Source organism: Ambystoma mexicanum, chromosome 2q (assembly GCF_040938575.1).
Source record: "Ambystoma mexicanum isolate Mex_15411 chromosome 2q, UKY_AmexF1_1, whole genome shotgun sequence".
Classification (NCBI taxonomy): domain Eukaryota; kingdom Metazoa; phylum Chordata; class Amphibia; order Caudata; family Ambystomatidae; genus Ambystoma; species Ambystoma mexicanum.
Window position 1 is genome coordinate 1,457,223,745 of NC_090924.1, and position 72,089 is coordinate 1,457,295,833.

The following is a 72,089-nucleotide window of genomic DNA, read 5'->3' on the forward strand; positions in this document are numbered from 1 at the left end:
GGGAGGCCTGCATGAGGTGCCCCTGCCACCCATTTGGGGTGAGGGGGAAGAGGGCCCCCAAAAATGCTCTGACATGCCCCCCAGTGGGTGGGGCAGTAAGGTTTGGGCACCCCGGTGCCAGATTGGCACATCAATGTGCCTCTCTGCACCAACGGGAGTTGGGTTACCAAAGGAAAACAGAGAAAATGGTGGAATGGTTATTAGGGGGGCTGTGGGGTACCCCAAAAGGTCAGGGAATTTTCTAATGGGATGGGGTATTGGCACCCTCCCCCCACCCGCAATGGAGTGGGTGCCATGTCATACAGCCCTCCCTGGGACCAGATATCTGCTCCTAGGAATGGACACCTGAGCCCAGGGAGGAGTGCAGGACAGCCTCCCCCTTATATGCCCCGGGGAGGGCTACGTGAGATGGGCCGCCCCTCCAATTGAGGTGTGGGTGAGAGGTGCACCCCCTTCACATTACAAAATTACACAGCGGTGTAGGGGGCCCCTCCGCCCCTGCTAAAGGGCAGCCTACCATTTTGAATTATGTTTTTTGTTTACTATACCTGCCTTGGTGCAGAGAGGCACATTGGTGTGCCAATCTGGCACTGGGGTGCCCAAACCTTACTGCCCTACCCACTGGGGGGCCTGTTCCACCATTTTTGGGGGCCCTCTCCCCTCCCACCCCAAATGGAGGGGGGTGTACCTCACGCAGCCGTTGGTAGGAGGCCCAGGGAGGCCTGCATGAGGTGCCCCCGCCACCCAATTGGGGTGAGGGGGGAGAAGGCCCCAAAAAAAGTGGGACAGGCCCCCCAGTGGGTAGGGCAGTAAGGTTTGGGCACCCCATGCCACTATATCTCCCTTTGCGCAGAGGGGCACATTGGTGTGCCAGTCTGGCGCCGGGGTGCCCAAAATGTACTGGCCAATGCAACGGGGAGGCCAGTAGGGGTGGTTTGATATTTGGGTGGGCTGACACAGATATTTTATGTTTTGTTTTTCCCTTTACAGGTCTTGAGAAGTTCAAGCGTCTCCCTTTTTATGTACGTATGATATTTTGGTTATTTCAACATTGTATAGTGGGTGGAGGGCACATTGCTATTGGGATGGGTGGGAACTGGGCCTGTAGTGTTGGTGTTGTGAAGGGAAGTGGGTGTTCTGGGGAGATATTGGGGTGGCCAGGAACACACTTGCCGGGTAGCGCACAAAATTCCCCCCAGTCCAGCTGAACAGTGCTGATTCCCTGGGAGGGAATTTTGCCACTTAGCCATCTGTGCAATGTTTTTTTTTTTTGTGATGGGGTTTGCCATACACCCATTGGATTTATTCCAGTTTGCTATCACTGTGCAGTCCAGCCTACCGTGGTGGTAGATGACTGAGAAGTGTCATGTATGTGCTGGAAGGAGCTGAAAAATGTACAGATATCTGCCAGACAGTTTGGATGTGTTCTTAGTAGGCAGTGCAGGCGGTGGGCCACAGGAGCAGACAAACTTTACGGATTACAACTGCGCCAGCACAACTGTGTTATTGACACAAGGTGACATACTGTCTTCTTCACCTCTTTCCTACTTGTTTCCCCTGAAACGCAAGTGCCAATTACGTATTGACCTACTGTAATTTCACATGAGAGGTGCATGTCCGAATGGTTGAAGTGTGTGTCTGGGATTGTTACAAGAATCATGTGTTGACGCAATCATTCTGCTATTTGGTAAACTGTGTAGGTAGCCATATTCATGGGGGTTTACTTGTTTCCATTTCCTAGTGGGTTGTGTAGATAATTGGCTACTCTTTCACCCAAAGGGCTGCACGGTTTTCCGAGGGCCAATCACATCTGGCTCTCAAAGGGATGCCCTCCTGGTGCATTGGTTTGGGGTTAGGGGGAAGCGCTTTCACCAGCTCAGAGGAGCCATCAGCGATGTCCATGCAAAAGGAGATGCAACCCCCCACCCTACAGTGGTGCACCTGGGAGGAAAGGATTTAGCGTCTGTGGGAGGGGAAGGGGTACATGAGCGGCTCATGGAATGGATAGCAGAGGTTTCCAAATACTGATGGTTTGGTGCCAGATTTCCAGGAGGTTTTTTTGTGCGGGGGATGCCATATCCCCACTGGTCTTATTTCCATTTCCAATCCATGTGCAGTCCAGCCTTCCGCAGTGGTAGGTGACTGAGAAGTGTCATGTATCTGGTGGAAGGAATTGAAAAATGTACAGATAGCTGCCAGACAGTTTGGATGTGTTATTGGTAGGCAAAGCATTGAATGTAATTCTTTTATGTTTCCTTTGCAATTGTTGCTACTGAAAGCTTTTGCTGACTTATGTAAGTACAACATATATTACTTGGTAATGTGGGGGTGAAGGGTTACTGTGGTTCAAGGAATTGTGGCTGCATTGTCAGTGATATGGGTGGGAAAGGGTAGTGGGGAGGTGTCTTGATATGGGCAAAATCTTCCTCGGGGCCAGCCCTTTGAGAGCAAAAATACCCAATTCAGCCCAAAATACAGGTTCTATTGTGCTGAGCAGTGATCTCATGCTAATGACAAATGACACCCTCAAAGTTTTAGCATATTTATTCTAAGCAGTGAATTTCATATACATTTGGGATTCAAGTTAGAGAATATTACAAAGCATAAAACAAAGAGCAATACAAAATATAGTGAAACATGGAACTTAGATAAACATAGAGAAACATAGAGAAATATAGAGAAACATAGAGAAACACAGTCTTACGTCCCTTAATCTCAGCCCTGGGAGACCTGGGTTTTTCATAGAAAAACAAGGCTGGAGGACACCGTGAGAGCCAATTCCGGGCACCTGACTGTACACGAATCAAGTCCACAGGCGATCTCCCCCTGATCCCCTGTGTGCATGGATATTTTATAATCTCTTGCTGTCAGTCACCATGACGCATAGTTCCAGAACTTTCCCTGTGAGGCTGGTTCATGGAAAAAACCCAGCTCTCTCTGAGATGCTCCCTGCTCGCTCCTACCCCCTCCCTTGGTTCCCATCTGCGCTGGCTGAGGAATGTCTTATCAGTACCTTCCCAGAGAAAAGGAAGATTAGCTTGGAGCCAGGGCTACCGTTAGTGAGGCTGAATATTCTAAGGGAAGCAGGGATGTATTAACCCCATCTGCAAGCTCTAAAAGGCATGCACTCATAGCTTAGTGTTTATAGCGCTTAAGACTGGCTATCTAAGCGCTATATAGGTGCCATGATGTTCCAAACACTCCAAAAATACCTATTAGCTACATAGCTGGGGGCCCTCCCTGCCTGTCTATCAACAATGCTTAATGTGACCTATTTCATACTAGGCCTGCATATCCCTTGTAGCTCACTACTGCATAATGGAAGTGCTACAACAGACTACTGTCAGCATTTTTAGCACATACTTTGAATACACTATTGGCTTTCAGAGGCTAATGCTGTCATCTAAAGCCCTGATTGGCAAGGTTGCAATTTCGTGTATCACTACATTCCACCCCTATTCAACGTGTGTGCGACAAAATGCTGACTAATACCTATCAATATAGTATTTAGTGCAGTGATAAAGACCTTGGGGCTTTGCAAGAGGTTTAAGCAAACTATCTTCTAGCGGTTAGTTAGCGTGGCATGCAAGGTAAAACACTACCTAAACAAAAATGTACACAAAGTGAACAGTGACATATACCCTTGCCAAAACCTGGCCTACACAAAAATACCTACGCCAAGTGAACATGGACATTTACTCTAGCCAAAACCTGGCCTACACAAAAATACCTAAATCAATTTTGTATAACTGATTGTCAGTTAAAAAGCAGCATGCAGTTAAAATGTCAAGGCAATCCAGTGTAGTCTAATCTACAATGCACTATTGCATTTATGTATGGTTACCAATTCTAAAACCTGGCAGCCTTTCACCCTAAGGGCCTACCCTCCCCCTGATCCCAGGGCATTCAAGCGTGACTATGGGCTGTGTGACTAGACACTTCCCCCAGGTAGGTGGAACCCAACCAGAAACCATCTAATTTCGTGAACAAGGTGAACCCATGGGCACCAGGTTGTCTAAATAAAAACAATTCTACTAATTTACATCAAAGCATGGCATGTGTTATTCATGCAATCAAAAAGCAAGCAATTCAATCCATATGTATGCTGGTAACTGTAGCTCTGCGTGCCAGTGTGTGGAGGATGGTTGCCCCCACCCAGTAAAAAGCCAACACCTGCTGATTTAACAATGTTTGCCATACAATGCATTGTGTGTATTTAGCAGTCTTGTTGACCTGCCCTATGGCAGACAAAAATGTCTTCATGTCTAAAATTCTGTCATCTTCAATTGGCTGTCAATACTTGTAGCAGTGCTGGGCATATCAATGGGCCCCACTAGGCCAGAAGTTCTATAGCAGAGCTGGCATCAGAACCCATAGTGGCTAGCTTATTGTGCACAGTTTCTATTTCACAAGCATATAAAGCACCTGCAATTAATGAATCTAGCTCCCTAGCTACGCGCACTCTAGTGATGGGCCATAGAAATGGACTCCATTTGTGGCAGCTTGGTAGTACTAAGGAAACATTGCCTCATGATAAATCTATGTCTAAGTGTATCACTGTAATAATGAAGGTGTGCATTACCAGCCTACAATTTACATGTTGTCTTACTACTGGAAAATCTAACAGGTTCACAGTGTCTACCTTCTGTGACTTGGAGAATACCCTTCTTCAAGTGGGATATCTACCATATACAATAATAACTTTAGCCACAAACACCATACTACTATCCGGCAGTGGCTATTTCATCACACCATGGAAAAAATTCATTTAGTCAAGTTATAGTTCATAAAATCTTGGCGAGAACACTCGCTGCAGTTCTTGGTCAGAAAAACATCACATTAGACAAATTAAACAAATGGTATCCATTCAGTGACAAAAGATGCCTGACAATGTGCCAGGCCAGTACACTAGCAATTCCATGTGGATACTCATTTGTAGCGCTTTTCCAAAGAATTATTCCAAATGTTTACAATCAAAAGGTGACTCTTTGCATTAGTGTGCTGGAGACAGCTGTCCCCACAAAAACATGAAACTGGTTGGTTTAACAAAAAACCGTGTCACACTCTGTGTCATAAAATCAAACATCAAGTCAGTCATGGTTTCATTTACCTGCCTTAAGCTGGCTGTAAAAGTATCCAGTGTTTCAAAGATTACCATTTCAAATTATAGCTCATACACTTGGCAGCATTACTTCAAGTAAGAATCTTAACCTACGCACAGGTGACTTTGATGTGCGCACTCATCTTATCTCAAAATTAATTACACTCCTGCTTGCATAATTCTGCTGCCCCAACAGTTCATAAATCATTCTCCTGCCTACGTGCAATGTAGAATATTTTTTTTTTTCAAAAAACAAAACATCTCTGGTTAAAGCCATTCAGTTGGAAGAGTAAAACCATTTGGTTTTTTCAGATTCATCTCAACAGTGCATTTAAAAACCATTTTTCAATGTGTTAGCATTCAATTGCTGTGTCACACAGCTGTATGTGGTGCCTGATGTTACAGTCCACAATTCATTGTCCATAGTCCTTTAAACAAGAAAGGGCAAAACATGTCATTTAAATGTGTAGCATCAAATACTTGATAATTAGCCAAGTCTGCATCGTGCCAGTTCAGCAAAAGTTATTACTCTGTTGGACACTATTCGCAGGTTACAGCATTGAGTGCGGTGCAGGGCACGTTAAAGTTGAAATAGCATGTCGCAGTGGCTCGCTTTCTCTGAGAATGCGTCTGACCCTTCTTTGATCAGTGTCACCCACAAACTGCATATTAACTTTCTGATATTGTAAAATGTCGTGCTTTGTCTAGGCAAAATACAAACAGAAATGTTAGGATTTCATCAAAAGTTCAATTTCATTATTATCCATGTTAGGATGTCATCAAAACTTCAATATCAGCGTTATCCACCCCTTCCCATAATACCACCCCCATCTTCAAAAAGTCTCATCAGGTAACTACACACTTTGTCATTGCTACTGCAATTATTTATCACCTTTCTGCATGTTTCTGGGGGCTTATTTACACTCAACCATACGGGGTGTAACTGCCTAATCACAAACTCATTTGTGCAATGCAATCATAGCTGGTCAATGGTACCTCAGACTGATCTGTGCTTTTACAAAGCCATATAGTAAGTACCCAGGTCGCACAATGCTTTTCTTTTTTCACCAAAGCGATCACAAATGCCAGGCGCCAACTTGCTTCCAGTGTCCCATGATCTTGGTTTAGGTTGCCCTGCTGGCATCACTCCATTTTTCAAAGGTAAAGTCTTTCAGTCCAATACCGCTTGCAGTTGTACGAGCAGCTTTGTTTTTTTATCTTTCTTTTCTTAGCAGTGTCTTTTCAAGCCTCTGGTTTTTTCACTTGTCATTTTTTCAAAGGGCGTTTGCTGTTTTTTGAACCACCCCTTTGAGTGCGATAGTCTAAGTCAGTTTCTTTTGTTGCTTCAACAAATCATTCATTCTTGCACTAAGCCGTGTGGCTTCTGGATCATGGCTAATGTGCAGTGTTCATGTTGTACTTCAAAGCCCCGCTCTGCATGTTGTCTCTTGCAAAACGGCTAAGCACTTTTTGTCAGTTTTGCTTCCATCTGGAATGCCATAATGTCTTTGTCAGTTACTCCATCCCCTGGCAATGTAGCTTGCAGTTTGCCAGATGTGTATTTTCTCTTCTCAAAGCGCCTAGAGGTTTCTTCTCCAGTGCACAGCGCTTTACTTCAGTTCACATCACATGGAGCATTGGAATGCAGCTTGCACAGCAATAGCGTTTCACTTCACTTCACATCACATCACATGGGAATGCGGTTTGCACAGTAATGTCTGTTGGAATGGGCAGCTGTCTTTTCTTGGCCCATTCACAGATGCATAGGTAAATGTTCAGATGTGATGTGCCCGTCTGCCATCCTGCATGAAGCCTTTGTTCCCTACCACAGTTTACTGGGCAAATTCTTTACTTTTTGAACAGCTCTCTCTTTTTGCTCCCCCTTCCTCAGGAATGCAGGCATGTTTATCTTTCGTGTGCACCTGGCAACGCCATGAGCACGCAGCTTATCTCTTTTGCCTATAACTCTTATACTGTGGCGGCTTCAATGCGAAGCACTCGTTTCAGACAGTTCATCCAGATTAACTCTTTCTTGTACTGTTTCTGCTTTTGTTTGCCTTCACGCACCTCGCCCAAGACAGCTTCAAGGCACAAGCTCTGCACACACAGCAAGACTCTTGTTTTCAAAAGCGGCACTTTTCTTGTCATTTTTCTACTCCATGTAATTTTGCAAAATGTCAAAGCGTCTTTTTTTTTTTCTTGTAATGTGCGATCTTTCAAGAGAACTCACAACCCATTAAATCTTTGTGCTATCTTATCACACACAGATGTTTCATTCTGTTGTACCATTGCCAAACTATAACCACTCAGTTCAGTGCATTTAAAAAATAAAAATGCCAATGTTTAGTGCAGCTCCCTGCACGTTTTTTTTTCTGCAAGAACAACCCACACTCTATTGCTTGTGGGCTGTTTAATGTGTCAACAACATTTTTCCCCATGTATCACAGTCAACAGGACACTATTTCCAAATCATACATCACTTATAAGGCAACAGCACAAATCCATGGCATAGCATGGGGACAGTCAAAAATACTCCAGGGGCAATTTAGAAAAATATAAATTGTTTTTCCCCCCAACCATTGCAAACTGATTCTGCCTTCAAATCAGTACACAAAAATCGAAAATCCAAATAACATTCACTCACTTTCCTTTTAAGTGAGTCTCTCACCCAATATAAGCATGGCACAGCCTAAAATGCAATGTAACCATTTTAGTGTGTTTCCTTTAAACAGAATGTGCCACCATTAGCACATGGAATTTTACAGTTGCCAAAAGAAAGAAAAAACTCTTTAGGCTCTCAGCACAGATGTTACTCATTCTCCTAAGCATGGCTCATTCCCCTTCCTCATTATTCAGGAATGCCAACCCTTCAAAAGCATATATCAAAAAAGCGAACCTTCGCCTCCGAACATTACAGCCCCCACTCGCTAGCACACTGGGGCTGAGTCAATGGTTAAATCACTATTCACAATTTGCATGTCAAATCCCTGCAATTATTTTTTTTTTTTTTCCTGCCCTCATGACAGAATAGAGATGAGAACTCCGTCTCATTATGCATTCCAAATTACAACTTTAAACTTGGGAAACCACATGATAAAATTCTTTTTCTAATTGAGCATACATCTTTCTTAACCATTCATCGGAGTGCTTTAAACAAAGCCATTTCCCGCTCGTTTATTGCCTTGTACTCCCTGGCACCAATCCCATGCAATAAGTCAGTCACGACTGATTTACTGAAGGGAGTCTTAACCACACAAGCTATCGGCCACGGCAAGCCGACACAACATTGCTGCCTTTTGAAGTCTCAGAGCTGCAGTGAGACCATCAAGGAAATGCGACAGCCTGCTCCCCACTCTACACTGTGTTCTCTCACACCATTTGTCATGTCAGCATGGCACTGCTCTTCACAAATCCCACAAAGCTGCCACCAAATGTCTTGATATGGGCAAAATCTTCCTCGGGGCCAGCCCTTTGAGAGCAAAAATACCCAATTCAGCCCAAAATACAGGTTCTATTGTGCTGAGCAGTGATCTCATGCTAGTGACAAATGACACCCTCAAAGTTTTAGCATATTTATTCTAAGCAGTGAATTTCATATACATTTGGGATTCAAGTTAGAGAATATTACAAAGCATAAGACAAAGAGCAATACAAAATATAGTGAAACATGGAACTTAGATAAACATAGAGAAACATAGAGAAATATAGAGAAACATAGAGAAACACAGTCTTACGTCCCTTAATCTCAGCCCTGGGAGACCTGGGTTTTTCATAGAAAAACAAGGCTGGAGGACACCGTGAGAGCCAATTCCGGGCACCTGACTGTACACGAATCAAGTCCACAGGCGATCTCCCCCTGATCCCCTGTGTGCATGGATATTTTATAATCTCTTGCTGTCAGTCACCATGACGCATAGTTCCAGAACTTTCCCTGTGAGGCTGGTTCATGGAAAAAACCCAGCTCTCTCTGAGATGCTCCCTGCTCGCTCCTACCCCCTCCCTTGGTTCCCATCTGCGCTGGCTGAGGAATGTCTTATCAGTACCTTCCCAGAGAAAAGGAAGATTAGCTTGGAGCCAGGGCTACCGTTAGTGAGGCTGAATATTCTAAGGGAAGCAGGGATGTATTAACCCCATCTGCAAGCTCTAAAAGGCATGCACTCATAGCTTAGTGTTTATAGCGCTTAAGACTGGCTATCTAAGCGCTATATAGGTGCCATGATGTTCCAAACACTCCAAAAATACCTATTAGCTACATAGCTGGGGGCCCTCCCTGCCTGTCTATCAACAATGCTTAATGTGACCTATTTCATACTAGGCCTGCATATCCCTTGTAGCTCACTACTGCATAATGGAAGTGCTACAACAGACTACTGTCAGCATTTTTAGCACATACTTTGAATACACTATTGGCTTTCAGAGGCTAATGCTGTCATCTAAAGCCCTGATTGGCAAGGTTGCAATTTCGTGTATCACTACAGGAGGTTTGGGGGCCAGTGATGGGTGTGCCTTGCATTGAGGAAGGTGGCTGCTTTGCAGCAGGAAAGGTTTGGCCGGCATAAGTAGCAGCACATTTTTTTCCAGTAGTTATGCAGGTGGTCATTTTTTCTGAGCTTGCTATGCACACTCGGTACAGAGCTCATTCCTTTTACTGCAACGTTCACCATTTCTGTGGTCCAGTTCCAGCAGTGGTCCCAGTGTGCACCGCCAGGGTCCCCATCCTTTTGCAGGGGGAAAAGCTGTAATGCAGGGTAGCTGGGGGGTGTCATTGGCCTTGGGCGTCCGTCCCCCAGGTGGATATTTTGTCCCCCAAATTTAGCAGTGGGTGCAGGGTGCCCTGGCAGGGTCCCCATCCCTTCCTGGAGGGGAAAGCTGTAGTGCTGACCAGGAAGCGATGTATGGTGGTGGTGATTGATGGGTGTGACCTTGTTGAGTTCCCCCAAGTTCACCAGTGGTCATGGAGCTGTGGCTGAAACACTCACAATGAAAGTGTCTGAAGGTGGATTCATTTATGGTAAATGTGGCACATTGATATGATATGATATGGTATTTGTAATGCGCATTCTGTCAGGGTACCTATATTCAGAGAGTGTACAAAGCCACTTCCTGTGGACTTCACATCCTCTGGCAGACCAGTCACCCTGCCAAAGTATAGTGGTGTAGCATGTGCAAGTCAGAGACCGTACAAAGCCCACTTCCTGTGGACTTCACATCCTCTGGCAGACTAGTCACACTGCCAAAGTATAGTGCTGTAGCATGTGCAAGACAGAGACCTTACAAAGCCCACTTCCTGTGGACTTCATATCTTCTGGCAGACTAGTCACCCTGCCAAAGTATAGTGCTGTAGCATGTGCAAGTCAGAGACCGTACAAAGCCCACTTCCTGTGGACTTCACATCCTCTGGCAGACTAGTCACCCTGCCAAAGTATAGTGCTGTAGCATGTGCAAGACAGAGACCTTACAAAGCCCACTTCCTGTGGACTTCATATCTTCTGGCAGACTAGTCACCCTGCCAAAGTATAGTGCTGTAGCATGTGCAAGTCAGAGACCGTACAAAGCCCACTTCCTGTGGACTTCACATCCTCTGGCAGACTAGTCACACTGCCAAAGTATAGTGCTGTAGCATGTGCAAGTAACCTTAATACCGTTCAGTGCACTTGGTGGCCCACAGGAGTAGAAACCTTCACTGCTTACAATTGCGCCAGCACAACTGTGTTATTGGCACAAGGTGACATACTATCTTCTTCACCTCTTTCCCCTGAAAATAATGTGGCAATTATGTGTTGACCAACTGTTATCTCAAATGAGAGGTGTGTTCCGAATGGGTGAAGTGTGTGTCTGGGATTGTTACAAGAGTTATGTGTTCACGCAATCGTTGTGTTATTTTGTAAACTGTATGTGTAGCCATAATCATGGGGGTTTTCCTGTTCCCATTTCCTAGTGAGGATGAGGTTTGTGTGGATTTTTGGCCACTCTTATATCCAAAGGGCTGCACAACTTTTCCGAGGGCCACCTACATCTGGGTCTGGAAGGGATGGCCTTGCAGTGCATTGGTTTGGGGTGGGGGGATGCGCCTTCACCAGCTCAGAGGAGCCATCATCGATGCCCAAGCAAAAGGAGAGCCCCCCCGACCTTATAGTGGTGCACCTGGGAGGAAATGATTTTGCGTTTGTGGGATGGAAGGGGGTACGGGAGCAGCTCATGGCGGACCTGGAATGGATTGCACATAGGTTTCCAAACACTGTGGTGGCCTGGTCCCGGATGATTCCCAGGATGGATTGGAGAACGCAAGGGAATGCAAGGGCCATCAATCGCTCGGTGTGGAGACATTATGGATTTTGCCCAGATGCTATTTTACGGGGGGAGTCCAGTAACTGATGGACGTACTGGATTATGTGAAATGTGAATAAAAATGGTAGTGAGTCTGTTGGCAGTGAGACTCCCACTTTCTAGCAATCGTTTGCGTTCATGGCAAGTCAAAGCATTCAGTATGTCTGTGCTGCTTATTTCTTAGCTACCCATCACCGCTTGTATCAGCCTAAATCAATTTGCTTGGCCTTGCTTCATTTTGTCCTTGTGACCTTTCCCCCTACAACAGACACCCCTATGTGAATGAGCAGGTGTTTTTGTCAAAAGTGTGCCAGAAGTTGCCTGGAAGGGCCTGCCGTGTACTTTTCTTATCTTCCCTGTCTGCGTCTTGATTGCCTCTGGATTTTCAACTCACCCAATCACTAATTCATTGCATGGTTACTTCTCACCTCCATTTCCCATCCACCAGCATCCCAAGTAGGAGGGAATGGTGCAAAGCATTTTGGCTGTTTCTGAATAGGTAGTGTGGCTGCAATCCTCGTCCCCACGCTTGTATTTGTGTAAAGTTTAGCAGAAGATGACATTGTCCTTAGCTTTTTTGTTGTCTTTCTTTTAGGTGCAGGTGTGTTGTAGCTGTCTACCCACTTGTAGGAAAGCAGTCAGCTGGTCCTCAGCATTTCACGTGAGTGTTTGCAAAGTAGTACTCCGTTTATTGTAGCGTGCTCAGAGTATGTCATATTGCAGAGGGCTGCTGCAGTTTGTGAGCAAAGTCTGGACCTTTTGGTGTACTTGTGTGGAGTAGGTTTGTGGCACTGAATACCACTTACTCTGCTACGTTCTATACTTTGAGAAGCACACATATTTATTGTTTCAGTCTTCATCTGGTCATTGGGCAGTGAAGGGTTCCACAGCGAAGGTACTCATGGCTTCTCGGCGATCAATGTCTGGTGCGGAGGCATTAGCTGTAGTGATGGAGTCTGGCTCAGAGCAAGGCACAGATGTGGACATGCATTCTGAAACAGTGTTAAGACGGATTTCTGAACTCTGTCCGGGAGGGGCAGAGGTTCAGAAGGCCAGCCCAATTTCTTGGAACAGGGTAACCTCTGGACAAGCCAGGCCAATCAGGGTAGCGATCACGGCGGTCAAGACTAGGTCTCGTGAGGGGTCAGGGTGACTGAAAGCCTGCAATGAGCACACACAGCAAGGACACTTACAGATTACTCCAAACAGGTGTTATATTAAAAATATGGACACATTTATTCCAAGGCCTTTGCAACAATGACCGTAGCGAGAAATCACAATAAAACTCAAGTAAACCAACACATACCAAACCAATACAATATATATACAAATACAAACGAGTCTAACGCGTTAGACGCATGAAATGTGTAGACCTCCTAGATGGGGAGGAAAACAGGCAGTGCGAATAATAATCAGACCCAGTCCGTCTTCAGAGGCACCTAACTAAAAGGAAGTCCAAACCCTACGAAGAGTGGAGCCTTGTGCTCAAAAGTACCTGCACACGCTGGTGCCAACGGGCAAAAAGGGGAGTCTCTTCGAGGGAATCAGGCAGTTCAGTTCGGTGAACGAATGAAGATGAAGAGAGCTCCGCGACTGAAGCGCGGCCTCCACTATGGGCAGAAGCAGAGCGCGAGTATGGAAAGGCATGCTGTTTGACACCGCGAGGATCGGCTATGGGGTACTGCAGGAGGGCGACCAGTTCCTAGCTATGCTACTCACCGGTCCCTGATGCAGGCAGACCCAGGCTTCTCCGCGTCAGTTTCAGTGCTGGCAGGTTCAGATAGGAGCAGGGGACGTCTCGTCATCGTGTAGATTCCGCAGCAGCAGAGTTGAGTTGCGGACGTCCCAAACGCAGTTAGCCCGCACAGTTTGTTACCACAGCAGGGCAACGGAGCGGCCGTGTGTATTCCAGCCAAATGTACACTCCTCACTTCAGACCTGGGAATGCCAAGTGTACGAATCGTGTGAGAGTGACAAGGACTCGAAATACAACACAACCTGATGGCGGTTACAGAGCAAGACTCCTGGGTAGGCTGGTAAGTCTGCTGGATGGCCCAGAGACACTTCCGAAGGCTTACGTGCAGGAGATGGTGACGGTGCCGAGAATAGCTGTCCCCGCTATTCCAAGGGTCGAAGTACCAGTACAGGCCTTCTCGTTCAATCCGAGGTAGAAAGGGTTTCACAAAGCGACAGCAGTGCAGAGGAGCAGTCCTTCAGCGGGTCACCAGCGATTAGTTGGTTCAGCCTCGTGGTTGCAGGATACTTGGATCCTGTATCCCTTTGTTCGTGAGATCTCAGGAGATTGACATGCTAGTGGTGTTTCCAGCCTCCTCTTATCCACGGTTCCCTTCGCGCCAAAACGGAGAGGACCCAATGGGAGATCTGCTCACAAAACACTCACACAATATGTGGACCTAACACGGACCACGGTGGTCCCAGGCATTCATACCACACTAGACCCTCTGGCACCCAGGATGTGTATTGGGACCAGACATCCCAGCCTACATCCTGGAGGCACACATAAGGCCTGTAGAAGCCCGCGAAAGCATCTGTGTTTCATGGGAAAGTACATGCCCAAATAAGGAAGGCTCCGGGTCGCCTCGACCTGGGGAAGGTGAAGGGGGCAAGCCGGTCAGCGGACAGGACATAGAGCCTCGTGGTCTGGCCATTTTGGGAGCCAGGCCACCATTTTGGGCTAAGCGCGAGGAACGCGCTTAAAACGCCAAAAGGAGCTCAAAAACACAAGAAACGATCGCTGCCACCAGTCCCATCCGTGATTCACTTGCACCGATCATTTACAATCCAAAAAGAGTATCTAGGGCCTGTAGAAGACTAGAGACCCAAGAGAAAAGTAACTTAGCTTACAGTGCCCTCTTGTGTCATGATGCACGAAAGCTGCAACATGATAAAGAAACTCCGGAAAACAACGTTCACCGGTACTGACTGTCTTAAGGGCAAGTCAATTTCCCCGTAAAAATGGAGCAAAAGCCCAGAGGAGTGCGGCAGAAGGCTGCACTTCTCTGGCAAAGTCTAGATCCTGGTGAAAACAACAGCAAACATTTTAGGGGTTGCCACATGGAAGGAAAATTACCCACAATTAAGAAATCTTTCCTAACAAACAGATAGTGCTTCTGAGGGTCAGGAGGGAAGTGATTGGGGAAGTGAGATGGCCATTGATGAAAGTCCCTCCTCCGGCTCATCATCGTCATCATCTGATGACGAAGAGGAAGGAAGAGGGCATCCACCTTTTCGCACTCTTCCCACATGCAGCAGACCTGTAAGGGGGAGGGGACGTGCAAGATGGCCACGCAATGTGGCAGTTCCTGACATGGCTGAAAGAGTCGCACTGGGTGCCTCCAGCAATGGCTCAGCCTGCTGTGCCCCCTTTCACTGATATATCAAGGTGCACAGTAAATACAGATGGATTTCAGCCTATTGATTTTTTCAACCTTTTTGTTGATGATGGGTTAATTGCAGATGTGGTTCAGCAAACCAATTTATACGCTGCACAGTTCATCAGGTCAAGGGGTCCCACTCTGAAACCCCACTCCAGAGCACAAGCATGGGTTCCCACAACTGATGTTGAAATGAGAAAGTTTTGGGCTCTCATTCTGCTCATGGGAATTGATCACAAGCCGTCTGTCGTGATATACTGGTCTACTGTAGAACCACTTTATTGCCCGTCTTTTGCAGCTAAAATGAGCAGAAATCGCTTTCAAGCACTGCGCCGTATGTTGTACTTCAATGACAACTCGGCAGCATTACCCAGAATGGGCCCAAACTTTGATAGGCTCTTCAAACTCCAGCCATTTCTGGAACACTTCACTCACCGATTTGCAGAGGTGTATGTTCCTAGCCAGAACATATCCATCAATGAATCGTTGGTGTTGTATAAAGGTCGGCTACTGGTCAGGCAATACATTCCAAACAAGAGATCACGATATGGGATTAAAATGTGCATGTTGTGTGAAAGTACCACTGGTTATGTCTGCAGCATGAGAGTCTACACTGGTAAAGACTCTACCCTAAACCCTCCGGGCTGCCCAGCCCATTTAGGGACAAGTGAGAAGATAGTTTGGGATCTTCTCACACCATGGCTCCACAAGGGACACCATTTGTATGTAGGCAATTTCTACACAGGAATTCCACTGTTCAAGGAATTGTTCAATGTCGGCATACTGGCATGCGGTACAATTCGCAGTAACCGCAAAGGCTTCCCTAGACAACTTGTGTGTAAGAAGTTGGCCAAGGGAAAATGTATGGCATTGCGGCAGGATGAATTGTTGGCAGTGAAATTCTGCGACAAAAGGGACGTGTACATGCTAAGTACTATTCATACCGTGCTGAACGCAAGTCGTGTTTCTGGTACAAAAAGTTAGCCACACACATTGTGCATATGGCAACGTACAAAGCTTATGTGGTGTACTGTGCAGCTACTCCACAAAACAACCTCTCCTTTTTGGACTTTGAATTAGCAATTGTTCAATCTCTGGCTATGGTTCATGTACCAATTCCCTCCTTTCCAGAGGTAGATGTGGCCAGATTGTAAGAGCGACACTTTGGTGATTATGTTCCTTCCACTGCCACAAAGGCACAACCTTACAGAAAATGTAAGGTGCGTACAAAACAAGGAAAGAGGAAGGATACTCAGGTGTACTGTCCCGAATGCCCTTCCCATCCTGCCCTCTGCTTTCAGGCTTGTTTCCTTTTGTATCATACAAAGGAAAAATATTGGGAGATCGACTTATTTCCGAAAATGCCCATCATTCCTTGAAAGGGACCCTTAGCTGCTGAATTTGTGCATGTTCATAAAGTAATGGCACTCTTGCACCCTGCCCTGGAGGTGTACGTTCAATGAAAATGCAACAGGATGTCAACTCACTTCACTTGATTTAGCGTGCATTCAAAAGCATTGCTAGTCCTGCTTCCTCCACTTGTGGCCTGCGTTGGAAAGGCAACCAGAGCCGTAGCTTTCCCTTGAGGCCCGCTTACGAAATATACATCAGTCTAGATCCCTCAGCTCAATGCATGACTTGTAAAGGAATGCTAATCAGGCTCCTTCCATTGGAGGCGTGCCTGCGAAATAGTAATCATTAGGGTCATTCCTCTTTGGTGTGCTTTGGCGAGCAATGCTAGTCCTGCTCCCTCCACTGGAGGCCTGCCTGGGAGAGAGACATCACCCCCGGTCCTTTCACTTCAGGTCTGCCTCATAAGGAAAAGGCAGTCTAGCTCCCTCTGCGCGTGGTGCGCATTGCAAAGCAACACTATGCTTGTTCCTTCCAAAGCAGGTGCATCTTGGAAAGGAATGCCACTCCAGGTCCCCCCACTTGAGGTGTGCCTTGGAGTAGATGGGGACAGCACTCTGGTTTACTCCCCTTTGGCGTGCTTTGGCAAGCAATTCTAGTCCTGCTCCCTCCACTTGAGGCCTGCCTGGGAAAGAGACATCACCCCGGTACCTTTCACTTCAGGTCTGCCTCATAAGGAAAAGGCAGTCTAGCTCCCTTCGCGTGAGGTGTGCCTTGCAAAGTAACGCAATTTAGGCTCCTTCCACTTCAGGCGCACTTTGGAAAGGAATGCCACTCCACCACCTTTAGTTTAGCGGGGCCATGGAGAAGAAGGGTAGAGCACTCTGGGTTACTCCCCTTTGGGGTGTCTTGGCAAGGCACGCTAGTGCAGCTAGCTCCTGTTCGGGATTGCCGTAGAAAAAAACGTCTGGAAAGCCCCATCTGCTTCCCGCGTACATTGGAAAGGAACCCGAATGTGGCTCCTTCCACCTAAGGTTTGGCATGCAAAGAAACGCTAGTCCTGCTCCCTCTACTCAAGGGGTGCGTCGTGGAAGACCAGCACACCATTAGGATCCCTCCACTCAAGAGTTGTCTTTTCAAAATAATACATGCCACTTTGGCTCCCTCCCTTTTGGTCTAAGTGTCATGAAAGTGGTACTTGGACACCAACTGTATGGCGGCGGTGTCTTGCGTACCTCGTAACATCATGCCTTGTTTATTGTTTTACTGCGAGTAATGTTATGTGTGGTGGAAGTGACACGTCTTCTGTAGGAATGAATTGGATATGATTGGTGTGTGAATGAGGTAAAGATACAAAGAACATGCAGATGTAATTTCTGTAAGTGTACTTTTTCAGCACTGCAGAAATGATTGCCATGTTGCAGGGTGTGTGTTTTGTGTGGGTACGGTTGAACATAAGAATGTTTGCCCATAGTTGCTATGGGCATACTCAAAGCTGGTGTGGAAGATAGCACCTGTAGGGCAGGGTAGCCAAGTGAGCCAGTATGCACTTGCTATCAGTGTCCACATGTGATTGCAGGCACATAAAGTTTGCATGCAGACACAGTTGCTATACAATTGCTGCCAAATGATAGTTAAGATATTGCTAGAGACACAGTTGCATTGTAAACACATGTCCACGTGGTATAAGTGTGTAGATATGCTCATGTGTAGATACACTTGCTCTGGTTCTAGTGATTTGGTAGAAGTGCAATTGCTGAAATGGATGCCAACTGACTGCAGACACGAAAGGGATACGAATGGCCAGTGATCCAGTGGGTGCCTTGTCGTGGCATCACTGCTCACAAGGACGATCCTTCTTGTGCTACACAAAGAGGTTTATCCTTGTGCTAAATCCTACCTTGCGTGTCCAACTGCATTGTGACTGTTATGTATGGGAAGTGTGGGGAAAGGTGCATGTGAAATGGCTCACTACCAGTACTTTACTGTTTCATGAGCGCACTACAGAGAAGTTACTATACAAATGAGGTACGCATTGTCACTCAGGTACGACACCTGTACACAAGAGGTCTGCCTCTCATTGGGACACGTGTGGCGACGCGGGAAGCTAGACCATGTGTTGTTGGCGGAGTGTTTCGGTGGGTCGCCAGAGCGAAATGTGTGAGAATTGTCTTCATTTCCAGCCAATTTCAGAGAACTTTCCCTGTGCCCACTCACCGAAACACATTGCCAACAACAGATGTCATACCTTCTCGCGTTCCCACAGATGTCCCGACGAAAAAGGTACCTCACATGTGTGGGTGCACCTACGGGGGCACAAAATCAAAAGGATAACCCGCGGGTAACCCCAAGACTTTCGCCACAGCACAATTTGTTCATGTGGGCAACCTACAGATTTGGGCCTAAGGTGTCGAAGCCAGCAAGGAAAACAGGGAACCCCATGCATTTCCCAAAAGAAGACACCCGTGGGAAAGCACAGAGGTCTAACTTGCGTGAAGCGGCCCAGAATTTATTACCCAGAACCCCAGACAAAGTGAACATTGTGTTTTTCCCCACCAAATATCACACTTTGTCAGGGATTGTGGCTAATATAAAATGGGGTAATTTGTGCAAGGCAGACCTCTGAGGATTTCCACGGGTGTCCTCTTTTGGGAAATGCATGGGGTTCCCTGTGTTCCTTGCTGGCTTCGACACCCTAGGCCCAAATATGTAGGTTGCCCCAAGCCTTTCGGCGCAGCCCATTTTGTTCATGTGGGCAACCTACAGATTTGAGCCTAGGGTGTCGAAGCCAGCAATGAAAACAGGGAACCCCCCCGTGGGAAACACAGAGGTCTGACTTGTGAAAATTGGCTCAGAATCTACTACCCAGAACCCCCGGCAAATTCCAAATTTGGGGGTAAAAAACACAATTTCCAGACATTTCACTCTGCTCAACAACGAAACACGCTGCCAAGAACAGATGTCATACCTTCCCACGTTCCCACAGGTCTCCCAACGAAAATGGTACCTCACAAGTGTGGGTTCACCAATCTAGCCGCAAAGGGAAAAGGCTAACCCACTGATAACCACAAAAGGGTTTGGGAAGATAACCTACAGATTTGGGCATAGTGTGTCCCATAGGGTGGGAACCCCATGCATTTCTGAAAAGAGGGCACCAGTATCAATCCACAGAGGTCCAACTTGCGTGAAGAGGACCAGAATGTTTTATCCAGAACCCCCGAAAAAGTGACAAATGTGGGTTTTTCAGCACATTTTGGACTTTGTGTCTGGGTAATAAATTCTGGGCCGATTTGCGCAAATCATACCTCTGTGGATTCCCATGGGTGTCCTCTTTTTGGAAATGCATGGGGTTCCCAGTTTTCCTTGGTGGCTTGGACACCCGAGGCCCATATCTGTATGTTGTGCTTGTCTGGAGAAAGTGTCAAATTCAGGTGTCGAAACAGACTTGGGGTTACCTGTGTTTCAGGCTTTCCCCTTGGCGCCCAGGTAGGTGCACCCACACATGTGAGGTACTGTTTTCATCGGGACAACTGTGGAAACGCGGGACAGTAGACCGTGTGTTGTTGGCGGTGTGTTTCAATGGGTGCGCCGAGTGAAATGTGTGGAACATGCATTTTTATTCCCACATTTCGGACTTTGCGGGGGTGTCTGGGTAATACATTATGGGCCGATTTGCGCAAATCAGACCTCTGCGGATTCTCACAGGTGTCTGCTTTTCGGAAATGCATGGGGTTCCCTGTTTTCCTTGGTGGCTTGGACACCCAAGGCCCATATCTGTATGTTGTGCTTGTCTGGAGAAAGTGTCAAATTCAGGTGTCGAAACAGACTTGGGGTTACCAGTGTTTCAGGCTTTCCCCTTGGCGCCCAGGTAGGTGCACCCACACATGTGAGGTACCGTTTTCATTGGGACAACTGTGGGAACGCGGGACAGTAGACCATGTGTTGTTGGCGGCGTGTTTCGATGGGTGCGCCGAGTGAAATGTGTGGAAAATGCATTTTTATTCCCACATTTTGGACTTTGCGGGGGTGTCTGGGTAATAAATTATGGGCCGATTTGCGCAAATCAGACCTCTGCGGATTCTCACAGGTGTCTGCTTTTCGGAAATGCATGGGGTTCCCTGTTTTCCTTGGTGGTTTGGACACCTGAGGCCCATATCTGTATGTTGTGCTTGTCTGGAGAAAGTGTCAAATTCAGGTGTCGAAACAGACTTGGGGTTACTTGTGTTTTAGGCTTTCCCCTTGGCTCCCAGGTAGGTGCACCCACACATATGAGGTACCATTCTTATTGGGACACCTGTGGGAATGCAGGAAGGTATAACATTCGTTGTGTTTGTGTGGTGTCCATAACATTTTGACCCATTTGCTGGTGCCCTTTGTCACACAACCCTTTCATTTCCCAAATGTGACCTACATTTAGTCGCTGCTTTAGGCACCATACACTTTTGTAAACTGCACAAGTCACCTATCCTTGAAAAGGTCTGCTTGTGCTCTTTCAAAAAATGGATGCTTGCCATTCCTCACCACATTGGTTTTCCCAATTTACACATGCAAAGTGCGTCTGTTCAGGCCGTGAGCATAAAACTCCTGTGTACCATGGCTCAGTGTTTGGCTCGTGGTAATGCTTGTTTTGTAAACCACTACAAAAAATGTGTGCTTTCCCAACTGCAAGAGTCAGGGGAATGTAGCGGAGCATTGCTTTTCTCAAAATTCATAGAAGCCATTGCCATACCAAGCCAACCATATCCAGCACATACCTTTTTTTCTGTAATTTTTCTGCTTTTCCCCCAATCTATGGCATTTTCACCTATCTAGTTGTTGCCTGACCTACGCAAATCACCCCTTCCTAAACTTGGAATTTTATCTACTTTTCAGAAATATATGCCTTTCTGTCCTCCAATTCGGCTTTCCTACCCTTTTCTTCCATTCCGTCCATGCATGTCCAATTGGCAAAAATGACCAAAATCGCCTACCTCTCACAAAACAGTTAATAACCACATCAAAATAATTTATTTTCGTTTCCACTCAACCTGTTCGTGAAAGCCTGGAAATTGGGGAACTCAGCACAGTAAACTATTTGTTCCTAGCTCTTACAAGGAAAAAACTACAGGCTTCTTTGTAGATCATTTTATTGGCGTTTTTTGAAAAAAACAAACAAGTTTGCCCTTTTTGCTTATTTTCTCTCACCCCCTACAGGAACCTAGCATTCCTGGGTGGTGTTACGACCGCCTACAAAAAAGTTACAAGTCATTGAATGGCCACATACTGAAATCACCAAAAAAGGCCCTAGCACTGGGGTCAAATACCCATGTCACTTAGAGGGTTAAAGTGCCTGAAAGTATGGGTAGGCAGGATGTGAGGGAGGGGTTTTAGGAGCCCTGCCATGGGTTCCCTTGGTAACCCAAGTCACACTCCTGTTTGATTGGCTGGATGACTGTCCTCGTCAGGACAGCCACCCTGCTGTGTGATTGACAGCCAGGCTGTGTGAATGGGGGAAAACTGCATAAAAAGCAGGTCTCTGGGACTGGAAAGGCAGAGTCGCCACTGGAACGAGAGAACCAACAAGGAGCTGATGGAAGAGGACTCCTACCACGACTGAACCTCCCGGTGAAGCCCTGCTGCAGGTCCGAATCTGCAGAATCCGACGACAGAGAAGATCCTCCAGGAAACTTCTTCCCTTAAACTGGTGGGACCAACCAGTTCACCCAAACTGCAAGCCAGGACCCCTCCGAATAGCCAGGAAGGTCGGACCATGCTTGGGTTTTAAGTAGCACACCGTTTATTCGTTGTTTTGCTCTGCTGCTGGTTTCTTCCCTGGGTAGTGCAGGACCCTCTAGTCTTCCTACTTCTTGTCAGTCCATAAGTCGCTTCAGGAACCGTGAGCCTGCAAGAACTACCAGGAACGTCCACCTCAGCTACAGCTTCTTCTCCGTTTTAAGGTACTATGCAAATTCGGTCGTTCGTTGCATTCAACCGCTGTGAAAGTGTTTGAAATCTTTCTCCAATCCGAGGGCTTGTCCTTCTCTTCTCTTTGAACTGACTTTTCTGCCAACCAACCTTGTCCGGAATCCGTGGCATGAACTTTACAGCAAACTACCCTGAACCGTGTGATCTTGAGCAAAAGACCTTTGTCCTATTGACTTTGGCCCTAAGCCCTTTCAACCTGATTATATCATTGTAGTTCCTCTTGCTCAACTGCCCTGAGTACTTACCTGTTGGTGTGGTTCATTTTCTATTAACTTTTTTTGTCTTTCCCTCCCTTTTAAATTGCTGGAGTGCCATTTTGCTCCCACTTCATTTTGTGAGCTCAACTTGTCTGGAACGTATTGGGAGTTGTCTGGTGTATTAAGAGTGTGATTTCTAAAGTGCTTAGAATAGTGAAATGTTATACAACTGAAGAGTATAATAAATGTATATTTTTTACTTGAAAACCTTGAGTCAGTGTTTGCCTGAATCATAGTAATTGCTGTCCTTTGTGTAACTATTTGATACTGCTCACTTACTCTTGAGATCAGTCTGGCTGCTCAGCCACTGCTACCACTTTAACTGTGTAGTACATGCTTGTACCAAAGGTGAATTTGTACTGTCACTTGTAGTCTTAATTGTGTGTGGTGTTCCCAAAGGGTATTGCATATAATTCTGCCTAACAGGCTGCCAGAACATCCTACAAGGGCTCGCAAGATTGTTGAATTCCAAACACAATATTCAGTTCATCATGTGGAATTGGCAAGGTGAGGTGTCACCAAGCACTCATTGAGGCCAACTGGATGCCAAAATGGGGTATCCCCTTATTGTAAAGCACCCAATTAGGGGAACACTCCGACGTTTGGTGTGACCTATCTCACAGAGATTCTGACTGAAATACCATCCCTTGCAGTCAATTAATATAATATTTTAATTTACACTTTTCTTTATTAGGCATTGCTTATTAAAGTAGACAGACCAAACATGGCCCTACATTTGGGGGGTCCCAGCCCCGCATGGGTTCAGACTAATGTGTGGATGTTTAAACTTTTGTTTCACACTTTCAGATTGAGAGGTTTGTTGAGTATCTTTGTGGGTTTGCTGAGAATCACAGCCTTGAAGCACCAGCCTTAGAGCCATGATCCTGTCTTCCTCCAGGGACCTCCCGAGTATTCCATTTTTAGAAGCGCTGCACCTGGTGTCCCTCAAGAGGTTCCACCTCCGCTCACTCACCCATCACACACTGACAAGAAAAGTGCCCTTATCACTCTGGACACCAGGACTGTAATCAGAGGATTATTCCATTTCAAAATTAAAGTTATTATCCAAAATATATGAGAACGTTTCTCATGTGAGCGAGATTCTCTTAAGAATTAATTAAACATTAAAGTGTTTTGTTATTCTTTTGTGTTGAAAGACACATGTGTCCACTCTAAAAATACGAAAAACTTTGAAAGCAGAAGTTACCACCATAATAGAATTAAGGGTGTCTCAGTAATTATGGGGGTATGGACAGGAATGGGGAGAGCAGCCCTGAGACACTTTATTAAGAGGGGTCGGAGTTATGATAGCTCAGATTGAAAGCACAGGAAGCCATGTCCACAAACAGAGGGAGCCGAAGGACAAGCTGAGGCGTTTGTGAGAAATTCGTTGTCATCCACATCGACCACAGACGCTTCCAGTGACACTCCTTTCTGTGCTGGTGGCCTATTTGCCCAGTCCTGGGGAAAGGCTGTTCTATTGTGCATTGGATCGGGTAAGATTCTTGCCCTGCAAGGCATGCCTGCCTGGTGCCCAGAAGTGCTCGGGAAGCTGCACAGACTCTCCTGCACCCTAGGCCTGCTGCTGCTGCTGCTACTTCCGGCAGGAGAAGCGCGCCAGGCCCGGCCTTCCATGTGCGGCCTGGAAAGCCCAAAGTCCCCCTTTTCTGGAATCACGCAAGACGGGGACCTGATCCTCGGAGGAGTCATGCCGCTTGGAAGTGAAAGGTTACAGGAAATCCCGACCTTCAAAGAGAAGTCAGCTCTGGAGATGCCGAGGTATGGATCTCTCCCAGTACTCCGGCCCTGTGTGGGGCTGTGACCCGGTAGATGTAAGGTTCTGATTGGGATGTTGCTAAAATGGCTGTACAGGGGCATGCTTATGAAGCCAACAATTCAAATGTTACAAATGAGCAAAAATGAAAGCCTTTTATTTTAATACAAAGACCCGTTGGCCAAGTTCAATAATACACAGTAATTTAAACATGACAAGAAGCAGAGAGTCTCATTGAAGCCGGGGGCATTTAAAGAGAAGCTTCACGTTTCACTCTGTTGCTGAGCTCAGAGCCGAGCTTTCCCGCCAGCACAAGGTCTTCTGGACCACAATCCCTTTTATGGTGAGTTTCATGTTAGTGATTTTGTCTTAGAAGTGAAGGCCTGTGTGCGGGGGTGTTGCTAGGTCTGGAAAAGATCTGTGGCTATGTTAATTTTGGGAATGTCGGGACTGGGGGCTAGCTAGCCTATTTGGTTGTAACCCATGAGCTTCTATCAGGGGCTACAACCAAAAGACCCAGGGCTATAGCCCCCTGAGGCCCCCCTAGCAACGCTTCTGCCCGTGTGCCAGCACCCCGGAACACAGAAGCATGTGGGCAATAGAGTTAGGAGAATGAACAGGCTGAGTCCCATCTCCCCGGCATTTTGATCCGGTGTACATAGTGATTTGGCCTGAACCTTGCACATGTTAGTGCTGGGTGCACTAATGCATGGCAGGCTCCCAGCACCCATGGTTGCAGAGCGTGCTATTCACAGCAACCGATCCTTAAAGGATTTGTCATTGTGAAAAGTTAAACATTGAACAAAGCATTTTGGTCTTTGTTGGGTAGAAATGCAGGTGGTGGTGCCGTGGTTCATAGCTGCAGTTCCGCAAACACGTGAAGTGATCAGAAATTACACCCACCGAAGGGGACTGTGCAATATCATGACATACATGTTCACTGGCTCCTTTGCAATGAGCTGATGGTGCCTTAGTCTTAGGGTGGGTGCCCAAGGCATGTCCCCCTTTACCCCTCCATTAGCAGGTCTCTGGGTCTGTGTAGGAAGTTAGGGTGTGGCATGATGCACCCTGTGCTTCGGAGGTGGAAGACACTGGGCCTCATTATGAGGCTGGCGGTAGCTGTGCCTGTAGTACAGGCATGGCTTCTGCCAGTATCCATTTTTTTCCGGCACCCGCGAATGGGCAATTACCGGGTCATGCTGAGTTTGGCGGACCCGGTAATTGCCCATTCGTGTTCACGGGTGCCGGTACGCCCACCTGTTCAGACCAGATGGCTGCAAGGGCACCCTCGAGCAGAACTCGTAGTATGGTGGTATGCTAACAACGGTGCCGGTAGCGATACCGGTGCCGTTGTTGCCTTACCACCATACTCGTAATGAGGCCCACTGTCTCTCACAAAGACTTTGGCCCTCATCAAGAGGTTGGAGGTAACCATGCTGCTTTTAGTGGCATGGTTGCCTCCTTACCGCAATCCAGGACCCGGGTCCCTCGAATGAGGACTTACCGGGCCATTCCAACCTTGGGGGGGCCCGGTAATTCCCCGCATGAGGAATCCGGACCCGGTCCATCCCCATTCCCATTCGAGCCCCCATAGGGCTCAATGGGAATGGTGATGGAGCTAACAACAGGCCCGTTAATGACGGGCCCGTTGTTAGCTCCCTGGTGTCCTCGTGGGACCCGGTATGGACGCCTGGTTTTTCCAGGTGCCCATTGCGGGTCCCGCGAGGAGACCTCGTGGTAAGGCAGAATGGGTTTACCTGCACCAGCACCTTTACCGGTGCTGGTATACTCATTCCGCCAACCTTATGATGAGGGCCTTTGACTTGGGGTCCGAGTGGGGGAACGCTGTTCAAGAAGAGTCTGAGGATTTAGATGCTCCTGGTTGGCTGTGGACAGGTTCTTATTTCTTCTTCTTAGGGAGTCGATATGAGGTTGGTTGTTGTGGCACTGCAGACACTAACAGGTCTAAATCCCATTTTGGTCTGGTGGGTTTGCGACTGAAGTGTGAATGTGATTGTAGATGACTTGAGTGTCAGTCACATAGATGAAGCATGTGAGGCCTGAGCGGGTGATCATTTCCAAGTCATGCTCACTCTCACCCCTGTCATCACTAATTTTGTAAATGCATCCTTCAGCTCCAATCTGGTCCCAGCCAGTATCAAAAAAGCTTGGGTTAGACCTTTACTAAAATAGCCCATGCTCAACCTGCAAATTCCGACCAACTATAGGCCTATAACTACGGTCCCACCCATTCCTTCTTAAAATGATTGATAAAATAGCCTATAACCAAATACAAACCCATCTCGAACAGAACAAACTCCTAGGAGATAGACAATCCAGGTTCAGACCGAACCATACTACCGAAACCGCTCTCACTGACCTCAAGATCCAAATAGACACCATCAGAGACTCAGGAAATTGGCCATACTACTGTTGCTGGACCTCTCAGCAGCTTTTGACCTGGTAAACAATGACAAACTCTGTGACATACTAGCCAAAGACTTCAGTTTCTCGACCAATGCCATCCTCTGGATCAAATCATTTCTAGCGGAACAAACATCCAAAGTCGCCATTGGGAAAGACGCGGCTGACCCTATAGCAGTCCCCATCGGAGTAACCCAATGATCATGCCTCTCCCCTACTCTATACAATGCCTATACCAAACTCCTATTCTCAGCTTTAGACGATATGGGTGTCATCTACACACATTTTGCAGATGACACCCAGATCCTCATCCCTATCACCGGGGAATACGCCCAAGATACCCAGACCATTAACAAAATGTATGCTGTCATTCAAAACTGGATGCCACTGAACAGTCTCTGTCTTAAAGACGAGAAGACTGAGGTTCTCACTGTAGGATCCCAATCCAGAATAGGCTCTCTCCACTCTGATTACACACATATCAATATAGACGGCATATTGATACCAGTACTCAAGCATGTTAAAACTCTTGGCATCTATCTAGATGCCAATCTCACCATGTGTAAACACATATCTGCCCTATCATCCTCATTACTCTGAGCCGTCAATACCTTACACCCGCTTACTGCATACACGTGCTAGAGCTTTGATATTAATCAAGCTTGACTACTGTAACATTCTCCTTCTAGGAACTTCTAATGCTAATACAAGTAAACTTCAACTGCTGCAGAATAAAGCGCTTAGAGCGGCTTTAGGCATAAGGGAATCATACCACATCTCCAACATTAGACGACAAAATCATTGGCTGCCTATCAAAGCCAGAATCATTTTTAAAACTTTATGCGTTGTTTACAAATGTCTCACTACCAAAGCCCCTAGCTACCTTAACAATGCCATAAAGCAAAACAACACCCTCAGAGTGCTCAGATCAAACAATATGGCACTACTAGAAAACCTGCGTCACAAAAGCAACAAAGCAGGAGGGAGCAGTTTCAGAGACCTGGCCCCCACTCTGTGGAACTCCCTACCACTTAGAATAAAAAATAAGGAAACCATTGCTAGCTTCAAAAAACCGCTGAAAACATGGCTGTTCAACAATTAGTTTTGCTTGGTAATGATTCCATTGCTGAGTTAAGGGCAGTAGCTTTGTGTGGTAATGTGCCGGGTTGCGTCCTTTAGTTGTGCCTTGTAACGATTCCATTACTGTGTTATGTTCTGTACTTTTGCCTGGTAATGATACCATTGCTGGGTTGTGTATTATAGTTTTGCCTGGCAATGATTCCATTGCTGGGTTGTGTGCTGGAGTTTTGCCTGGTACTGATTCCATTGCTGGGTTGTGTGCTATAGTTTTGCCTGGTAATTATACCATTGCTGGGTTGTGTATTATAGTTTTGCCTGGCAATGATTCCATTGCTGGGTTGTGTGCTGTAGTTTTGCCTGGCACTGATTCCATTGCTGGGTTGTGTGCTATAGGTTTGCCGTGTAATTATTCCATGGTTGGGTTGCGTGCGGTAGTTTTTCCTGGTAATGATTATATTGCTGGGTTGTGTGCTGTACTTTTGCCTGGTAATAATTCCATTGCTGGGTTGTGTGCTCTAGTTTTGCCTGGTAATAATTCAATTGCTGGTTTGTGTGCTGTAGTTTTTCTTGGTAATGATTCCATCGCTGGGTTGCGTTCTGTAGTTTTGCTTGGTAATGATTTCATTGCTGGGTTGCATGCTGTACTTTTGCCTGGTAATGATTCTATTGCTGTGGTGCATGCTATAGTTTTGCCTGGTAATTAGTACATTGCTGGGTTGTGTGCTATAGTTGTGCCTGAAAATGATTCCATTGCTGTGAGGTATGAGCGCCCTGAGGCCTTTGGGTTAGTGGTGCTATAAAAAAAATATAGATAGATAGAGAGATGATATAGTTTTGGCTTGTAATGATTCCATTGCTGGGTTGTGTGCTATAGTTTTGCCTGGTAATGATTCCATTGCTGGGTTGTTTGCTATAGGTGGGCCTGGTAATGATTCTATTGCTGGGTTGTGTGCTATAGTTTTGCCTGAAAATGATTCCATTGCTGGGTTGCATGCTGTACTTTTGCCTGGTAATGATTCTATTGCTGTGGTGCATGCTATAGTTTTGCCTGGTAATGAGTACATTGCTGGGTTGTGTGCTATAGTTTTGCCTGAAAATGATTCCATTGCTGTGAGGTATGAGTGCCCTGAGGCCTTTGGGTTAGTGGTGCTATAAAAAAAATATAGATAGATAGAGAGATGATATAGTTTTGCCTTGTAATGATTCCATTGCTGGGTTGTGTGCTATAGTTTTGCCTGGTAATGATTCCATTGCTGGGTTGTGTGCTATAGGTGGGCCTGGTAATGATTCCATTGCTGGGTTGTGTGCTATAGTTTTGCCTGAAAATGATTCCATTGCTGGGTTCCATGCTGCTGTTTTTCCTGGTAATGATTTGATAGCTGGGTTTCATGGTGTTGTGTGGCCTGGTAATTATTCCATTGCTGTGTGGTGTGATATAGTTTTGCCTGGTGATGATTCCATTGCTGTAGTTTCGCCTGGTAATTATTCCATTGCTGGGTTAAGGGCTGTAGACATGTTCCCATTGCTGGGTTGAACTGTGTGCTGTAGTGTTGTGTTGTCATGATTCCATTTCTGGGTTGCGTGTAGTTTTAAATGGTAATGATTCCATTGCCAGTTTTCATGCGGGTGGGTTTCCCTGGTAATGATTCTATTGCTGGGTTGCATGCTGTAGTTTTGTCTGGCAATGATTTCCTTTCTGAGGTGCATGATGTAGTTTTGCCTCGTATATGTCGGGCTGTAGTGCTGTCTCCAATGGTTCCATTGCTGGGTTGTGTGCTATAGTTTTGCCTTGTAATGATTCCATTGCTGGGTTGCGTGCTGTAGTTTAGCCTAGCAATGATTGCATTGCTGTGTTGCATGATGTAGTTTTGCCTGGTAATGATTCCATTGCTGGGTTGAGTGCGGTAGTTTTACCTGGTAATGATTCCATTGCTAGCATACATACTCTGATTTTGCTTGGTAACTATTCCGTTGCTGGCTTGTATGCTGTGGTTATGCATGGTCATGACTCCATTGCTCGGTTGCGTGCTGCAGGTTTCGCAATTAGTCGAATGATGGGCTCTGTGCTGTGGTTTTGCCTCGTATTGATACCATTGCTGCGTTGCATGCTGTGGTTATGCATGGTCATGACTCCATTGCTTGGTTGCGTGCTGCAGGTTTAACTGGTAATGATTCCATTGCTGTGTTGCATGCTGTAGTGGTGTCTGGTGAGAATTCCATTACTGGGTTGTGTGCTATGGTATTGCTGGTAATGAGTCAATTGCTGGTTATGCGCTCTAGTTTTGCCTGGTACTGATTCCATTGCTTAGTTGGTTGGGGTAGCTTTGCCTGGAATGATTCCATTGCTCGGTAGCCTATAATTGCATTGCTGGGTTGCATGCTCGAGTTTTGCCTAGTGATGAATTCATTGCTGGGACGTGTGCTGTTGTTTCGCCTGATAATGATTTCATAGCTTAGTTGGGTGTTGTAGTTACTCCTGGTAATGACTCCATTGCCCTTTTGGCAAAATGCTAGAAATCAGGGTGAGAGATCCGTAGACAGCTGACAGCTGTCTAGTTTTGAAGCTATTTTATTTTGCCTTCAAAACGATTTTGCACAGATGAATAGAATTAAACATTTACCAGACTTTTGATAAGCACGAAAGTTTATAGGACAAACGTTTGTATTTCAAGGGAAATACAGGTGAGTATTGTCCTCTTCAATTATCGAAAGACAATTTCCACAGTGGTGCACGAGTATACAATACAGGTAAGTGGTGACAAAGAGATTTCGCAGGGTGCAACCCAGGACTGTGGTAGGTCCGGGGGTACTAAAAAATAGTGTACACAACACTATCTATAAACACATATATACAAGGGTTGTGCCACAAAACATCGACACAGACATGTTTCGGCCAAACTGGGCTGGGTAAGAGCCTGTGATGGTGGTGGCCTTCATCAGGATAATCACTGGTAGTGGTGCTGTCCATACAGGTTATCGTATGCAGTGGTGCAGTGGGGAAGATGTGCTTAGAGTCCTGTTATGGGTACCGGACTCTGAGAGACATGTCAGCAGGTAACATTGGACGACTCATATGACTCGGTTCTACTAGGCCAATTAATGCAGCCTTGAGCCTCTAGGAGCGATGCAAAAAATGGCGACTGCTCTCCTTGCGGCAATGGATTCTCCGAATTCTCCGATCGGGCACACTGATGGCTGACCAATCTAGGGTTTATGAGGGAAGAGATGATGAGTTACTGGATGTGAGTAATATCTTTGTACATCCTAATTGGGGAATACCGATTGGGCACCTGGTGGGCTGAGGCGTCATTGACTCCACTGACCAATCTAGATGTCATGAGGGAAGAGAGGATGAGGTACTGGATCTGAGTAATATCTCAATAGATCCTAGTTGGGGAATACCGATCGGGCACCTAACGGGCTGACAATTTAGGACTCAACTGACCAATCTAGGGGTCATGAGGGAAGATAGGATAAGGCGCTGGATGTGAGTAATATCTCAGTACATCCTAGTTGGGGAATATCGATCAGGCACCTAGAAGGCTGACACTTCAGGACTCCACTGACCAGTCTAGTTGTCATGACAGGGGAGAGGATGAGTTACTGGATCTGAGTAATATCTCAGTACTTCCTAGTTGGGGAATACTGATTGGGCACCTAGCGGGCTGACACTTCAGGACTCCACTGACAAGTCTAGGGGTCATGAGGGAAGAGAGGATGAGGTACTGGATCTGAGTAATATCTCAGTACATCCTAGGTGGGGAATACCGATCGGGCACCTAGCGGGCTGACACATCAAGACTCTACTGACCAATCTAGGGGTCATGAGGGAAGATAGGATAAGGTGCTGGATCTGAGTAATATCTCAGTATATCCTAGTTGGGGAATACTGACCGGACACCTAGTGGGCTGATACTTTAGGACTCCACTGACCAATCTAGGGGTCATGAGGGAAGAGAGGATGAGGTACTGGATCTGAGTAATATCTCAGTACATCCTAGGTGGGGAATACCGATCGGGCACCTAGCGGGCTGACACATCAGGAATCTACTGACCAATCTAGGGGTCATGAAGTAAGATAGGATGAGGTGCTGGATCTGAGTAATATCTCAGTATATCCTAGTTGGGGAATACCGATCAGGCGCCTAACAAGCTGACACTTCAGGACTCCACTGACCAGTCTAGGTGTCATGAGGGAAGATAGGATGAGGTGCTGGATCTGAGTAATATCTCAGTACTTCCTAGTTGGGGAATACTGATTGGGCACCTAGCGGGCTGACACTTCAGGACTCCACTGACGAATCTAGGGGTCATGAGGGAAGAGAGGATGAGGTACTGGATCTGAGTAATATCTCAGTACATCCTAGGTGGGGAATACCGATCGGGCACCTAGCGGGCTGACACATCAGGACTCCACTGACCAATCTAGGGGTCATGAGGGAAAATAGGATGAGGTGCTGGATCTGAGTAATATCTCAGTATATCCTAGTTGGGGAATACTGACCGGACACTTCAGGACTCCACTGACCAATCTAGGGGTCATGAGGGAAGAGAGGATGAGGTACTGGATCTGAGTAATATCTCAGTACATCCTAGGTGGGGAATACCGATCGGGCACCTAGCGGGCTGACACATCAGGAATCTACTGACCAATCTAGGGGTCATGAAGTAAGATAGGATGAGATGCTGGATCTGAGTAATATCTCAGTATATCCTAGTTGGGGAATACCGATCAGGCACCTAACGAGCTGACACTTCAGGACTCCACTGACCAGTCTGGGGGTCATGAGGGGAGATAGGATGAGGTTCTGGATCTGAGTAATATCTCAGTACTTCCTAGTTGGGGAATACTGATTGGGCACCTAGCGGGCTGACACTTCAGGACTCCACTGACAAATCTAGGGGTCATGAGGTAAGAGAGGATGAGGTACTGGATCTGAGTAATATCTCAGTACATCCTAGGTGGGGAATACCGATCGGTCACCTAGCGGGCTGACACATCAGGACTCCACTGACCAATCTAGGGGTCATGAGGGAAAATAGGATGAGGTGCTGGATCTGAGTAATATCTCAGTATATCCTAGTTGGGGAATACTGACCGGACACCTAGTGGGCTGATACTTCAGGACTCCACTGACCAATCTAGGGGTCATGAGGGAAGAGAGGATGAGGTACTGGATCTGAGTAATATCTCAGTACATCCTAGGTGGGGAATACCGATCGGGCACCTAGCGGGCTGACACTTCAGGACTCCACTGACCAGTCTGGGGGTCATGAGGGAAGATAGGATGAGGTTCTGGATCTGAGTAATATCTCAGTACTTCCTAGTTGGGGAATACTGATTGGGCACCTAGCGGGCTGACACTTCAGGACTCCACTGACGAATCTAGGGGTCATGAGGGAAGAGAGGATGAGGTACTGGATCTGAGTAATATCTCAGTACATCCTAGGTGGGGAATACCGATCGGTCACCTAGCGGGCTGACACATCAGGACTCCACTGACCAATCTAGGGGTCATGAGGGAAAATAGGATGAGGTCCTGGATCTGAGTAATATCTCAGTATATCCTAGTTGGGGAATACTGACCGGACACCTAGTGGGCTGATACTTCAGGACTCCACTGACCAATCTAGGGGTCATGAGGGAAGAGAGGATGAGGTACTGGATCTGAGTAATATCTCAGTACATCCTAGGTGGGGAATACCGATCGGGCACCTAGCGGGCTGACACATCAGGAATCTACTGACCAATCTAGGGGTCATGAAGTAAGATAGGATGAGGTGCTGGATCTGAGTAATATCTCAGTATATCCTAGTTGGGGAATACCGATCAGGCACCTAACGAGCTGACACTTCAGGACTCCACTGACCAGTCTGGGGGTCATGAGGGAAGATAGGATGAGGTTCTGGATCTGAGTAATATCTCAGTACTTCCTAGTTGGGGAATACTGATTGGGCACCTAGCGGGCTGACACTTCAGGACTCCACTGACGAATCTAGGGGTCATGAGGGAAGAGAGGATGAGGTACTGGATCTGAGTAATATCTCAGTACATCCTAGGTGGGGAATACTGATCGGTCACCTAGAGGGCTGACACATCAGGACTCCACTGACCAATCTAGGGGTCATGAGGGAAAATAGGATGAGGTGCTGGATCTGAGTAATATCTCAGTATATCCTAGTTGGGGAATACTGACCGGACACCTAGTGGGCTGATACTTCAGGACTCCACTGACCAATCTAGGGGTCATGAGGGAAGAGAGGATGAGGTACTGGATCTGAGTAATATCTCAGTACATCCTAGGTGGGGAATACCGATCGGGCACGTAGCGGGCTGACACATCAGGAATCTACTGACCAATCTAGGGGTCATGAAGTAAGATAGGATGAGGTGCTGGATCTGAGTAATATCTCAGTATATCCTAGTTGGGGAATACCGATCAGGCACCTAACGAGCTGACACTTCAGGACTCCACTGACCAGTCTAGGGGTCATGAGGGAAGATAGGATGAGGTGCTGGATCTGAGTAATATCTCAGTATATCCTAGTTGGGGAATACTGACCGGACACCTAGTGGGCTGATACTTCAGGACTCCACTGACCAATCTAGGGGTCATGAGGGAAGAGAGGATGATGTACTGAATCTGAGTGATATCTCAGTACATCCTAGGTGGGGAATACTGATCGGGCACCTAGCGGGCTGACACATCAGGTATCTACTGATCTACTGACCAATCTAGGGGTCATGACGTGAGATAGGATGAGGTGCTGGATCTGAGTAATATCTCAGTATATCCTAGTTGGGGAATACCGATCAGGCACCTAATGAGCTGACACTTCAGGACTCCACTGACCAGTCTAAGGGTCATGAGGGTGTGAAAACAAAATCAAAATATCGAGGCTGAGTACCACAAAAGGAAATACACCGAACACGGGTTACAAAGGAACATACAAAGTACTTTATTTTATACTGAATCCAGTTACAAAAACAGAGCAAAATCAGATAGTTATCGGCCCTCAGTACAACACAACGAACTCCAGCGTGGTTCAGTGTGTTCATTGAGAGACGTTGTATATTAGAATGCATTCGCTTTTTATACACTTGGTGGGCGCGATGTTCCATTTAATACATCACCGATCTAGGGTTCGTGCCAAGTCTCGAACAACTGCATATAACTGGTTTGCCTTTAATAAATGTATCAACAAGCCTATGCAATAACTGTGTATTTTAAGTTTTACCATGCAGGCCTTCTCAAACATTAATACAATGTAGTTAAACAGATGTTCTATGTTCAGTATTTGAATACATTGTTTCAACATATGCTTGTGGATTAGTTTCATTACACTAGTAATCCTTCTACACACAGGTCAACGAAGGACAAGATCTCAGTTCACGACCTCAACAAGTGGCCTGCTGGCAAGTTACATATTAGCTATGTACAGAGGTCAAGACAGCCATGTTGTATTCTGGAATGACATTGTCCACCATTTTAACTCACAGGGTGACTTTTACAAAGAGAATCCTAAAATGGCAGTTTGACCAAAAATGGCGGCTTACATTGATTTAAGGTCAGGACCTTGCGACACGGATTTCTTTCGCAAGCGACTTTCGAGCAGCTTGGCGTAGGCCAATATTAATATATTTATTACAATAGGAGGCACAATATGCTTTCTCTTTCGACAAGGGGGGAGAGGATAAGGAACTGGATCTGAGTAATATCTCAGTACTTCCTAGTTGGGGAATACTGATTGGGCACCTAGCGGGCTGACACTTCAGGACTCCACTGACCAATCTAGGGGTCATGAGGGAAGAGAGGATGAGGTACTGGATCTGAGGAATATCTCAGTACATCCTAGTTGGGGTGCTCTTGATGACCACACGGGGGGTAGTGTGATATGATATGATATGATATGGCATTTATAATGCCATATCTATCATCTATGGCATCTATACACAAGTGTTTCAAAGTGGTACGAGGCAAGGGAGTGGGAACAGAGGGAGGACAGAGACACTAATCTTACTAGGCCAGGTCACATTGACATCACGTGTGGAACTGAGGGGCCCAAAAGATAGGTCCAGCTGGATATAGAGTGGGTGCTCAAAAGTCTCTCTTTGACTGATACACCCCATGTTGCAAATTTAGTGAGCAATGTAAGTATAACTGCTTCAGTTTCTAGGCAAAGGGAAGGCCCCCCCGAAAAATGTATCCCATCTTTAAGACACAAGCGGAAAAGAGAATAGCAGCTAAAGAGGTCAAACATCAAGGGGCTAACATTCCCACCAGAGTCATCTTGCAAGCCCAAAATAGAGGCGTGGAGCCTGGAAGCAAACTGAGTAAAAACAGGGAGGGGTACGATTTATTGCGGGGAAAAGGCGAATGACAGGAAGGAGGAAGATCCTCTACTTGGGTCGCCTCTATCATGAGAGGGATAAGAGCCTACTGAATCGGAAACATATGTTGGCACTATTGGGGGTGGTCCCTAGACTCTGTTTCATAAACTCCAATGATATTCAACAGGTTGTCTGTGATGACTGCGTAGATTTGGTAAAGATAAATCTTTGCTCTCAGATAATTAAGAATGTGATCCTGGCCGAATGTGAAGCTCTCGTGTCTTTTGGATATGAAATGTTTGAACATCTCGCCCCTGAACCTATTAGCTACTTAGCGCCGGCTAACTCACCTCCTAAGTGCCATGAAGGACATTCACCTGTCAATGGGCCTTTGAAACAGCTTGTGATTAGGCTGAGAATCAATGGGGAGACCAAAGACAGGGACATCCTAAGATCTAATGACCGAAAAAGAGAAGTCGCACATGATTGGACTTCTATTGCAGACTCCTTACATGGAACATTGCACAATAATCAGCAGAATGCATGAGTTTTGAAGGTTAATATATTTTCTTGGAATACTAGGGGGTTTGTAAACATTGTTGGAAATAGTTAGGTCTTAAAATCTTTTATTCTCATACCCCTCCAGGAAGCCCTGATGGTGGAGGCACTAATAATGGATAGATATGAGGTGTATGCCCCCAGAGCCAAACGTGGCTTAAAGTGAAGGCCCTATGGGGGCCTACTAACAGCTGTAAAATGTAATCATGGGTTGACTGTAAGGCACGTTGATACGGATAGGTCTCATATCCTGGTGACCCTGCTGTCATGGGAAGACAGGGCCACAAATAAAAGCCAAACATGTCTCCTATTTAATATGTATTTTAATACAAGTAACACTCCAATTCAGGAATGTTTGGCTAAATTCTCATTTCTCATGTTTGATGAGTCCAGGTGGATGTTGAGCTCCCCGAGGAGGAGAAGCTGCGAGGTAGAGCATAGGAGAGAAGAAGTGAGGTCAGCCCATTCAGAGAAGAAGATGGTGGCCTGGCCAGGTGGCTATTAGAAGGTGACCAGGGTCAGAGAGACAACAGGAGAAACAGGGAGCCTGCAGACCAGGCATTCGAAGGAGGAGTAGGCTTGAGTGGGAATAATGGAGACAGGAATACACTCAGGAAAGATCAGGGCCACAATTTTGAAAGCCTTCGAGGGAGGGGTACAGGGAACAGGGGGTCACCATTTGATGTGGCAAAGGAGCCTGTGTGGAAGAGGGAGGAAGAGGCAGAGGAACCAAGAAAGACATGGATGGAAGAGGGGCTGGAGAGGTGGCGACCAAGAGAGGGGCGCCTATTACATTTTTTCATTTTTGTAAAGAATTTGGGGTTGGTCACCCTAAGTTGCCTGGGGGAACCCAGACGTGGACCCCTTGCTCACTGTGCTCAGTGAAGCACAGCTACACCTCACTGATGAGGCCCAACAAGGCTGAAACACATGTATGGGGTTGCTTTTGGTACTCTTGTTCAAAGGAGGTTTGCATGGCATTTCGGTGCTGGACTGCCCTTGTGGGTGGGACAAAGACTGATATGCAAATGGACATTCCTCCTTTGTGAAAAGTACAGTGAGCTAAAAGCGATGGCTGCAGACTCTCACACTGGGTAAAAACCACAGAACAGGTTATCCTGCCATGTTCTTCTGAGAGAGGGCCGCCTGACATCTTTTTTGCATTGAGGTAGCCACAAGAGAGGCCACAGGCGAGGGAGCCAGAGGGACAGAGGATGAGGGAGACAGGGAAGCCAGGAGAGCAAAGGTTAGCAAGTGAGCTAGAATAGAGGAGGGAGGGGGTGGCAAGGGAGACATGGAGGTGGGTAGCAAGGGAGCCATAGTAGCGGAGGGAGAGGGTGGCATGGGATCCATGGAAACTGATATGCAAATGGATATCCCTCCTTTGTGAAAAGTACAGTGAGCTAAAAGCGACTCTCACAGTGGGTAAAAACCACAGAACAGGTTATCTTGCCATGTTCTTCCAAGAGAGGGGTGTCTGTAACCTTTTTTGCATTTTTGTAAAGAATTTGGTATTGGTCACCCTAAGTTACCTGAGGGAATCCAGATATGTACCCCTTTCTCACTGTGCTCAGAGAGGCACAGCTCCACCTCACTCATTTGTTCCAACAAGGCTGAAACACGTGTATTGGGTTGCTGTTGGTACTCTTTTTCAAAAAAGGGTTTCCCTGCCATTTCGGTGCTGGACTGCCCTTGTGGGTGGGACAAAGACTGATATGCAAATGTATATTCCGCCTTTGTGAAAAGTACATTGAGCCAAAAGCGACTATCACAGTGGGTAAAAACCACAGAACAGGTTATCATGCCAGGTTCTTCTGAGAGAGAGGCGCCTGCTACCTTTTTTGCATTTTTGTAAAGAATTTGGGGTTGGTCACCTTAGGTTACCAGGGGGAAGCCAGATGTGGACCCCTTGCTCACTGTGCTCAGAGAGTCACAGCTCCACCTCACTGATGAGGCCCAACAAGGCTGAAACATGTGTATGGGGTTACTGTTGGAGCTCTTGTTTAAAGGAGGTTTGCCTGGCATTTAGGTGCTGGACTGCCCTTGTGGGGTGGACAAAGACTGATATGCAAATAGACATTCCTCCTTTGTGAAAAGTACAGTGAGCCAAAAGTGATGGCTGCAGACTCTCGTAGTGGGTAAAAACCACAGAACAGGTTATCATGCCATGATCTTCCGAGATAGAGGTGCCTGCTACCTTTTTTGCTTTTTTGTAAATAATTTGGGGTTGGTCTGCATAAGTTATCTGGGGAACCCAGACGTGGACCCCTTGCTCACTATGCTCAGAGAGGCACAGCTCCACCTCACCTATAAGGCCCAACAAGGCTGAAACATGTGTTGCTGTTGAAACTCTTGCTCTAAGGAGGTTTGCCTGGCATTTCGGTGCTGAACTGCCCTTGTGGGCAGGACGAAGACTGATATGCAAATGAATATTCCTCCTTTGTGAAAAGTACACTGAGCTAAAAGCAATGGCTGCGGACTCTCACACTGGGTAAAAACTACAGAACAGGCTCTCATGCCATGTTCTTCTGAGAGAGGGTGGCGTGATACCTTTTTTGCTTTGAGGTAGCCAGGAGAGAGGCCACAGGTGAGGGAGCCACAGGGACAGAGGATGAGGGAGGCAAGGAAGCCAGGAGATCCAAGGTTAGCAAGTGAGCTAGAATAGAGGAGGGAGGTGGTGGCAAGGGAGCCAGTGTAGTAAAGGGATGAAGTGGCAAGGGCGCTAGAGCTGTGGAGGGAGGATGTGGCAAGGGAGCCATGGAGGTGGGTGGCAAGGGAGCCATAGTAGCAGAGGGAGAGTGTGGCAAGGCATCCATGGAGAATAATGGCAAGGCGAGGGTGGGGGAAGAAGGTGGCCGAGGGGCCAGTGCAGAGGTAGCCGCAGTGGCAGAAGGAAGGAAGTTGATGAGGCGGGGGAGGCACCTATTGAAAAGTAAAAGGTTGGGCTGAAGCACTTGTTCCAGGATGGTACCATTGAGATAGATATGAATTATGACTCTGGAGGAATGGAAGGAGGCTAAGAGGACCTCCCAGCGTGTGCCATCATTAATGGGTGAGGAAGAGTAAGGAGATAGAGCGAGCATACAAAGGGTCCATAAGTCGGGTGAAGGAACGACAAAGAGTATTTTGGTGAGAGTCTCTCTGGACGAAGCACTGACATAGGTGTCAGCGATGGGAAGGCCTGGGCTGGAGACCAGTGTGTCCTTCTTAAGCTTCTTCTTACCAGATTTAGTGAGAGGAGAAGGATAGGAGATTGAAAAGCAATTAGAGAAGTTGTGGGAAAAGGAGAGCACCATAGTGGGTGGGTGAGGGTATAGAAGAGGCACTTTTCAAAGCTGAGCAACTGAGGTGCACAGGAAGGGTACATTGCTGGGTTGCGTGCAGTAGTTTTGCCTGGAATAGATCCCATTGCTGGGTTGCATACCGTGGGGTTGCCTGGTAATGATCCCACTGCTGGGATGCATACCGTGGGGTTGCCTGGTAATGATCCCACTGCTGGGATGCATGCTGTGAGGTTGCCTGGTAATGAATCCACTGCTGGGATGCATACCGTGGGGTTGCCTGGTAATGATCCCATTGCTGGGTTGCGTGCAGTAGTTTTGCCTGGTAATGAATCCACTGCTGGGATGCTTGCTGTGGGGTTGCCTGGTAATGATCCCACTGCTGGGAAGCATATCGTGGGGTTGCCTGGTAATGAATCCACTGCTGGGATGCATACCGTGGGGTTGCCTGGTAATGATCCCACTGCTGGGATGCATGCTGTGGGGTTGCCTGGTAATGATCCCATTGCTGGGTTGCGTGCAGTAGTTTTGCCTGGTAATGAATCCACTGCTGGGATGCATACCGTGGGGTTGCCTGGTAATGATCCCACTGCTGGGATGCATGCCGTGGGGTTGCCTGGTAATGATCCCACTGCTGGGATGCATGCCGTGGGGTTGCCTGGTAATGATCCAACTGCTGGGATGTATACCGTGGGGTTGCCTGGTAATGAATCCACTGCTGGGATGCATACCGTGGGGTTGCCTGGTAATGATCCCACTGCTGGGTTGCATACCGTGGGGTTGCCTGGTAATGATCCCATTGCTGGGTTGCATACCGTGGGGTTGCCTGGTAATGATCCCACTGCTGGGTTGCATACCGTGGGGTTGCCTGGTAATGATCCCACTGGTGGGATGCATGCTGTGGGGTTGCCTGGTAATGATCTCACTGCTGGGATGCATGCTGTGGGGTTGCCTGGTAATGAATCCACTGCTGGGATGCATACCGTGGGGTTGCCTGGTAATGATCCCACTGCTGGGATGCATGCTGTGGGGTTGCCTGGTAATGATCCCACTGCTGGGATGCATGCTGTGGGGTTGCCTGGTAATGATCCCACTGCTGGGATGCATACTGTGGGTTGCCTGGTAATGATCCCACTGCTGGGTTGCATACCGTGGGGTTGCCTGGTAATGATCCCACTGCTGGGTTGCATACCGTGGGGTTGCCTGGTAATGATCCCACTGCTGGGATGCATACCGTGGGGTTGCCTGGTAATGATCCCACTGATGGGATGCATGCTCTGGGGTTGCTTGGTAATGATCCCACTGCTGGGATGCATGCTGTGGGGTTGCCTGGTAATGAATCCACTGCTGGGATGCATACTGTGGGGTTGCCCGGTAATGATCCCACTGCTGGGATGCATGCTGTGGGGTTGCCTGGTAATGAATCCACTGCTGGGATGCATACCGTGGGGTTGCCTGGTAATGATCCCACTGCTGGGATGCATACCCTGGGGTTGCCTGGTAATGATCCCACTGCTGGGATGCATACCCTGGGGTTGCCTGGTAATGATCCCACTGCTGGGATGCATGCCGTGGGGTTGCCTGGTAATGATCCCACTGCTGGGATGCATACCGTGGGTTGCCTGGTAATGAATCCACTGCTGGGATGCATACCGTGGGTTGCCTGGTAATGATCCCACTGCTGGGATGCATACCGTGGGGTTGCCTGGTAATGAATCCACTACTGGGATGCATACCGTGGGGTTGCCTGGCAATGATCCCATTGCTGGGTTGCGTGCAGTAGTTTTGCCTGGTAATGAATCCACTGCTGGGATGCATACCGTGGGGTTGCCTGGTAATGATCCCACTGCTGGGATGCATACCGTGGGGTTGCCTGGTAATGATCCCACTGCTGGGATGCATGCCGTGGGGTTGCCTGGTAATGATCCCATTGCTGGGATGCATACCGTGGGGTTGCCTGGTAATGATCCCACTGCTGGGATGCATACTGTGGGGTTGCCTGGTAATGAATCCACTGCTGGGATGCATACCGTGGGGTTGCCTGGTAATGATCCCATTGCTGGGTTGCGTGCAGTAGTTTTGCCTGGTAATGAATCCACTGCTGGGATGCATACCGTGGGGTTGCCTGGTAATGATCCCACTGCTGGGATGCATACTGTGGGGTTGCCTGGTAATGATCCCACTGCTGGGATGCATACCGTGGGGTTTATTATTTATTTATTTATTTATTTATTCGCATTTGTTAAGCGCACATCAGACCGAAGGCATCGTGGCGCTGGTTACAGTGTTTCTTGTACTTGGTTACATACAGTTGTGTCCTTGGTTACATTGGGCAATGGTTATGGTTAAGGTACATGTAAATAGAGAGCAAGAGGGTGTGCAGGTGCGCATGTTAGTTGAAGAGAGCAGTTTTGAGTTGTTTCCTGAAAGAGGGGAGGGATGTTTCTGCTCTGAGGTTAGTGGGCAGTGTGTTCCAAAGCTTTGGTGCCAGGTAGGGGAAGCCTATACCCCCTGCCTTGAATCTATTGATGCGTGGTATGATGAGACGGTTGGTGTATGTAGATCTGGTAGGTCTAATGGACTGGGATCTAGACAGGGTGTCGGATAGGTAGGAAGGTGCTGTATGGTTGATGCATTTATGCGTTATGGTTAGGATTTTGAAAGCAATCCTATCCTTGACTGGGAGCCAATGGACCGCTTTCCTAGCTAGAGTGATGTGCTCTCTTTTTGGTATGCTGAGCGCTGCTCTGAGAGCATTATTTTGGGTGGTTTGGAGCTTTGATATGTTGTTCTTGGATGTGCCGGCTAGGAGCGCGTTGCAGTAATCCTGCTTGGCTCCAATGGTGGCCCTTGCTATGGACAGGCAGTTATCTTTAGTTAAGAACGGTTTTATTGCGTTGATGAGTTTGGTACTTAATGCCGAGACTGAGACTATTGCGCTTACTTGTTTATCCATAGATAGGGTGGCATCTATGTGGACTCTTAATGTTTTGACTGATGATAGGACTGGGATAATGCAGTTGTCTATGTTAAAGTTAGTGTATAGTGGGTTGAGGTTGGCAAGAGTGGGCTTCTGTCCTAAGATGAGGATTTCAGTTTTGTCCCCATTCAAGCAGAGGCCGTTGGTGGCCATCCAGGCTTGTATGGTGGAGTAGATTAGTTGAAGGGCGGTGGAGTCTTGATGATAGTTACCCGTCATGGGCAAGAGTATCTGCGTGTCGTCAGCGTAATTTGTGTAGGTGATCCCCATAGCGTCTAGCTTGTCGAATAGGGGCTTGGTGAAGAGATTGTATAGCGTTGGGGCCGTGCACGAGCCTTGTGGGACCCCGCAGTGGATGATGGAAGGCGCTGCATGAGCTGTGTTGGAGAAGACTTTCATAGCTCTGTTTTGTAGGAATGAGGTTACCCATGAGGCAGCGTCTTTAGAGAAGTGTGCTGCATGTGTTAGATGGTTGGTGAGTGTGCTGTGATCTACCAGGACAAATGCTGCTGATAGGTCGAGGAGGAGGAGGAGAGCGGGCTTGCCTATGTCGAGAATTTTGGTGATTTCGTTTTTTAAATCTAGAAGGGCAGTTTCAGTTCCATGTCCTTTACGGAATCCAGATTGCCTTTTATCTAAGATTGCGTTCGATTCCAGGTAGTGTTGGATCTGTATATGGGCGGTCTTGTCAAGTAATTTTAGAAGGAATGGGACTGTGGTTATGGGTCGATAGTTGTTGGGGTTTGTGGGGTCAGGTGTAGGGTTTTTTATGAGGGGGCGCACCCAGGCCTCTTTGAGGGTGTCTGGGACTATTCCTGACCTAAATGATGCGTTGATGAACGCGGTGAGGATGGGTGCGAGCTGCTCCGCACATTCTTTGATAATTTTTGGGGGGCATACGTCACCCTTACATAGTGATGGTTTGAGATGTTTAAGGATGTTGATGACCTCAGTATTGGAGATTTCGGTGAAGGTGAACTTGGGTACGTTGTTGGCTTTGACATTAGGTTTCATGCGTGTGAGTGAGCTTTGCTTGGGTAAGGAGTTGTAATGGTGTGATATCTTTTTTTGGAGGAGGTTTATTTTTTCTAGCATGGCTGTTTGTATTCCTGTACACCAAGCCTCATCCTTGACGATCTCGTCTGGGCATGTGGGAGGTATGGTTAGTTCTTTAAAGATGCAGAATAGCTCTTTAGTTTGAGAGTTCGCTGCAGTGATGCGTTGGTTGTATGCTTCGGATTTAGCTCGGAAGATGGCCTCTTTGTATTTTTTGGCTATGGATTTGAATATATCTTTTGTGTTGTTGCAGGGAATGCGTTGCCAATTTTTGAGCGCTTGGCATTTGTCTGTGCGCATTGATTGGAGATCCTCTGAGAACCACGAGTTGGAGTGGAAGGATTTTTTCGCTTTTTTGCTTTCTAGGGGGGCGACAGTGTTCACTGCCCTTGTGATGGAATCTTTGAATATTTCCGCGAGTATATTAGGGTCTGATGGGAAAGGGGGCTTTAGACAGGGCACGTTAAGTAGTGCGCCGATGTTGGCTGCTGTGAGTTTTTTGGAACTTCTAGCTAGGGTAGCCGTAGCTTTGGTGGGCACTCTACTGCTCTTGGTGCTGGGGATATCGAAGAGAATGAGATTATGATCTGTCCACGGGAGGCTGGTGTTGGCTGTGATTGCTATGTTGCAATTGTGGTCAGAGATCCAGTCTATGGTGCGTCCTTTAGCGTGTGTGGGCGTTACGATTTTTTGAGAGAATCCTAGATTGTGTAGGTCCTTTGCTGGGTTGCCTGGTAATGATCCTACTGCTGGGATGCATACCGTGGGGTTGCCTGGTAATGAATCCACTGCTGGGATGCATACCGTGGGGTTGCCTGGTAATGAATCCACTGCTGGGATGCATACCGTGGGGTTGCCTGGTGATGATCCCACTGCTGGGATGCATGCTGTGGGGTTGCCTGGTAATGATCCCATTGCTGGGATGCATACCGTGGGGTTGCCTGGTAATGATCCCACTCCTGGGATGCATGCCGTGGGGTTGCCTGGTAATGATCCCACTGCTGGGATGCATACCGTGGGGTTGCCTGGTAATGATCCCACTGCTGGGATGCATACCATGGGGTTGCCTGGTAATGATCCCACTGCTGGGATGCATACCGTGGGGTTGCCTGGTAATGAATCCACTGCTGGGATGCATACCGTGGGGTTGCCTGGTAATGATCCCATTGCTGGGTTGCGTGCAGTAGTTTTGCCTGGTAATGAATCCACTGCTGGGATGCATACCGTGGGGTTGGGTTGCCTGGTAATGATCCCACTGCTGGGATGCATACCGTGGGGTTGCCTGGTAATGATCCCACTGCTGGGATGCATACCGTGGGGTTGCCTGGTAATGAACCCACTGCTGGGATGCATACCGTGGGGTTGTCTGGTAATGAATCCACTGCTGGGATGCATACCGTGGGGTTGCCTGGTAATGAATCCACTGCTGGGATGCATACCGTGGGGTTGGGTTGCCTGGTAATGATCCCACTGCTGGGATGCATACCGTGGGGTTGCCTGGTAATGATCCCACTGCTGGGATGCATACCGTGGGGTTGCCTGGTAATGAATCCACTGCTGGGATGCATACCGTGGGGTTGCCTGGTAATGAATCCACTGCTGGGATGCATACCGTGGGGTTGGGTTGCCTGGTAATGATCCCACTGCTGGGATGCATACCGTGGGGTTGTCTGGTAATGATCCCACTGCTGCGATGCATACCGTGGGGTTGCCTGGTAATGAATCCACTGCTGGGATGCATACCGTGGGGTTGCCTGGTAATGATCCCACTGCTGGGATGCATACCGTGGGGTTGCCTGGCAATGATCCCACTGCTGGGATGCATACCGTGGGGTTGCCTGGTAATGATCCCACTGCTGGGATGCATGCTTTAATTTTCACTTGCAATGATTCATTATTGGGTTGTGTGCCACAGTTTCGCTCAGTAATGATTCCATCCCCGCGTCCCATGGTGTAGTGTTCCATGGTAATGAGAGCACTGGTGGAATGTGTGCTTTAGTTTTGCCTGGGAATGATTCAATGTTTGGGTTGCGTGATGTAGATTTTCCTGGTAATGATTCCACTGCTGGGATGTGTGCTGTAGTTTTGCCTTGTAACGATTCCGTTGCACGGTTGTGTGCTGTAGTTTTGCGTGGTAATATGTCCATTGCTGAGTTGTGTCCTTTAGTTTTGCCTTGTAACGATTCCATTGCTGTGTTGCATGCTGTAGTTTTTCGTGCCAATTCTTTTATTTCTGGTTTTGTTCTGTAGTTTTGCCTGGATTTGATTCCATGGCTGAATTAGGGGTTGTAGCTTTGTGCGGTAATGTGCCCATTGATGGGTTGCATGCTTTAATTTTGCATTGTAATGATTGCATTGCTGGGTTGTCTTTTGTAGTTTCCCCATGTGATGATTCCATTGCTGGGTTGTGTGCTGTAGTTTTGTCAGGTAATGGTACCATTGCTAGGTTGCGTGGTATGGTTTTGCCTTGTAATGATTCCTTTGCAGGGTTGTGTGCTGTAGTTCGACCAGGTAATTATTCCACTTGGCTTCGGTTGCTGTGGAGTAAGTTGCTCTGCTGTGCAAAACGATCCCATTTTGGTTGGTGTTTTTGAATATTCCTTTTTGTTGCACTCCCACGCCGCTTTCCCTTGTCTTCTCCTTGCGCTGCTCGCTCCCTGGTGCCTCGAACCACCTGCCTTCCTCCCGCCCATGGAGTAGTGATTAGCCTCTGAAGACTTCCCGCATGACCTGGAAGTACCTCTTCTAAAACACTTCTACGGCAGCCAGCAGAGGGCCAAATACAAGAGGGCAGCTCCACACTGAGCAAGCCCCATTCAGTGTTTGCCTGTGTTTGCCTGTGTTCGCCTGGGACGCCTGCCACCATCAACCAGCATTGATGGATAAGGTAAGTGTAGTTTTACTTTCCCATCATGACTTTGAGGTGAGGGATCCATTGCATCCTGCCCCCTTATTGTGTTTCTGTGATTAGAATTGTGTTTTTCCTGTGTGAGCACTGTTTGCTCTGTCCTTGCCCAGTGTTTCTTCCATGTTGTCTGCTCCCTCTCCTTGTTCCGCCCCTCCTGTATTAGGACCATGGCCTACTTAGGTGATTCCCTCAGGGCAGCCCACTGCCCGTTTCAGCCCCTGCAGTGAAGGACCCGAGGCAAAGGACCGCTCCCACAGAAGCAGCTCCTGACGGTGTCTGCTAGGGAGCAAGATGCCTGCAGGCATCAACCTGTTGCGACTGGTAGAGTAAGTGCTATGTCTTGGTTTGTAGCAATCACTGCACCCCACATCACCTCAATTACTCTATTGTTCATATTGTAACATATTGAACTGTATTGCCTGACCATCCCTCTAGGAAAGTTTGCTTTTTTCTTCGACATTGCTGTTTGGTTAAACTTTTCCCTCTCTTTAGGAAAGTCAAATCTGGGTGTTTTCGCATTGCTGTTTGTGTTGAAACAAGGCCTTTATCCCTCTTTTTAGGAAAGTCGAATCTGGGTGTTTACAGTGCGCCCCCCTCCCCCTGTCTTCCATCCACACTGCTCCTGCATTCCCCTGTGGTGTTTTCCCTGCTTGTTGCCTCCTGTATGTCTCCTTCTGTGTGAACCCTGCCCTCGGTTGCCTTCTGTGGTGCTTGGCTATGGGCTGTGCTCCTTTCGTCCCTCACACTCGTTCTCGCCTCCTTGCACCCTCTATGATGCTCTCAATCTCTCCCATATTCTCAAACTGCTATTCTATCTTCTCTCCTATCCCACTCACTAAGTCTGGTAGGAAATGTTTCAAGAGGGATATCCTGGTCTCCAACCCTGGCCTCCCTATGACTGATACCCACATCAGCGCTTCCTCCAGACATACCCTAACCGACTTCCACTTTGTCGTTCACTCTCCAGATATATGGACCCCTCATTTGGTCTTGGCTCTCTCTCCTATCTCTTCCTCGCCCATTAATGGTGGCACTGGGTGAGAGGTCCTCTTGACTTCCTTCCACTACTCCAAGACCATCATTAATGTCTATTTGAATGGCACCTTCTTGGTTCAGTGCCCTCTGCCCAATCTCCTCCTTTTTGATAGGCGTCTCCCGCATCTTATCAACTTCATTCCTTTTCCCGCTACTCCTACTATCACTTCTCTTGCTCCTCTGGCTACTATGCCACTCCCTGCTACCACCTCTGCAAACTCTCTGGCCCCTCTAACACCTCCACTGGGCGTTCCTCAAGCCTGGACCTTACCTGAAGTCTTTCAAATATGGCAATCTACTCCACATCGCTACTCTAAACTCTCGCTCTGCTGTCAAACACTCCTCTAAACATCTGCCACCTCCTCAAAGAACTTGACCTAGATGTCCTGGCTCTCACCGACGCATCGTTCATGGCCAGCTCTGTCATGAGTTTTGACACTTTCCTCCCTGATGGCTACAACATCCTCTCCGAGCCCAGAACCAACCGACCCAGAGGTGGAGTAGCTCTGATCTTTCCGCAGTCGGTCCCTGCTTCTGTCATTCCTATACAGGCTGACTCCTCTTTTGAATGCCTGGTCTGAAGTCTCACTATCTCTCCTTCCCTCTCTCTGACTGTGGCCACCATCTACAGGACACCTGGCCAGGCTCCCCTCTTCATCTCAGAATGGGCTTACCTTTCCTCTTCTCTCCTTGCCTCTACCTCTCAGTGTCCCCCCCTCAGACACCTCAACATCCACCTGGATGCGTCTAATCCCTCCTCTGGACTCTCCACAACCTCTGAGATGCTCTCTCTCTCTCCATTCTACCCTCTGGTCTGACACATTCTGCCGGACACAACTTGGATGTTCTCATCTCCTCTGATATCCCCCTCTCTAACACTCTCACCACACATCTCTCCTGGACTGACCCGCTTATGTTTTCTTCTCACCTGAAACTTTCTCTCCCTCAGTCAAAGCCCACCCCAGCACTGCACCTACCTTCTCGGCCATTCGGCCTATGAAGCGTGTGTCAGTGGATGCCTTTGCTGCTACTTTCTCTGCTCCTCCTACTCCTGTGGATGACTCACACTCTGACACAGCCCTCTCAAATCTGCATCTTGTAGAGGAGGTCCCAAATACAGCCTGCACTCCAGTCGCCCATTTTGAAGTACCAGGAGCGTTCACACCGAGATATGTGACGTAAGACGAACAGATAAACAAGCAGAGATCCACATTAGGGCTCTGCCCAGTGCCAATCAGAAGAACAATACCTATTAAAGTACCAACAACCAGACAACCATGGTATCCATTGGGACAACCGTACCAGCAAATGACACGAAATGAAGATTGCTTAAACACTGTCCCGGAAGAAACTCAAAAGGCCTTAATTGAAGACTAATGGTGACCACAAAAGGGCCCAGACAGACTCACAGATGAACGAAACGACAACCAAAATATGACACAGAGAGAATAAATTGCCATGGATAAGGATATCATGAACTTAGAAGGAGAGACGATCTTGAAATTTAAAGAAACTTAAACTGTAAAGCAGGATGAAGATATTCAACCAGCTAACGCCTGTACATATCCCGGGGGGATAGCTCTGCAGCAATGTGCACACCTTGGAAGCAAGACCGAGAGAGGGAGGTGACAGTAGCCTCTGAGAATCCAAACTTAAGAGCAGAGAAGCCTGCCCCTGGAAGGTCTAGATAAGGAAGCCCAGGCAAGTGGCAAGCCGAATAAGGAATTAAATGCACAAATAGAAGGAAAACTAAGCAGATTCACGGTGTGCTAGCACATGACCAGCCAAGCGAGAAGAGGCACCAACGCCTGGCTGTCTCCAAAACAGGAGATACCATAACTTTTCCTGACAAGAAGCTACAGTTTCGAGGCTGACCACAGCCAACTAATTGACACATAACACTAAAGTACTGATTGATGGAAGGGAGGCCGGGTGAATCTTGGGGCATCCTGCATCTGGTTGCCCATTCTGAGTGCTGATAATTAAAGTGGAGATGTATGCATGGGGTTGAAGTCAATCAATAACAATGGACCAAATAATCTAGGGTCCTATAGATAGTAGAACCAATGAGACGTCGTACTTTTGGTGGCGTCTACATGAGTAATGTTAGAGGGAAGGGCGTAGACGCCCACCTGATAATGTTTATCCAATCCTCACTCTCCGTTACCATATACAGATATATCCCCTACATTTTAGTTACCTTTTCCAACCAATAGATTCTCATGACAAACCTTTGAGTGTTACACGTCAATGATGATGGATTTTGGGTATAACTGTTACTGTTTGAATGAAGGAGTCAGAAGTTGAAGCGAGACGGGTTATCACATCACTGTTGATTTCCATGTTTCCCCGTTATTTTATACTTGTCATTAAACAGACTCCCCTTTGCCAAACCATTGAGTTGTCCTTATTGAATGGTGTTGGAGTAAGAAATCCTACACCCCATCCACCTCAAGGTGCAGCTATCCCATCTTAAAGTATGACAGAGTGAGCTCTGACTCTATGGGCCGGTCAGGGGTCACTCACTCTCGAGTACACTTGGTAGCAGAGGATGGTTGTTGACCATCGATTATTGATTATTGATTATTGATTAAAATAAGCTCCCCATAGACAATGGTAGTTTAACCCAAGACTGCAGTTGTGGCCTGAAGGGACTTGTTTTACAAACACACCCCTTCCCATTCTTACGGGCAGCTGATCGGACGAAAATCTGAAGGAGGCGGTAACGGAGGCGGTGATCCCAAGGGTCCAGAGAAGAAAGATGCGAACGCTAAGTGAAGCAAACAATTGAGTGCTTTGGCAAACAGTGTACGCCTTAAGAACACGTAAAGGGAAAAGGTAATGGAGGGAGGAGGAAAAACAAAATAGTCAGAAGTAGAGAAGACTGTATATATAACGGTATAATGACTCGAGAATAATTGAATAAATAGAGGTTATCGGGGTGGACACGTGAGAAGAGATAGGTTACCAGGGCGGACACCTGAGAAGTTATAGGATTTGCCTTATTCCTGTGTTTCAATATAGCGGCCAGACGAAACGTGTACCCAGAGTCCCACATAATGGGGAACAATTGGACTACCACCACATTTAAAGATGTCATGAATGGGGTTCATTTAGACTCCATGAAGGGGTAATAATTAGAGGCAGAGATATCTGTGTCCAGCTGGTGTCCGTCTAGTTTGTCAAGCGTCTGTTTTATATGTTGTGTGTGATGTCATATGTGATAAGGGAACTGGTTACAAATTTTGGAGCTTGTGGTGTTTGGTGCTCGCTCATATTGTCACAAGGTGTTTAAACCACACAAACGCTTTGACAAGTGTTATATAAGAGGAAAGAGAACAGATTTAAACATGGAATACATAACTCCATTAGTTATGTAAACAGTTGCCAAAACACACACCCAAGCTAAAGAAGTATAGCACCGAGTGGGTTAAAAGTACTGCCCACAAGATGTTTATACCATGGCCACAAAATGGGTCTTTATCCAAAGCCGTTTTACAACATATGACAACATATTTGCACGTCACATATACAGTTATGAAGCTAGAAAAACGCCTTGCTGTTCTAGAACTATGGAAGATGTATGAACAGATAAAGGAGGAAGAGCTGCCTACAGACTGGATACTAAATATATGCACAGAGGGGGGTAAGACGCCTACCCCGCCACCTGTACTCCCTGAAACAGAAACCAAAGAAAGTAAGAATGAGAGATTATACCCGTTAAGAGAGCTTAAAGCAGCCACGGGGTACAGCAACCCCGTATATGAGTCTCCTACATATAGTAGTGATGAAAAAAAAGGGAAGGATTAAGGACAAGAATCTTACCTCCACAGTCCCAAGGGACAAGGGGAGAAACAATGACGAAAAAAAGGATCAGGCACAGACAAGTGCATCTCTCGACAAGGAAAGAGAGGGAAAGAAATAGAAAGGGAGCAAAGACAGAACTAATGAGATAGTATTCGCAAAAGACGAATGGATGGGAGGACAAATCTTATTTAAACTCAATGGGAAAGGAAGCGATGATGTGAGACCTATAGAGAGGTTAGATCAGGCACAGAGAAAGGAGAAAGAGAAGGAGTTAAGAGATGAAAGGATAAGAAGGAAAATAGACTAAGGCGAGAACAGCTTGCAAAGAGCAGCTCAATCACAACCTGAGAGCAGCCTATGATCACCACCGACAGAAACAGCAAAGGTTATAAGAAGAGCATAGGGTACGTGAAATAAGGATAAGGGGACGAAGAGATGAGGAAATTTCATAGAAATGAAAAGAGATGGGCAGAAGATAAGGTTAGAGAAGAGGCGGGGAAGCGCAAATAATTTGATGATGATATCGAACGTAAGCGAAGACAGAGGGCACAAGATCTCGAATATTTGGAGAGGGAAGTTAAAAAAGCTGATCCATTTGTAGACTGGGAAGACATTGGAGAAATCTTTCCTGTGTATGATTCAGTACCAGGCACGTCTAGGGCAAATATTGAAGATGACTTTGACACCAGAAGCACCGGGGAAACGCTCGATAGAGTATATGATGAAAAGGGGCTAGAACTAATACCCCGAGTAGAGGGGGAGGACGTGCGCTTGGAAAGCACTCAGCTGTATGACACTGAGGATGTCACCCAAAGTAGTGGGAATAGGAAACTGTCCCTGGACAGATTAGAAATCAGTAGAAACAATGATGACACAAGAATTTGCATGAATTGGGAACAAACAATGCCCGACTCCAAAGGGGAGGAGTGCAAGGCAAAGAAGAAGGGAGACACCGCGAAAGACGACTCCCAAGGGAAAGAGAGATACAATGGTCAGACACTAGCGAGTCCATACCGAGGGCATCAGAGTCAACCGCACAGTCTGATTTACATGAAGGAGCACCTCATGATCAGAGGGGGATGTCGTCACCACCCTATGTCGACATACTAAGGACATTGCCAGGTAGATGGTGATGATGGAATATTACCCCGGCAATAGACAGGAGAACTATGAGAGAAGAAAATGAGGGCTGCGCATTCCAATTTCTGCTACTAGAAAAAGGAGGAGCAAGACCACAATATATTCCATGGCCACACATGGATCGAGAAAACTTTAAAAGCAAGCTTCCAATGCTGACATCGGGAGCTGGAAAATGGATACACGAGTTAGAATAAAATGACAGGAGGAAACACGCTCGCTATAGGGGACATTAAAGGTCTCCTGATCGCTATACTTGGTGGGCGAGCAGACGATGTGTGGACATGGGCAGGGTACCCTGGTGTAACCACAATTAACACTGCACATGACGGAGCACCATTTAACCATTGCAGAGCAGCAGTATGGAAAGTGCTACAAGTGTTTTACCCAGACACTTCCGAAATGGGAGGTATAATGACTCAAAAAATGAAGAAGTCGGAAGAAATGTTAATTTATATCCAGAATTTCCAAGATGCGTGGGTGCTCGAAACACATGAATCTTGGACGAAATCAATACTTGTGATTTACCATATATTGTGCCAAGGATTGCCAGAACCGGTGCAGAAACAACTCAAGGAATTGGCAGGAGTTGAGGCTAAGCCTTGGGCTAAAATACAGTTGACTATCGCGCATTAATGTAGACTGTTGCAAGAAAAGAATCGAAAAAGCAGGCAACTCGAAAGGGTGAGGAAGCAAAGCTGGTGCAAAAAACACTTTCAAAGTATGCTCTTGAAGGAGCCATGCTAACTAACGCAGCTGAACAAAACATGAAACAGGTGGCTAATCCACAACAGAGCAACCAGGGTAATGTAGGGTTTTACCCAAGGGGAAGAGGATATAGAGGAAGAGGATAGCAGAGCAATCAGGGAGGTTTCCAAAGTAATAAAGGAGGTTTTTAAAATGTGCAAAATGTTAACCTGGATATGTCAAATGGACAAATAATCCGACCACCGCCAGTAGGTTGGATGTGTGGAATGACAGGGCATTTGGAGCTCACATGCAGAAGTCAAGGCATGATGCAGAATGGCCAAGGAATGGGAGCAGGCACGGCAAATCCACCTGCATTTTCACAACAGGGCGTTGCACAGAATCACACGGTGCAGCAACAAGCACCAGGAGCGCAACAAGGAGCGCAACAAGAAGTGCAACCACAGAACATGGGGAATTTTCCACAAGGACAATCCCAACAGGCACCACCACAACTACCACAGACCCAGAACCCTGTAAGGGGAAGAAACACTGGGAATGGGGAAAATCTAAAAGTGCACAGTGTGCCAAACTTATATTTAAACTAGAACAACTCACTGGGAACCCTGATGTGCTCTATCCTATCAGTGCCACCAGACCCTCATAGGGAACCTAGGGTGGATGTTGTTATAGGGGGTAAAGAATATTCCTTCCTAGTGGACACAGGTGCAACACACTCGTGCATACGTGACAGCAAGTTTTCCTTGTCTGGCGAGGCCATAGATTTTTACAGGAGCTCACAGTCTAGTTCCCGTTACAGACACTCTCCCAGTCTCCATCGGAGAGTGCAAATAGAATGTACCTTTATTGTATTCGCGGCAGACACCAGTAAACATTTTGGGTCGAGACTTGATGACAAAATTGAACATGACAATTTTGTTCACGGAGGAGGGCATAGTATGCTCCCCTCCAGGAATGCACTTTTCAAATGTATGCAAAATGATTAGAGCATATGAAGGACACATAGCCATGAGGGCCATACCGCATATGGTGCACGAAAGCATTCCAATTTCAGTGCACTCACCTGATGATGTACGCATGAAACCCTCAAAAGTACCCAGACCTTATATAGTCCAGTCCCTAGAAACTCTGATGGCAGAGTAAATGAACATGAAATGAACGTGACTAATAGTGATATACACACATCCATTCTAACGAATGAGCAGGAAAGCCAGAGACAGGGTTGGCAAGAAAAGAATGAAGACATATGTCATGCATGTGCTTATGGCAGGATTGCCAGGCCTTGCAGATAGAACCATGAGAACCCTTGATGAGATTTTATTCAGACTAAGAATACCTATGCAAGAGGAGGAGGGACAAGTATTTCCCTTGATGATACATACAGCAGGAGTGCGAGGGAAAGTAACATTGGTTGATGGGTACGATGATGAAGGCAGACAATGGTGCGCAATTATCGCCATCGAAGAAGGGTATCAAGTGACTGACGTCACTGATGGCGATCTGTTTGAATAACAATCAGACATGGAAGAGACCAGGGTGGAAGTGAGTCTCATCTTTTGGGTAAAAATGATCAAAAGAGAAGTGCCTCAGAGAATGATGTTGGTGCTGAAGCGTCCGGAATATTTTGATGAGGATATAGCTAAAGTGCCTGTCTCAGTGTGGTCTACAGAATCCTATGACGTAGGCCTTTTGAAGGGGGTGGGAGAAGTGAAAATTAAACTAAAACCAGGAGTAATTTTACAGAGAGTCCGACAATATCCCATGTCCAGAGAGGCAGACGAAGGGATTTTTAAGACAATTTCTACTATGATGGACCAGGGCATCTTAGTGACATTGGAGTCACCGTGTAATATGGTGGTTAATGCTGTCAAGAAATCAAAGGGGGGGTCTTGGCATTTAATTCAGGACTTACGAGCAATGAACGATATTGTTGAAGCCGAGTTCCCTTTAGTCCCTAACCCTAACTGAATCCTGTTGCACCGTGACTCACAAGATCTGGCGTGATTCACGTTTAGACAAATGCATCTGAAAAGCACGAGGCTGCCACAGGGATACTGTGAGTCTCTGTCTATTTTCAACAGAGTCCTGCAGATGGACTTAAGCAATATTGAATTAGAAAGTACCGTCCTGCAGTATGTGGATGACATCCTAATCTGCAGTACCACAGAAGAGCAATGCAGTCACGATTCTGTTCAGTTATTGACTATACTGGCTGAGAAAGGTTATAAGGTTGACAAGGAAAAGTTACAATATTGTCAACAGGAAGTGCTGTACATAAGCCAGCTAATCTCACATGAAGGAACGAAAGTGACCACAGAAAGGGCTGAAGCCATATCGAACACGGCTAAGCCACACACGATAAAGCAAATGCAGAGCTTTCAAGGCCTATGCAACTATGTTAGGGCATGTGTTTTCGATTACAGCTCTTATACTAAGCCTTTACTTCAGGCCCTCAAGAAGGCCCAAGTGACAAAGGGAAAGATTGAATGGTCTGAGACGATGGAGAAAGGGTTTAACGAACTCAAGAGAGCGATTTGTACGGCTCCAGTTCTCAGAATTCCCAATTATACAGAGGAATTCTACCTGGTTACGCACACAGATGGCAGCGTTATGACAGCAGAGCTCGCTCAAAGAAACTCGCTGGGGTACAAGCCCTTAGGATATTACAGTGGGAATCTGGACCCAGTCATGAAAGGTCACTTCCCATGCGAACAAAGTTTAGCTGCCGCAACATTCACCATAACGAAAGCGACAACCATTGTAATGGGATGTTCCATGACGTTACACGTCGAGCACTCATTTTTTGCCATTTTAGAGAAATCAAAGGGCACATTGACATTGCAGAGAGCTTCTGCCTCTGAAGTAATCATATCAAACCCAACGATTAAAATAGTCTCATGTAAGATAGTGAACCCAGCTATGTTTATAGCAGAGCCAGTCACTGAAGGAGGGCAGATACGTGACTGCATGAATTATGAAGAATTCTATGATGAAATCACTAGGGTAAAAGAAAATGCCTTGCAGGAGGAGAGATCGTCTTTATTGACGGGTCTTCGAAGATCGACCAAAGTGATGGGGAAAGATACATAGGCATCGCTGTGATGAAACACATAGCAAATGGAGAATTTCGAGTACTTATTAGTGCGCGAATACCATCTCATTACTCAGCACTAGCTGCAGAATTATTGGCATTGATACTCGCCATTGAGACTCAAGCCGACCATGAAGTAACGGTGTATAGCGACTCCGCCTATGTGACGTCAACAGTGCACGCAGGCTTGGTGTGCTGGAAAAGGAGGAGCTATATCCGAGCAGACGGCACGCGAGTACAACACGCAGCCTTATTGGACAGGCTGATAAAGGCACACAGTTCCCAGTGGGCATAGCAATCATGAAATGCGCCGCCCACACGAAATGGACAGATTTTGTATCACCTGGAAATCACGCAGCAGACACGGAAGCAAAGCGTATGGCATCCAAAAATTAGACTTTATGGAAGTGGAAATGACGTGCACCCATGAAAAAATGATGGTTGCACGAACCACACCGGAATGGAGCTCCCAGGGGAGGCACCACAGGAAGAGAAAAACTTGTGGAAACGTTAAGATATCCTACACCCCATCCACCGCAAGGTGCAGCTATCTCATCTTAAAGTTTGACAGAGCGAGCTCTGACTCTATGGGCCGGTCAAGGGTCACTCACTCTCGAGTACAATCTTTCTATCTCCAACACTCTGGACATCCTTGGCCCTGTCATGAGAATTTGTCTGAAGCCTACCTCCAAGTGCAACTATTGGTATGACTCGACCTCGCCAATCTGAAACGCAAGTGCAAGGTGGCTGAGAGGAAGCAGAGGGCGTTGGGTGCATCCTCTGACAAACTGGCCTGCCACTTGCTCCTAAGGCAATACAGACTCTGTCCTCTCCAAGAAGAGTGTACATATCCAAGCCTGCATCTCTGAGGCTTCTAACAAGACCAAACTCTTTAAAATCTGCAAGGAGCTGGCCAATCCTACTGCAGTCTCCACCTCTCCTGTCCCCTCCCAGGTGCTCTGCACGGTACTGGCTTCTCATTTACCACTAAAACTCTGGTCATCCTGTTCTCACTCTCCTCTTCCTCTCCCTCTACTTCCTTCAGCCCCCTCTGGCCACTAATCCCTCTCCTCCTCCTTTCTCCTCTTTCTCTCTGACAACACCTGACAATGTTTCTAGACGAGTCATCATCTATAAAAGTGTCATCCAAACAGGTGCTTCCCTACTCCTCCAGAACCATCAAGGACCACATTGACACCCACACTCCAGCCTTACCCAATTTCTGCAATCACTCTTTTGCCACGAGATCTTTGCTCCCTCCTCTAAAGCACTCCTTAAAAATCCTTCGGCTGACCCTACCTGTCTGGCAAGCTATAGCACGATCTCTATCACTCCTTTCCTGGGCAAACTCCTGGAAAACTGGCCATCTCCCAGCTTACTCTCTACACTGAATCTTTTGGTTGTCTCCATGACCATCAGACTGGCTTCAGAGCAGCCAGAGTCACGGAAAATGGGCTCCACAACATCTGTGAAGATCTGCTCTCTAATATTGACTCCAGCCTTCCTTCTGTCCTCATCTTCTTTGACCTTTCCTCTGCTTTTTACACAGCAATTATGGCATCCTGATCAATCGACTCCTTGAAAACCTGGGCATCATGGATCAGGCCCTTGAGTGGTTCACCTCCTTCCTCCTGGACTGACCCTCCAAGATCCAACTTGGGTCCATTCTCTCTACCACCTCTCTCTCCACATGTGGTGTTCCCCAGGGCTCCATCCTCTCACTCTGGCTATTCAGTGTCTACTTAGGCCCCCTGGCCCACCTGATCTCTACCTTCTCTTCTAATGTTCAGTGTTATGCAGATGACACTCAGATCTCTTTCAGGCTCCCCTCAGTCTGCTCTCCTCTCTTGCTCATTCCTGACTGTGTATTCACGATTCAAGATGGGTGCACTTCCAACGATCTCTGCTTTAACGCCAGTAAGACTGAGATCCTTCTCATTGGGAGTCCTGCTCCCGCTTTCCCTTCTCACTCTGGCCGCTCTCCTTGGGCCCTCTTCCTTCACCTTCCTGTTCAGCAAAAAACCTTGGTGTGATCTTCGACTCCAATTTCTCCTTCTCCACTCACAACATGGGAATTTGCCAAGAAGGCCCACTTCCAGCTGCACCTCCTCAGAGATGTTCTTCCATTTCTCACTTTCCCCCAGAAGCTCACTGTCTCCAGAGCCCTGGTGCTCTCTAGGCTTGATTACTGCAACAGCCTCTTTCTCAATCTGTATTCCTCTACTCTCCGCCCTCTTCAACTAATCCAGAACAGGACTGCAAGACTTATCATTGGCCTCATGCCCATGGATCATATCTCCCCAGCCCTGAGATCTCTCCACTGGCTGCCAGGGCTGCAATGATCAAATTTAAGACCCTCTGCATTCTCCACAAGGCTTTCTGGGGACGGGTCCTGCACTACATCCAACTCTCTCTTCCAAAATACCTTTCTTCTCGAGCCCTTTGCTGAGCTACCTCCGACTCTCTGAGGGTCAGACGCTTCTCAAGGTAGCGAGTGGGGGGGTATATCTCTCTCCTCTGCAGGTGTCTCCCTCTGGACTGGCCTCCCTGCCCCTCTCAAACTTGAGCCGGACTACCTGAAAATCCAGAAGCAGCTCAAGTCCTTCCTTTTCTCCTCTGCTTCCTCTCTCTCCCTCCCCTGCTGACCTACATGTCTGCTGTGCTGACTGGTTGCTTGGTACCCTCAGAGTTTCACTGGGTACCAGGCTCCTCCATGATCAGTATCCCTTGCACTGCCTATGGGCCTACTGCGCATTTAGGTGCTGTAACCTCTACAGTCCCTGCCTCCTTGCACTTACCCAGAGCCCTGCTGCTCTGGCTGCACATACCCAGAGTATTTTGCCCTGATTTCACTTCCCCCTCCCTGGCACTGCCCCCTCTACTTTCCCCCTGCACTTTGCATTGTTGCACTTGCACGATCTGAATGACACAAGGCCTAGCAAGATTGTTTGTCTTGTCCTCCCTCTGTCTTCCCTCCCTTGTCTTGTCATGCCTAGAAACACTAGTGTACAGGCACGTTATAAATGACATACCATATCATATCATATGTGTTGTGTTGCAGTTTTGCCTTGTAATGATTCCATTGCTGTGTTGAATGCGGTAGTTCTGCCTAGCAAAGGTTCCATTGCTCTGTTGCGTGTTGTAGTTTTGCCTGGTTATGATTCCATTGCTAGGCTATGGGCTGTAGCTTTGACTTACAATGATTCCATTGCTTGGCTGCATGCTGTAGTTTTGCCTGGTGTAGTGGAGGGGTAGGAAAGACCCCAATGTATAAGCAAAAGGTGTGGTTCTGCCGAAATCCCCTCACCCAAGAAACAGAAGAGTCCAGAAATGTGACAAAAACCACTGCTTTATTAACAAGATCTTGTAAAACGGGGACAGGAATGGACATCTCAGAATTTCCAATCCTCTCGACTGGTTACAAGCTTCTCAACAGTTTATAAACTGTTATGACGTCAGAAATTACAAGTTATCCCACAAAACCTAAGGTAGGCTGGGGTTGGTTAGTGGGGGAAACTACATATAGCTTCCAAATAGGGTTAGTGCTCTGATTGGTTACACATTATCTGGTGGCCCCACCTGCGACCGCCTCCTAAATGTTGCAAATAAAGGCATGTCAGGATAGTGCATTATAACTAGCCGATGCAGCAAAGTGTGAATTGGCGTGGGAGGCGAGTAGGGATTAGTCATTGAGGGACTTTTCAGCCTTGGTGCCTTGGAAGGTTACCAGCCCATGAGCAACGTACTTTTACCTGGTAATGATTCCGTTGCTTGGCTGCATGCTGTAATATTGCCTGATAATGGTCCCATTACTGGGTTGCATGTTGTAGTTTTGCATGGTAATTATTCCATTGCATGGCTGCATGTTGTAATATTGCCTGATAATGTTTCCTTTACTGGGTTGCATGTTGTAGTTTTGGCTGTTAATGATTCCGTTGCTTGGCTGCATGCTGTAATAGTGTGGATAATGGTCCCATTACTGGGTTGCATGTTGTAGTTTTGCCTAGTAATAATTCCGTTGCTTGGTTGCATGCTGTAATATTGCCTGATAATGGTCCCATTACTGGGTTGCATGTTGTATTTTTGCATGGTAATGATTCCATTGCGTGGCTGCATGTTGTAATATTGCTTGATAATGGTCTCATTACTGGGTTGCATGTTGTAGTTTTGCATGGTAATGATTCCATTGCGTGGCTGCATGTTGTAATATTGCCTGATAATGGTCCCATTACTGGGTTGCATGTTGTACCTTTGCTGGTAAGGATTCTATTGCTTTGCTGCATGCTGTAATATTGCCTGATAATGGTCTCATTACTTGGTTGCATGTTGTAGTTTTGCCTGGTAATGGTTCCATTGCGTGGCTGCATGCTCTAATATTGCCTGACAATGCTCCCATTACTGGGTTGCATGTTGTAGTTTTGCCTGGTAATGATTCCATTGCTTGGCTGCGTTCTGTAATATTGCCTGATAATGTTCCCATTACTGGGTTGCATGTTGTAGTTTTGCCTGGTAATGATTCCATTGCTTGGCTGCGTTCTGTAATATTGCCTGATAATGGTCCCATTACTGGGTTGCATGTTGTAGTTTTGCCTGGTAATGGTTCCATTGCGTGGCTGCATGCTCTAATATTGCCTGACAATGCTCCCATTACTGGGTTGCATGTTGTAGTTTTGCCTGGTAATGATTCCATTGCTTGGCTGCATGCTCTAATATTGCCTGACAATGCTCCCATTACTGGGTTGCATGTTGTAGTTTTGCCTGGTAATGATTCCATTGCTTGGCTGCGTTCTGTAATATTGCCTGATAATGTTCCCATTACTGGGTTGCATGTTGTAGTTTTGCCTGGTAATGATTCCATTGCTTGGCTGCGTTCTGTAATATTGCCTGATAATGGTCCCATTACTGGGTTGCATGTTGTAGTTTTGCCTGGTAATGATTCCGTTGCTTGGCTACATGCTGTAATAGTGCCTGATATTAGTCCCATTACTGGGTTGCATGTTGTAGTTTTGCCTGGTAATGATTCCGTTGCTTGGCTGCATGCAGTAATAATACCTGATAATGGTCCCGTTTCTGGGTTGCATGTTGTAGTTTTGCCTGGTTATGATTCCGTTGCTTGGCTGCATGGTGTAATATTGCCTGATAATTGTCCCATTACTTGGTTGCATATAATAGTTTTGACTGGCAATGATTCCGTTGCTTGGCTGCATGTTGTAATATTGCCTGATAATGGTTCCATTACTGGGTTGCATGTTGTAGGTTTGCCTCGTATTGATTCCATTGCTTGGCTGCATGTTGTAATATTGCCTGATAATGGTTCTATTACTGGGTTGCATGTTGTAGTTTTGCCTGGTAATGATTCCGTTGCTTGGCTACATGCTGTAATAGTGCCTGATATTAGTCCCATTACAGGGTTGCATGTTGTAGTTTTGCCTGGTAATGATTCCGTTGCTTGGCTACATGCTGTAATAGTGCCTGATATTAGTCCCATTACTGGGTTGCATGTTGTAGTTTTGCCTGGTAATGATGCCGTTGCTTGGCTGCATGCAGTAATAATACCTGGTAATGGTCCCATTTCTGGGTTGCATGTTGTAGTTTTGCCTGGTTATGATTCCGTTGATTGGCTGCATGTTGTAATATTGCCTGATAATGTTCTCATTGCTGGGTTGCATGCTTTAGTTTGGGCTGGTAACTATTCCATTGCTGTGTTGTGTTCTATTGTTTTGCCTGCTAATGCGTCCGTTGCTTGGCTGTATGCTGTAATATTACCTGATAGTGTTCCCATTACTGGGTTGCATGTTGTACTTTTACCTGCTAATGATTGTATTACTTGGTTGCATGCTGTAATGTTGCCTGATAATGGTCCCATTTCTGGTCTGCATGCTGTAGTTTTTCATGGTAATGTGTGGATTACTGGTTTGTCGGCTTTAGGTTTGCCGTGTTATGATTCCATTGCTGTGTTGCATGCTGTAGTTTGGCCTTTGTGAAGGCATCATGAAGCAAGACACAGACAAGAGAATAAAAGTTCAAACAAAAATGGTTTATTAACTTACATGTCGGGATGGTTGAAGGCTTATCATGCCCCATGCTAAGGTAGTATTTCTCTACCTAAAGAAACTAAAGAAAGTCTGATTCAGTAATTTCAACTTAAAAGCCTGTCTGTGTCCAAAACCTATACTTGCCCTCACAACTAAAGCTAATCAATGTGTAGAGATGTCAGTAACACAAGTAATAGTATTCAAACCAAAGTTCTGAGCTTCTTGCATCTCCAGGCTTGCTTTCCAGCTCCCCTTCCCCAAGTTCAAAACAGTTCCATAAAGCCTTGAGGTTCCCATTACCAAGAAGACAACACAGTTCGAAAAAGAGGCCTTGAGGTTTTGTCCCCCAATGTGGTAACCAAGTTCATAAAGTCTCAGGTTTCCCTTCCCCAGGACATCAGCTTGCGCAGCTTACCAACTGGTACTTAAGTTCAGTCTCTCGATATTCAAAAGCAGTTTTAGGTCAACTCTACATTCCTTCGGGTTCTTGACAGTTCATACAGATTGCTTTCTCCTGCTTCCCTTCATCAACCTCTCTCATGCACTGTTATTTGCTTTCTGTATCTTTGCATGTGCCTTTGGCTTTCACAGCTATGATATATATGGTCTAGGTTCAGTTGTCAGACTACACGGTCCACCCATCACAGGTCACACAACCGGTCACCCTAGGCTTGTTTGCCCACAAAGGTTTTTCTGTAACTACCCCTCTGCTCAAATTCACATTCACTTTGCGTTCTCTATGCCAACCTTTTGGCTTTGCCACAATGTGACATCTGCTTTGCCAATCTCTTGACTTTTCCACAATTAGTTCTTTCCTACAGTTTATTTTGTGGTGTTAATTTTGCCTCACAACGCTTTGCCACAATGCTCTCACACTCCTCATCAATGTTCATACTTGATTTACCTTGTAATTCTTAAAGATCGTTCTTTGCTTTCAATATATTGTATTCATTCTTGGCTTTCAATATATGTATGCAGGCCTCCAGATAGAGTGTGTACTAGGCCTTTTTACACATGACCATCTTGTAAATACGACAGCTTTATTATTTTCCGGTGCACATTTACACCCTAGTTTAAAGCAGAGGGCACTGCAAAGGTCAGGTTACTTGGCAGAAACCAAAATGCTGCTTTTGATTTTTATCTACATGGATGTTATTGCAAACCATGGAGAAAAGCCTCTGAAACAGAATGTATTTCTCTAAATCATTCAGCTTCTGCTGTGTTGATGCTCATGTAGCAAACAGAAGCACTGTGCATATTTATTTTCCTAGCATTTTACGATTGTACAATTAATAAGATGGAAAACTAAGTTGCAATTGAGAATTAATATTTTATAACTGTTGTGACATGCTTTACATGTATGTGGTGTCTTTGGTAGAAAGGTAGATGTGTTGTGAAGTGCTTGCAATGTATGCATGGGCAGGATAAGCTGAGAGAATGTTGGTGTGCTGCAGCGGAATATTTGTGGGTGAATACTGTGTCAAGGTTCTAATAAGAGTCAGTTGGGAGAAGTCAGCCTGGGTGATGGGACCCAGTGGATCACCATAACAGCTTGTGAAGTAGCCTATAATAAAGCATAACTGAAGAACATTACCTGCCTGACCAAGGAGGCTGCTTTGTAACAATGGGGACTAGGATTTCTTCTAAGAAGTGAAAAAGAACCTACAAGCAAAGAAAAAAAAAAGGTGAAAAGTTGTAGCAGTCTGCGGTGTGGGGGGAGCAGAAGAGAAGGAGAGGAACCACTGCCCCCCATGAGAAGTCCCATTATCCAGGGGGAAAAGTTAGGGAAGCAGAAGCCTCAGTGCATCACACAGGGGAAAAAAACGGGCAGCAGAAGCCCCAGTGCATCACCCAGGGAAGAAAAAGAAAGGAAGCATAAGCCCCACTGTGGTACCCAAGGGAAAAGAAGGGACCCAGAACCTCCAGTACAGTACCCAGAGATAAGAGAAGGAAGACCACCAGCCCAGTCAAAGTACAAAGGGGGTAAGCACAATGTAGTGCTCAAGAATTGAATGAGGATGTTGCCCAGCACCAAAGGAAGGGAAAAAGGGAAACAAGCAGGCCTATTCTGTCCCAGATGTACAAGAAGTAAGACCGCAACAAGTGAAGGACTGTAAGGAGAAGCAGCCCTACCCTAAGAATTAAGTGATTGGGAGCCCCGGTTAGATGGGTGCGCTGAGACAGAAAATAAGCAGAAGAGGAGAAGGAGAGAGGCTAACGAGGGACAGCCACGGTGCAAGTGAGGGATGGGCTCTAACTATTGTGCACAAGTCAGAGAGTGCCTAAAGACTTTGTGGTGCCAGTGACCTGAGAGGAAAGAGGAGCAGGTGTGTCTTCAGCAGGGCCACCTATGCGATAAGGGCTCCTAGGCAAGTTATGACGTCTAGATGACAGTACAGTCTATAGGTGCTGTTGCACTCAACCTGGAGCTGTGAGGGCGTCAGGGCGGCGGCCAACCATTGAAGGTGTTTTCTGTGAATAAGCTCAGCTGAGTTCAGGATCACCAGAGCAAATGGTGACGTAGCCCATTTGTGAAGGGGTATGGCAGAGGTTGGAACTTCGGCCATTGCATTCGTTGTACTTGTTTTGCTCCGGTGGTTTAAATTAAAGAACCCTTTGGCTCTCAGCTGCCGCACATAACATGACGTAGGTCCCATCAAAATGGAGCAAGGAATGGGAAGGGCCAGTGACCGCCATGGACTAAGCCAGTGGTTGGAACTGAAAAAATGAGTGAAGTATGGACGTTTATGTTCCACGTGGTTGCCCACAGTAATCGTGTGCGCAATGGATATCAGGACATGTGCCATGTGTGCCATGGATTTTTTCATGCAATAGTTTTGATGGATAATGATTCCATTCCTAGGTTGAATGTTGTAGTTTTTCCGGGTGATGAATCCATTGTTCGATTGTGTGCTGTAGGATTGCATGGTAATGATTTCATTGCTGGGATGTGTGCTGCAGTTTTGACTCATAATGATTCCATTGCTGGGCTCGATGCTCTAGGTTTAACTGGTGATGTTTCAATGTTTGGGTTATGTGCTGTAATTTTGCCTGATAATGCTTCCATTGCGGGGTTGCGTGCTGTAATTTTGCCTGATGATTAATCCATTGTTGGATTGCGTGCTGTCGGTTTGCCTGGTAATTACTAAATTTTTCAGTTGCATGCTGCAGTTTTCAATGGTAATGATTCCATTGCTGTGTTGCATGGAGTAGTTTTGCCTGGTAATTATTCCATTTGCTGTGTTGCATGGTCTAGTTTTGATGTGTACCAATTCCATTGCTGGGTTGCATACTGGAGTTTTACCTGGTAATTATTCCCTTTCAGGTTTGCATACTCTAGTTTTTCCTTGTAATGATTCTATTGCTGAGTTGAATGGCAAAGTTTTGCCTAGTAAAGAATACGTGTCTGGGTTGCATGCAGTAGTGTTGCCTTGTAATGACTCCATGCTGGATTGCAGGCTCTAGTTTTGACTGGCAATAATTCCTTTGCTGTGTTTTGCCCAGTGATAAATCCATTATTCAATTGTGTGCTGTAGGTTTGCATGGTACTTATTTAAATGCTGGGTGTGCTCTAGATTTGATGGATAGTGATTCCAGTGCTGAGTTGCGTGATCTAGTTTTGATGGATAATGATTCCATTGTTGGGTTGCGTGATCTAGTTTTGATGGATAATTATTCTAATGCTGGGTTGCGTGATCTAGTTTTGATGGATAATGATTCCATTGCTTGGCTGCATGCTGTAGTTTCGCCTGGTAATGATTCCATTGCTGGGTTGCGTGATCTAGTTTTGATGGATAATGATTCCATTGTTGGATTGCATGTTCTAGTTTTGATGGATAATGATTCCATTGGTGGGCTGTGTGCTATAGGTTTTGCTTGGTAATTATTCCATTGCGGGGTTGTGTGCTATAGTTTTGCCTGGTAATGATTCCATTGGTGGGTTGTGTGCTATAGGTTTTGCTTGGTAATTATTCCATTGCTGGGTTGTATGCTATAGTTTTGCCTGTTAATGATTCCATTGCTGGGTTGCGTGATCTAGTTTTGATGGGTAATGATTCTATTGCTGGGTTCCATGATCTAGTTTTGATGGACAATGATTCCATTGTTGGGTTGCATGTTCTAGTTTTGATGGATAATGATTCCATTGCTGGGCTGTGTGCTATAGGTTTTGCTTGGTAATTATTCCATTGCTGGGTTGTGTGATATAGTTTTGCCTGGTAATGATTCCATTGCTGGATTGTGTGCTATAGGTGGGCCTGGTAATTATTACATTGCTGGGTTGTGTGCTATAGTTTTTCCTGTTCTTGATTCCATTGCTGGGTTGTGTGCTGTAGTTTGCCTATTAGATCTAACAAAAAATGTACAGACTCTAGGAGTGGAACGTTCAATAGAGCATTCTTTAATTGTCTTGGTAAATGGTGTGCCAACAAAGGACAAACAATTGTGGAAACAACTGGTGGACTTACATAAAGTTAGAGAAGCCATGCAATATCTAACAGACAATAATGAATACTACAAGGAAATAAATATTGAAGAAAGCTTAAGGGGAGTAACAGAAATAATTGAAGAGTCAACAGAAACTGGACAATTGGAACTTTTGGATCCTGCAGCAGTATCCACTCTTTTGGACCAGTACACAATTCACCCATTGCATTCCAATGAAAGCATAGCTGATGCACTAGAAACTTACCAAATGTGTCAAACCAAAGGTTCGCCAATGAGCATATGGGGAAAAAATATAGAAGCACCTGCTTTTCCACTGCTATTTCCTACTGGCAAAGGTGGAAGATAGGACGATAGACCCACTCATTTTATAGCATCAGAATTCCGCTCATTACAAATGTATTCACAAGATCCCAGGTATAGACAAAATGTAGAATACATATTCCACCTACTCTTTGAAAGTGAACTAGCAACCCTATGTTATGGAGTTGCACACATTTTGAAATCTGGAACCCACTTTCAAAATATGTCAGCTACGCAATTAATACAAAAAGTACAAGAAAAAGATGATGTTTTACAATCAAATATAACAAATATGTTTGCAAACAAGCATTGTACAAAAGAATACTGGTTCTGACGGCACAGAGACGTACGTTGTTTGATCAGAAACCTTGGACCAACGACTTGGTTTGTTACACTAAATTGTGCAGAATATGCATGGGAAGATTTACATGAGTTCCTACGCATATCAAACAACAACAAAACCGACATACATTTATTAACACCTGGAGAACTTTGCTCTCTAGATACAGTTAATGTGTCAATATATTTCCATCATCGTTTCATTGCTATGCTACACTTTATTTGCAATAAAACTGTTCCTCCCCTTGGAGAAGTGCAGCACTTCTTTTGGAGAAAAGAATACCAAGCGAGAGGAGCACCACATATTCACATGCTGTTATGGTGCACCTAAATTTGGTCACGACACTGATGCCACTGTTTTGCAGTTCATCCAAAAATATGTCACTTGTGAAATCCCTCCACAACGGACACATAGTGAACTGCATGGGCAGATTTTACAATTTCAAAGACACAAATGTGGCAAATATTGTCATCGCAAATACAAAAACAAAGGGAAATACTACACCAAATGTCACTTTGGTTTCCCTAGACCAGTTACAGAAACAGGTGAAGTCAACAAGTTCATTTCTTCATTTCGACATAGTGTTAAAGGTAAATCACCTAAGAACATGTATTACATAAAAAGAAAAGAAGAATCAAAATACATCAATGAATACAATGCAATCATTGCCCTCTTATGGAATGCAAACATAGATGTGCAGTACATTGCAGACAATTCCACTGCTGTTGCATGATATGTTGCAGCCTACTTAACAAAAGCAGAAAAAACAGAGCTTCAAGACCTCTGGAATGACCTATCATCAAACAAAACACTATCTCAAAAATTGTACAGCCTAGGCATAAAAATGCTCTCTCATAGAGGATGTGGCTCCTATGAAGCAGCAGATTGTTAAACTGCTTTGTATGGAAAATCAGAGAACATAGTATGGCTAAGTCTTGGTCCTGCTAAATCTAGAAAAAGAGTTCTGAAATCATATGAGGACAACAATTGCCAGAAATAATCCCAACAGCAAAGACAATTTAAAAAACAATTTACTGGACATATACTATCCGAACAGGAGTAGGACTCTGGAAAGCATGTGCCTATACCACATAGCTCAAAACTTTGCATACAAAAATAATATAAAACCTGATGAAAAGAAAGGCAGATATAGAGTCACAGATTGTGAAGGGAGCTTAGTGAAACTTACCAAACAAAGCTTAATTTATCATGTTAAATTGTCATTAAAGACTCCTCAACATAAATAAGTATATTACATGTCCCTGCTACAACTCTTCAAACCATGGAGAAAAGAAGAACAATTACTAGATAACTATGACTCATATGAGGATGCTTTCAAAGCAAATGAAAGCACTATAACTGATGTAAACTTTACACAGTACAAAACAATGTTGCACAATAAACAGCAACACAAAGAAGAACTCCAGGCCCAACTAGATAAGGACACTCCTGACAGTAGTCAACCTTCTGTAACAGGAAGCCAAGAGCCACTAGGACAGCCACTAACAGCAAATGAGGCAGAATTAGCTATGACAGAAGTAGAAAACACTGTGTGTCACTATCAAGAAAATATAGAAGACTTAACTGTACAACAAGCAAAACTTAACAAAGATCAGCACACCATTTTTGAAGACTTAACAAAACAAATAGCACATGGTGTACATGGTGTACAGCACGAAAATAAAGAATGTACCTGCTAAAATTACAAAGCAATACTACTGTACATCAGTGGTGAAGCTTGGTCAGGAAAAACATTCTTAATCAAAATCATCAGCAAGTTCCTTCAGCAATTGACAAACAACAAACTGTCAGCTGCTGTAACTGCCCCCACAGGTTTAGCTGCCTACAACATACTTTACACTGATTACTACTTCTTCCAGTAGAACAACAAAACAAATTAGACTATTACAAAATTTCTGCAGAAGCTGCAATGGAACTACACAGTATTAAAGCAAATGAAAATGCTACTAATAGATGAAGTGAGCATGGTCTCCAACCTAATGTTGGCTTTGATTCACCTCAGATTGCAAGAAGTACTTAAAACAAACTACGAAGAACTCTTTGCAGGGAAACACATTATCGTTTTTGGAGATTTTCTACAATTGACACCATTGAAAGGTGAACCTATTTTTAAAACCTTAGGACACAAACTCTGCCGTAAAACTGTTGGCAGCATAGGAAATGTCAACCTTGGCAACATTTCCAATACAGAGAATTACCAGAAAACATTTGCCAATCTGCAGACCTCACTTACGCCAACATTTTAATAAGTATTAGAGTTGGTGTACTATCTCAAGAAGCACAATCAATATTAAAAACCTGGCACATACATTCACTTTAAATTGATCATGGCGGCTATGCATACATTGGGTTGTTTGTGGCTTTGGATAATCACCATATACTATTACAAATGTCCACACAGAAACTGGTTGTTGCCTTGGGGCTATGTTATTTTACACTAATGGTGACTTACAGTCCATGATAAATGAGTAAATGTGCACTAGATACAGACTGCGGTCTTGACTTGAGAGCTTTACAACCCTGAGCATATTTCCTTTGTATTCTTTACATTTTAGTTCATAGGTATGATTTATAGCTCAAGAAGAAGGGAATTGGTATCTCGAAACGCATCAGCCATCTACAATGAATTCAATCTTCTCTATTATTTGCGTTTGGAATAAACAACACTTGTTGTAATATTCATACATCTGATTGTATTATTAGAAAGAGCCACACGTGCTTTCAAATTGTAAATTCTTACTTTGAACCATGTATAAGTTGTTTTGATTCAATGTTTAGGTGTCATATCAATGCAATTTAAAGGTGTGCAGGGGACGGAAGGGTTCCATTTTGGATCCTCTTTTTCTCACTTTCTTACATTCCCTTTATGGCCATAACTCATGTGCTACTGATGTTATGGAACAATTAGCGTACAAAAATGTCAATTGTATGGCCTTAATGCCAACTCTTTCAAGCTGTTTCAAATTCAATGAAATAATGTTAAATAAAGAAATGCAACCAATAATGGAAATGTGCGCCACAGACAAACTAGACGTACATGGTATGACACTACCCATGTGTGAGAAAGCCACAACAAGACTAAATATCATAGATAATTCAATCTCCAACACATCTGGGTTGGAAAAAATATTAAAATTATCCTTAAATTGTACAGTAATGCTTAAACGTAACCTTGACGTAGAGCAAGGGATAGTTAATGGAGCACTGGGTACAGTTGTTGGCTTTCAATCATACCCACGTGACACCAACATTCAGTTTGTCAATATTCGCTTTGACAAAATTTCAGAAGTGAAAAGAATAGGGCGCTTAACTGCTCGATTCCTTCTGTTGTGTACGTAGAGAACAATTTTCTCTAACTCTTGCATATGCAGTCACCATTCATAAATCCCAAGGTCTTACCCTAGACAAAGCATTGATAGATTTAGGAAACACAGTCTTTAAAGAAGGCATGGGCTACGTAGCACTATCACTTGACGGTGTATTTCTAATCAACCTTAATGAAAGTAAAGTAAATGCTGATAAAACGTGCATTTTTTTTTCATAACAACATTTTATTAAATTATACAGTTTCATCAATACATCAACAACAGCAATTGATCATTAATCACATTATTCAGACATATTAGATCAAAACATATGAAGGACCGGAGATATACTTTATTGTGGCACTGTGCATATGTCCGATATTTTATTTGGGCTGGGCTTGATGAGGTAACCAAACGTTCTGGGAGGGGTGGGCATAATGTAACTTGTGGATTAGTCAGTAGAGGGGGCTGCTTTGTAGCCACCTGGTGAGTGGTGGCCTTCTAGACAGGGCTGGGAATCTTGTTGCATAGTCCATGAAAGGGTCCCAGATATTCCTGTGTCTGGTCAGCAAATTGTTCCGGATCGCGGTTACCCTTTCTGCTACTGTTTTGTCCCAGCATTTGGACCACCATAATGCTATAGAGGGCCCGTCTTTATGTTTCCAAAGGCGTGCCATGGCAATTTTCGCTGCAAGGAGTAAGTGCATACACAGTCGAGGTATGTGGCCTGAAATCGGGAATGCCCCTCCCCCTGTTTCCCCAAGGAGAACAATCCCCGGTTCCCAAGGAATGGTGAGTCCTGTGATATCCTTAACCCCTTAAGTGCCAAGGACGAGGTATCTCGTCCTTGGGATTACCTCCCCATTGCCAAGGACGAGATAGCTCGTCCTTGGCACTTAAGGGGTTAATGTGTTTCAGCACCTCCCTCCAGTATTCCTCCACCTTTGGGCATACATATGTAAGGTGAAACAACGATCCGGGGTGGTACACCCCCGCCAGCATTGGTCCGAGAGATGTGGTTTGGCTCTGTTGATTTGGACCGGGGTCACATAATATCTATAGCAAAACTTATAGCCC